The sequence below is a fragment of the Leptosomus discolor genome, chromosome 15, assembly GCF_034619465.1.
Source record: "Leptosomus discolor isolate bLepDis1 chromosome 15, bLepDis1.hap2, whole genome shotgun sequence".
Taxonomy (NCBI): Eukaryota; Metazoa; Chordata; class Aves; order Leptosomiformes; family Leptosomidae; genus Leptosomus; species Leptosomus discolor.
In genome coordinates, this window is record NC_141405.1 from 17068037 (window position 1) to 17139826 (window position 71790).

Sequence of the window (71790 nt, forward strand, 5' to 3'; positions counted from 1 at the left end):
AAGCCCGCGAGCAGCCTCGAGGGGCTGAGGAGCCGTGGGCCGGGCCACGAGCTACGCGCTGGCTCCGTGCTGCCAGGAGGGCAGCGAGGCCGACAGCGCCCGCTCCGCGGAGCCAGCGCGCCTCTGCCCTGCCACCCCGGTCACTCCTGCGTTAACTATTTTTAGCTTTAATCTTATGACACCTATTGATGGTGAAAGCAATTAGCCAGCAGAGACTAACGTCCTGCATTCTTATAAAAATAGCAAAGCGTGAAGAAAAGACTTAGTCAAGCACATGATGTGGCCGCGACAGCCTCACCCTCCAGAGGAACCGCGTGGCAAAGTACACCAGACCTCACCAGAGGACCTTGCAGGTGACTCGGTGGTTTCCAAACAAGCAGCAGGGTCCCAGGTGCGAGGGACCTTTAAGCAAGAGGTTTAACAGAAAGAACTCCACGAAAAGCTTTAGTCAACTCGCTCACTCCAGCCCCCGACACGCACGCATTTCACGAAGCAGCAGCTCTAGAAACGCGGTGACCTGTGTGATTGACAGTTCCCCTACCAGCGTGCAAGAGTTCCACTACTAGCTGTGAAAACGTGGAACAAACCGTAGCGCAGGTCACGATCCACCACAGCAACAACCCTGAGGCTCAGAAGTGCCTCACCCCACCCTCGCCAACACGGTGCAACGACCAGGACAGCACGTGCCTGACGTCGGCTTTGTGCTTCGAATCAGGAAAAACCCAATCAATCCGAAGGAAGCTGGGTAAAAACACCTCGAATGGAACCACCTTGCCTGTCTGCTAACGCTGATCTGGAATTTAGGTGACCAACCTTTTGGAAAACCACGATAACCAACCGTTTCAAAGTGTCTCTGAAGTACTCCCCCATTTTTACACCATCATTCACCACCAGAACACAGAAAAGGCTGCAAACCCCACGTTCAGACACTCAAGCCTCCTCTGAAAGGACTTCATGGCTTACCTAGAACTGGAAAAGAGTGATACAATTTCTTACCGTAATCATAAGTAATTAAGAGGGATGTGGGGAAGACAGAATTGAAAGGCAGCCTGATTTTACAACTGCTTTTGTTAACAGAAAGAAAAATAAGTACTTTGTGCACTCGTTGCTGCTGCTGAATTAAAAAAAACCAATACAAAGTGCACTCTAGAATAAATCCTTCAATGAATCCCTTCTGATAACTGAATTGTTCTTTAGATGCACTCCATATTGTGTTAGAAAAATACGACGTGAAAGTGATGACGCTGAAAGCATCCAGTGTTCGAAGTACCTGTTGTGCCCTAGACATCCTCTGGAAAGGTCCCTCTGCAAAACCAAACACGTTGTCACTGCTACACTTCGCCTCAGCTGCACTTCTGAAACCCAGAGGCACAGAAAACACAGAAGCAAGGGCTTTTAAAAACATTTGCTTCAGGAAGACAAAGAAATCCCATCTCTGCTTCTGCAGCAAGCGCTGCTGGAAAAAGCACTATTGTTACTCCGGGGAGGGATCAGTCTGGAGAGCTGCAATTAGAGACAGGGGAAAAAAAGGCTCACTGACGTACTTGTTTTCCAGACAGAAATGCATTTTCAGTTCAGCTCATCTGTATTTTTTTGCAACGAGACTCCTATAGGGACAGGAGCAAAATTATGTGGTTCAGTGTTATGTAACTGAAAACCCCCAAACCCCAGGACATGATGGGGTGAGAAAATGGATCCAGAACAGCAAGGAGGGAAGCAGCAAGTTCTCAACATCGACCAAAGTTTAGACATAAATACACTTTTTTCCATACCACAAATTGAGTAATTTGGATTGCCATCTTCCCTGCTATTTTTATTTTAAAGAGCTGACGGAGCGAGCACGAGGGTCGCTGGGTTCAGCTCCAGATCTCTCGCGCCAAGAGTGGCGATGGCTTTAGTCCCCTACTTTCCTGCAGAAGTGTGGGAGGGGGGAAAAAACAGCCACAAAGAATACAAGCGTTTCCAAATTGCACAAAATGTTTATTGTTAGTCTAGTACATTCAATATCATATTGACTAGAATACAGTAATTCAAAATATTTTTGGCGAATTGAAATTTTTTAAAAACCATTTCAAACACTCCAAAAAGCAATGCCATGAAAAATTAACTTAAAATTAAAACAAACATATTCAAGCAATAGTTTCACTTTTGACTACGGAAAACCTTTACATGGATTTTAGTGGTTTTAACAGTACTGCGTTTAAACAAAACACATGAACTCACAAAAAGTGGAAAATATTAAAATAGACACAATGTTAAAAAACTGAGGCATCCAGATGTGCAGGACTGTTGTACGAGGAATTACCTGCCCAGCTGCTCCGTTTGTCCTCCTTCGGGGCAGGTCACTAGCCTGCTGTAGCGGCGCTCCTTCTCCAACGACCTGCTACCACCACCCAGCAGTTCTTCAACGCCTTCAATTTAAAGTGTGTCCCTCTGGTCAAGTCCGTATACAAATGTGTATATTCTAAAACACGCAACCCACTGGCAAACCTAGGTGCGATATTAAACGGTACCTTGAAAAACGTCCCTATCTTGCTACTTATTATCTGCAGACAGGCAACATCCAGAACAAAATCTGAAAAAGGCAACACGTTTTGGTTTTGTTTTCAAATACTGACATGAAAAACTGACAAAATTAGAAAAAGGATCAAGTCAATCTTAATATAAGACATTCATTATATAGTGGGACAGGATACAACCACTGGACAGACAGCACTACAGCGACTCTTCTACCCCTGGCCGGTTCACGCTCGTGCTCTGCCGTCAGGACTCACGCCCACGTTCGGTTCCCCGTACAGCCAGCCAGCCAGCCACACAGCTCACGGCCAGTTCTGCTCTGCCTTAAGTCCCAGAAGGACAAGCGACACCGCATCAGGTCCTTCAAGCCCCCCTCCCTGAAGGCTGTGCTCGGGAAGAACCAGCCACCGCAGCGGCCAGCAACTGCTCTGGACCTGCTGCTCTGACCAGGAGCTCCCAACAGAACCCCCCCCACGGGAAACTGGTGGGAACAGGTTCTGCCGGTCACTTTACACCCCTCTGAAAACCCAAGCCTCGGTATTACAGCACCGGTGCGTGTACAGCGTTCTGAGGGACGGCTGGCTCGGGGGACAGCGGCTGTCCCGCCTCCTCCCCACCGCCGCGAGGCAGCGCCCATCCGAAGGGCTGCCTGCCTGGGCAGAACGGGGGATCAGGAGGAGACAACCACTTTAACGGTTTTTCTTTTAAAGCACTTCATTTCCATCACGGATAAAGCCAAATTAAGGTGCTGTGTAGGTGGTGCTATAGATGAGCAGAATACTACCGTGTCAGAACTCAGCAGAATCACATTTAGGTTTGGGTTCGTAGAAGTGGTTATTACATTACACCTGTAATACAACCTTTGGAAGAGGTACAAGGTTCGCTTGTCAGTTCAGCATGTGGAATGTAACCGTTTCCTGCAAGGTTCTGCAACATGAGTAACTGCATAGATGACAGTCGTGTGTTTTCAGTTCAATAAATGTACTTTTAAAGTTTACAAAAAACACAAAAAGTTTCTATAAAAGTCACATTATACCAAGATAACGGGTGGTAAAAGTAGATTATTTGTCCGTGACTCATGTTTAATAAATGACTAGCGGAAAGGTGATAGAAACCAATTTCAAACCAGAGAGTTACATTTTTGCTATTGCACTGACTTCACCATTTGAACCACTAATTTAGAAAAATTCATGTAGTTAAAAATTGTAAAACTAAACTAGAATACAAAATTTATTTGTAAACATCAGGTAGCCAGTTCTACTAACATGGAATGGACTCTTGGTACTGCAGTACAGTATCTTGGTTATTTACAGCACTTGCCATATGATGGGCAATTGCAGGACACCTACAACATCAGTTCACAGTCATTGTGTTCAGAGAACTAACAAAGTCAGTGCAGTTTTTCTGTGCAATTTTCCAATTTCCCCGAATTCCTTAAGTCAAATAATACTGTTACAGAGGCCAAGTGCAGATTATTTCATATATATCTATATCTATAACTATAGATATATATATCTCTCAATCATAAGTGACGAATTATGTCTGCAGGACTTCTGTAAAGGTACTTCCAAATGGCATAGTAATGAACAGCAGCTGCTGTGGCCACAAACACGTGCCAGATGGCGTGGGCAAACGGAATGACTCCATCGCTCTTGAAGAACACCACGCCCAGACAATATATCAGGCCTCCCCAGGCAACCTCCTGCAGTCCGTCGGTGTTGCTCTGCCAATTAACAAGGAACGATTAGGGATGGGGTGTACAGGAGGGAAAGGGTATTTTACGCACAAAACACAAAGCGCTTTCCCCCCAAGGAAAGAAAGCTGGCGGTCAGCTCAGAGCGTCTCACACGACAGACGGACAAGCAAGAAACCCAGCACGTTCATATTACACTTTGTGAAACATATAACCATGTATTTATATCCTATGTCTCTGTATTACAGAGGTAATAGAGGGATAGCTCAAGAATTAAGACAAGGTGGATGTTTTGCTTCGTGCTCGTTAGCAGAGCAGACAACCGTGGAGAAAGAGAACGACGCGCATCGCTGTGCGCCCGCGCGAGGTTAACGCAAGCCCCGCCAGCTGGCTGAAGCGCCCAGCAAGGTGCTGGTACAGCGCAGCATCCACGCGGAACAGTCAAGGCGTTACCTCGCAGAGGCCTCAGCTTTATATGAGCAGCAGGGAGGGTTATTCAAAGTTATTTAAAATGCCCAGCTGTAAATAAATAATAGTCAAAGCTGAGGTGGATAAGATGGAGTAGGATGCTTCACAGATATACCAAGAAACTTTAAAAAAAACCCTACCAATTGCTGAGAAATCAAGTATCCCAGATACAGCACATCAAAATCTAGAAACATTCCTCAACAGGGTAAGGTACTTCACCTCTTTATCATTTTTACTCAAATGGAAGTAATTGAATTATGTCCAATACCCTTTCAGAAGTGAGGGTCTTTAGAAGTGAAGTTTGGAATCTCAGCTCTTCTCATCTAGACCCTGCAGCCCAGGGTCAATAAAACAAGGCAGCATTTCACTGAAATGTAAACTATCAACCCAAAATATAACTGACTATATTTGATTCTTCTACAGAGAACATTTACAATGACGGTGGACTCAAATTAACATCTTTTCAGAAGAAAGAGAGCTGCACTGGAACTTAAGCTAGTTATAAAAGGAAAGTTTGTGTGTTTGTAATGTTAATAGTCACATTCCTTACCATGGATGTCACTACCAGAGCAGGAGAAAATCCCATCGCTAAATAGAAAAAGAGTTCAACAATCTTATACCTAAAAAGGAACAATTTGAGTCATTTAAGGAGGTGTACAAAAGGATGAGCATTTCCTTCAACAGTAAAGAAAATACTTTAAATTCTATGTTAGCATGAGTCCATTAAACTATTCAAAGAGTTTCCTATGCAGACAAATAACCAATGTTTTATGACAAAAATAAAGCTAGCATTTATCTCTGCATTGTACAGCTGCAGGCAGCACCTTCTTCTCTAAATACTACCTAGATACATTCACTTGCATTAAGTATTAGTGAGAATAAAACATTGAGATGACTTATATTTTATTTGACAAGAACCTCAGTAGCTCATCTCCAAAACAAAAAAAGTCGGGTCTTGCTCCCCCAGGACAAGCAATGGAAACAGGCTCAAGAATTCAGATCTCAGACTCAGAAACTCAAGGTCTCACATCTCCAAACAAAACCAAGCAAGTAGCAGGAGTCAATATGCATCAGCATATCTGAACAATATAATATCGCAGTGCAATCCATACACAATGCTGCACAAATTAGGGGTGTTCAAAAAACCATGATTTCAACTGGTTTCTCACCCTACCCACTCTCACCCCTGCTTTCTTGTAGCAAGAAAGTTAGAAGTTTTGAAAGTGGATACTTCCCTCCCTCCCACCCCTTTAAGAGAATAATATAGCCTAATGACATGTTATGACAGGGTGAACACAATTATCTTCTGACAAGATGTAAGTTTGCATCACTCTCATCACATATTTCCGCTGTTTCAGAGCTCTTATTTCAGTGTGTGAAAGGCTGGGTAGGAACACTTAGAAAGCAAGAAAGCCCCCACCTTTTAATTTCAGTTTAAAGTCGAATGTAAATAACAACTTACTTTTCATGGTAGAGAAATACATAAATGGTTCCTCCAGCAGCCATCAGCCAGATAAACCAACGCATGTGAGATGCTAGAGGTCCAAGCTCACGTAGATTTAACCTGGCACAAAGATTTTAACAGACAAAAGTGATGAATGAATGGACCACACTGACACAAGAGTACTAGGGCTTGATAAAAATTAATAAATATTCAGAGCTATAACTTATGCATGATGAGGGAGAAGACACTTGGATGTTCTACACACAGAGAGGCAGAAGGTGTGTTTGCGTTGATGGAAAATAAGGAGGCGACCGGTGACAGCCAACAGGCAAGTTGTGCCGGACAAATGTGGCTGCCTTTTACAAGGGGGTTACAGCAGTGGTGGGTAAGGGAAGAGCAGCTGATGTCACCTGCCTGGACTTGGGCAAAGCATTTGACACTGTCCTGCACAACATCCTTGTCTCTAAACTGGAGAGACAGAGATTTGATGAATGGACCACTCGGTGGATCAGGAATTGGCTGGATGGTCGCGCTCAGAGTCACATGGTCAACAGCTCCATGTCTGAGTGGAGACCAGTGACGACTGGTGTTCCTCAGGGGTCGCTATTGGGACCGGTGCTGCTTAACGTCTTTGTCAGCGATAAGGACAGGGGCATTGAGTGCAGCCTCAGCAGGTTCGCCAACACCAAGCTGAGAGGTGCAGTTGGCACGCTGGAGGGAAGGGAGGCCATCCAGAGGGACGAGGGTGGAGAGGTGGGCCTGGGCAAACTTCATGAAGTTCCACAAGGCCAAGGGCAAGGTCCTGCCCCTGGGTCGGGCCAATCCCAAGCACAGATACAGGCTGGGAGATGAGCGGATCCAGAGCAGCCCTGGGGAGGGTGACTCGGGGGTGCTGGTGGATGACAGACTGAGCGTGACCCAGCAACGTGCGCTGGCAGCTCAGAAAGCCAGTGGCATCCTGGGCTGCACCAAGAGCAGTGTGTGGGCAGCAGGTTGAGGGGGGTGATTCTCCCCCTCTGCTCTGCTCTGGTGAGACCCCCCCCTGCAGGGCTGTGTCCAGCTCTGGGGCTCCCAGCACAAGACAGACATGGACCTGCTCGAACGGGTCCAGAGGACAGTCATGAAGATGCTCAGGGAAGCATAAACTGGGGTATGGGGAATAGAAATAAATTATTTTCTGCTGTTTTCTAATATTACTTTCTGTTCAGCATATCCCAGGAGATTACATCGTGTCCCATTCTGCAATGCAGCCTGTGGTCAATTGCAGCTAAGCAGCTACCTGTAGGTTTTGGAAAGCTGCAATGATAAACTGCTCACGTTGGAAGAAGCGTTAGTTCTGAAGCTGCGCTTTAGATTTCTTACCATGGTGCGTACGACGCCGCGATAAAGACATAGATCATCATTCTGTCACACATGTGAAAGCAATGCTCCATTGTCCTAGTAAGAGAGAGAACAAGTCACTGAGACGGATTTTGGAAAGATTTTTCTGTCATTCCAGTTTCCTGACACACTTTGGAATTACTCTGGGGAAAACACCATCAGCTCCATAACCTCCTAAAACCATTTGGAAGATTGTCCAGCCAACTTCAGGAGGCCCCAGGCGAGACACGTAGGAAAAGAGCACTCCCCCGTTCCTCTCCTTCTCTACCCCATCATGCATCCTGCTCTCTGGCAAGGTGGCAGAAAGCTGTGATATCAGCTCTGCCTCATCCAGAAACTGTTACTATTCAGTGACTACTGGTTAAACCCAGTTTATGGCCCAGAACTATACAGGAGCCATAACGGGACACAAAAATAAAATAAAATTAAAAAAACCCAAACAAAATAATAATAATAATAAAAAAAAAAATCACATCTTAGTTTGCTATTGCTGCCTTGCTCCCAAGGAGGCTTTCTGCTAGCTAGCTCTGTATCGTATCACGACTGTCTTGGCAAACACTGTGTTCCTCAAAGTACTTGAGCACGCCATAGTCCCAGACAGTGGTCTCATTTCTGCAGTGGTATTACATCCACCATGCACTTAGATTATGTTTTTCCCATTCAACGTCTGGATTAAGAGCCACTAAGGCCTCGAAAAACACAGATTTCTTTGCGAGAAAGACATTAAAGTTCATTTGCACATGAGCCTAGCTCACAATTTCTTCCAACAGAATCAAGAGTGGTTTCTTCATGATTCAGTACAAGGCACCACTCCAGCCTTCTGTACAAGCATGTTTTTGACTGAGAAACACAACGGAAAAACATCACAGAACATGAAAATAAAACATCTTATAGCGATACCTTAAGTGACTCTTTTTCCAAGAAACGATATGAAACACTGTGGAGACGATGAAGAGCGCGCAGAGCCCCATGCCGTACATCCACGCTGTTATCTTCTCCCATCGATCATCAGAAAGCCGGTGGAGAAGGGCACTACCCACAATCGCAGGAACAATGAGGAACTGAGGGAACAAAAGCCCCTTGTTAGGTCGCCCCTGGCAGCCAGCGCAGTGCCCCCGCGGCAGGCGAGAGCCGGGCAGACAAAAGCGCAGGGTGCCCCAGGGGTGAGGCGCTCGCTGGCACGCCCCTACCCCAGCGAGGTGGGCGCTGAGTTGTGCGCTGACACACAAGCGTCAAGCCCTCAACAGTGTCCCAGACGCCTAGGTTATACCTGTTTCTCCTCACAGGGCATTAGGCTCAGCTACTGGCTCCTCTAGCCGTGACAAAACTAGACAAACAAAAGAAGTCGCTAAGCGTTAGCAGTGGTTTTATTTTCACATTCTGCTCGGTGCTTTAAAAAAGCTGACACCCTAACTCTAGGCTTGGCTCTAAACCACCTCTTGTGCACAGAGGCAGCGCACAGGACAGACCAAAAGAAACTTAAATCCCAAAAGAAAAAATAAAGCTTTTAGAAGTATGCAGTTAAGAGAATTAAGCAAAGGCTTTGCAGAACTTGGGTTTTAGCTATCATAAATAAATTGGCTGTAAACTTCTATGATCAGGTTCTTAATGCACAAAGATGATGTTCTTTTAATGCATCATATCCAAATCTGTTTTCCTTACCACTTCCCTCTCAAGCAGCTGCAATTCAGATCTTCCACTACAGCTGCTGTTAGAACATCACGATGGAATTAGCATGCTCACACCAAGTTACCTAAGAAGTGGGCTGCAGGCTTCACAGACATTTAAAACTCCTTTAAAACTTTAAAAATACTTAAAACACTCCTTTCCAGAATAAATTACATCACATACCCTTGTCTCATTCAGAAAAAAAACCCAGCAAACTGGGGGGGGGGAGCATGTCCAACAAGTATTTAAAGAAAAGAACTTGCTGGCCCAGACTTTTCTATCAGTCTTCTTCCACTATAAAGGTGTATCTTTGTCAGCCTTCTAAGTTAAAAAGCACAGCACATGTTCCCTTCCCCAGGTGTGTCTTAAGATGTTAATTTATTCACCTGAATTTTAAACAAACTTCATAGGTTAAATTTTTTGTAGTTTAACCCAAGTCTCACGTGCTAAACGTTAAAGCTAGAACAAGCAATATTTAAACAAATCTGGCAACTGTGCTTTGCATTACAGGTTTGATAGCTTAGAGTGCAAAGTTCTGGTCTAGCCTGCACTGTCATTGTCCTTTATCCACTTACAGACTAGAAGAGATTGAGGCTCTGGTCACAGCTACAGCATAGAAGATGCAGAGCACATCAAATGAATCTGAGAAGTAGCTGGTTAATCCAGAGAGTTAAAAAAAAAAAAACAAAAGTGGCTTTTACTTCTGGCTTTTGAAGTACACCAACCGTAGCTTCAGTACTATTGCATCTTCTTCCTTTTTGCAAAATTAGTACATTTACACCAAAAGCTCTGAGGCTGGAAATGAAAAGTATGGCATTACGGCATTCCTAAATCCCCAGCATTTGGACCAGAGGTAAAAACACTTTCCAAGTTTCGTAACGAGACTATGGAAGTTGACCTCATGCACTTTAAGGCCAAAAATAGCCTGCCAGTCTGGCTTCTCATTTATCACAAACGATAAACTTCCATATACGTACCCTGGACAGCCCCCAAATTCAAGAAAGGTTCAAGTGTTTCACTCCTCAGAAGATTAGTCGCTCCTGTTTTCCACATATGGCACACCGTTTAGAGAGTGGCTGAAGCCCTCGGGACAGCAAGGAACTGATGAGATGTGGCAGTTGTTTCAGTTAGTTTTTGCAGGAGACAGGAAGATACTAAGCCCAGAAATAGCTTTTAGCCCCGTTTCTGTAAGCTGTGCAGTCATGCTGTAGCCACATTCATCAGTTTCCTTCCCAATTTCTAGTGCAAATTTCAGTTTTAACTAAACTTGACAGAGAACTAAAAGGTTTCAGAGAGATTACATACCCACAAGTATCATGAACACAAGCAGTAGGTAAAATAGCCAATTCCTGCTAATTCCCCACTAAAATCCTGGGCATGAGCTGCTCAGAGATTCCGCCTGGAGCTCTGATCGAGAGCATTTTACAGGAAGGAAGACCTCTTTGGAAACTACATTTCGGCACCACACAGAACAACTTACCTTTCTTACACAGATATCCCAGCTTTTTACTAGTCTACTAAAATATTTCACAAGTTAAGCTACAACGTGTAATGCTCAAATGGGCCAACACAGAGTTTGATGCCAATCAGTTTTTCCAGTAATTATCTATATATAGTTAGAGGGTTACTTTTTCTTATCACCTCTTTCTTTGCACCTTCAGAATGAAGAATACAGCTACAAATGAGTAGATGGACGAAGACCTGAATTAATCTTTTCTGTCTTGTCCTGGCTCTGAAGAACTATTCCACTTCTCTCAGGGAACAGTACTATACTACCATGAGAAGGATTCACTGTTTTTTTCTGAGTATCCTACTGGGAAACACTTTCCCTCTGTGCCTGATAAGCATCATGGGAATAGTTCGACTGAACAAGAGATGTTTTATTACTCTTTCTGAACAAAAAATACCTAGATTAAAGACCAAATCCAGGAATGATATCCTGCTGTTCCAGCCAACGGGATAAAAGTTCTCTAGACACTAAGGCCGTAACAGATAATACAGTGGACTTCTAACATCCATCTTACAAAAGAAATGCAACACTTCAGTCAACAAAAGGCAGATTTTCCCATGTTCATTTGAAAAAAATCTCTAGTGCAAGAACCGCATTTCAATCTTCAGAACGAAGCAGTAATCAATCAGTCCTTTAAAAGCAGGGGCACTTCCCAAAAAAGTAGTCAAAGAACCAGAACTAACAGAACTAAATAACATTGTGCCATGTTATTTTACAGCAATGACACAGCATTTCTAATGTGCCAGCATTTCTCGTAAGACAACAAGCTACAAGTCACAAAAAGCTTTGCTTATCTCATTATGAAGCGCAACTCTTCCCAAACCCAGCAGCTTGATGTACTGTGAACAAACCCAGAACTGCAAATACTCCAATTTATTCATTTTAGCACCTTCATTAAAACTTGCTAACTCAGAAATGGGGCTGGTAGAGAGATTTACAGAACAAGACAGTAGGCAACAGTTTCACTAAGTTTTCCAGAGAAATGCCAGAACAAAACGAGAAGTTACAAACCCCTTTGCAATAAGGAGGAAGGCAAAGGTTGGAATGTATTTATTTACAGCTATAGGCAGGAATCTTCAAGAGACGTGGGCACAACCGCTGTGTGATGTATTTTTGGAAACCGACTACCACAACCCCTATACTGTCACAAACAGAAGCTGCTGCAAAAAGCCCCAAGGCACAAAGAAAGATGCTCAAACAGCAAGCTGTGAACCTGATCAGGCGTACTCCAGGGAAATCACACTCTCTGGTTACTAACTTATAGCAAAGTATCCTGTATCTTCCATCTATCTGGGGCTGCTGAGGATACTGGTACGTTGGTCAGTATTTTATCTGTATTCTTTCTGTATTTCTGGCAGACAATCTCTTAAAAACATGTTTAAAATTTCGCTTTTGCATATAGCATTCATGCCAAATTAAGTTATTTTCTTTGCACACAAGGCTATGCATGTCATGTAGTCAGCAACAGCAGCCTTCGCTGCACAAGCCACTGCAGAAAAGCATGGTGTTATTGTTCCCTGTTCATGGGCCTTTCATTGAGAGGGAAACACTAACAGCATACAGATGGATCCTACACTTCCCCTGTGGAAAGGAAGGTCATGGAAAGATCAACAAAGCAGCTAAAATCACATGTGACACTGAGGGAACCACGAAGGACTGTGTCCATCTCAAGCTGCCTGCTCCAGGAGTGTAGTAGCCTCAAACCCAAGCACATCGTCTCCCTACTCATCAGTTTTCTCTTCTCAAATAAGGAGACAAGCATCGTGGAGTGGGAAGCCTACCAGCAACTTGGGTTGTGCAAAACACAGAGAGCAGAGAAACTGCTAACATCAGTCAGCGAGAACGGAGACATTTTCATCATAACAGCCCTTCTGAAATCTTCACGACCCCTTCTTCCACGCTCAAATGGCCTGCTAAACGCTCCAAGCCTCATTTTTAAAATATTTACACTTCTTTTTTCCATGCACTGCACAAACCAAGACTGGAATAGAGAGACTGTAACTTATTTTAAGTATAGTCTCGCCTTTTAAGGCAGTTCAAAGGAACTTTTAGAGTAGTATAAAGCAAGCCGTGTCTAAATTCTGAGCGTTTAAATACAGCAGAGCATATCTTCTGTCTGATAAGCCTTATGTACACTACAAAGTTTCTCAATGCAAGAGCCATCCCATTAGATTTAGCTTACCTTACACCTCAAATTCTTACAACTCCTCCTTCTCTACTACACTGCTTCCTTCCTGTTCCTCTACACACAGACAGCAGTCTTTTGTGTCTCTCTGTTCAACTGCTTAGCTGCCCTTCCCGTCTCCTAGTATCTAAAGACAAGTCAGTGCTTCATTTAGAGCTAAAAAAAAAAATCAAGACATTTTATAGCCTTACTAGTTAGAAATTCGAAGACACCTCACTACGTTATCTTTTAAGTATTGTAACAAAAAGCTACGCATGGGACTCTGTATCCCCATTTATTGCTGGGGGGTGGTGGGGTTTTTTTTGAAGCAGCTGCCTAAACGGACTACTGTGCATTTTTAAGTCAAAAAAATAAAATAAACACAGATGGGATACCTACTGAGGAGTACAACCACACTTACAAAATACAAGCTGACTACTTCCTGAATTATGAGTAAAGCGTTGAAAAAATAATATATGGAGAACCATTGCTAAACTTGGTTGTGTAGAAACTACACCAACGGCTAATTGAAAACTCACCCTGTACTCCAGCGGCAAAGACTCAACCACCTGACTGTCTAACGCTCAGTGAAACAGTCTGTAACACAGAGGAGAAGCACACGTCCCCCCCAGCTTTTCCTGCACAATCCACTGCGCTTTCCCAGATTACATTCCTATTTCAAGGCTCTAAATTTTGATTAAAAGTCACCTATTGCGTACAACTTTATTTAAGGAGTAACAATCCCTCTTTTATACGACACTATTTTCTTCCAAAAGGGATGTTGGTATTGCGTATCCCCAAGCTGTTCACAGTGCATAGGAGGTTTCAGCACATCGCTTGACTGTTCAGAAAGTAATTAGACAGCTTCAGCAGGAACTGCAGCGTACCAGAAAACATTGGTACGACATCTTGGCTGTAACCTACTGCTAACAGGCAGGAATAAGATGTGCCTGTTTTTCAACTAGATGAAGGGTAGAATTGGAGCTAGCAGGAGTACAGCAACTTCTGCCAGATATTTTGAAATCTAACTTTTTAGCCAGAGTAAACAAGATTTGTACAAGAATTATGAGATAAACTACATATTTGTGCTAACTAACAGAATGTTGCTTCACTCTCAAGACAAATAAGCATATATTTACCTAATGCTGTACATGAGACCCTTGGCTTAAAAACATAAGTTTTCTCAGTTAGCTTTTCTGTAGGTAATCTAAGGAGATTCTGGTTTTACCAGCAACGAAGAGCTGTATGTTGGTTATTTATAAAATATACACAAAGGATCCTTAAGAACAGAGCTCTTTCTACAACTGAAGAGCCCCCTGCCCTACCTTGAGCATTTGTATCTGTAGCTCACTCAGACACACTGGAGATAAGACTGAGGACAAAGTCAAACATACTTCAGAAGTTTGGAGTTCAACAAGGGATTGAGGAGAAGCACAAGCTGCTTTTACAAAAGGGCAAATGCTATCTTAAAAAACAAACATGCACATTTTTAAGTCCTTTTCAAAGTGCCAGACAGCAAATTAAACTTCCCAATTCCTAAAAAAGAGAGAGAGAGAGAGAGAGAGAGACTGCTTTCCTTAATTTGTGTATATCGTACATACAAATCTAGTGTGGGTCCTTACATGACGAAGATAAGGACAGACTAGGATTTGTAGTGGGGCTGTCAGCATTATTAGTGCCTCTTTCGAAACAGCAGATTTCTCAAAGAATCACTTCAGAGATACTAAGTGTCCAACTAAGCCATTCCAGCTCTTCTAGCCAATACTCGCATGACGCCTTATGAAGCCTTCCACTTCTACCATGAGCACACCTTTCTTGTCCTTGCAGGACACAATTCACACAGTATTATGTCAGCACAGTACTGGGAAATCTGCCTGGCAAGACTAACCAGTATAGGCCTATATTCACTTTACCATAGTCATCTTTCAACTGGGACAGAGGAAAGGCATCCAGTTAAAGACCTGTAACTTTGATGAAAAGGAATCGTATGAAATACCCGGAGCTCCTACAGATTCCGAAGAAGGACTAGCAATTACCAGCTGTCTAATTAATGTTACATTTTCTGGACTGTTAGAGCTGAAGCTGATGTAACAAAACCAGAGAGGTTGTAAATATCAATACACTCGGGCAAAGGTAAGCGTTTAGCCATCCAAACCCATAAAAAAACCCATAAAACATCTGGTTCAAAGCAAACGAACAAAAAAGGAAATGTACTTACTGCATGTGTGTAACAGTTAGCAGCATGTTCATAGCAAGTGGGTTTGTAGCGGCTGTTTGCTGGAGCTGGGTGGTTCATGAACCTGTTGAATAATTCAGAGGTATTTTTAGGAAAGTTAATAAACCACCTTTTTGGAGTGTCATGAAGGAATACCTCCAACCTAGCAGTGTTAAAAATTGTAAGTACAGACATTTTAAAAGTAAGTGTTGTTTAAATTTTAAGTCCTCCCAGATAATTCTCTGAACAGAAACATATGTTAAATAAATTTCCGTGACCGCCTGTCACAGTGGGTGGTTATCAAGACTTTGCATACAGAAGTCAGACCTCTTTTCCAACAGCTTCACTGGATGAAGGATGAACTATTTCCTACTTAAATTACGTAACATGGACTCAAATTACTCTTGAAATACGGACTTCATCACCGCCACCAGGGGTTACTCTTCTTTTAAGAAGTTCTTGAACCTACCACAATATTCCAGTTCTATAGCACCTCAGAACAAACAAACCTGAACATTTGACTTTTCAATTCCTATAGCAAGCAATATTTGTCTTTGCAGCATTACATAGCTTGATTTTTTCTTTGAGGCTAATCCTATCTTCCATCTGTAACCAAGATCCAAGGTACACAGGGGTGAAAGGAGACTCTAATGGTTAACTCTGAAGGCGAAAAATTTCAAGAGGCTTACCACAGACTTCCCACCATCTTCTCTACAGATCTTCAAACACTACCTAACAAACAATCACACCAAACACAGCCTATGCAAGACAAAAAAATATGATGCAACCTGAGGAAATACTGGAAGAACTTCCCAATACAAACATTGTATTTAATTATTCTAAAAAAACTCAAACACTTGAGCTGTTTCTGTGAAACTACACAATTTAAATGTGTGTAAACCCCTCTAAAATACAGCACACATTTACATGCAATAAGGCAGTAAAATCAAAGCTATGAAGTACTCCAGCTCCAGTACCGTGTATGTTGTCCCAGCACAGTCTACTATCGTATGAAAGTGTCTCTCTTTCACTAATAAACTCCAGTTTACTCCAGACTATTCTAAAAGTGTGCATTGACAATTGGTCAGGTATCCAACAAGCCAGCAACAGCTTCACAACAAATACAGAGCATGTTTGTATGTTCAGAACTGAGAGCAGCTTTGTCAGCCAGGTTTATATAAAGAGCTTGTTCGACAAACTTTGGTCCTCCCGCATGTCCCTCCTGGTTTAAGTCAAAACCAGTCCTATTTTTATGACATCCATAAAATACTGGCTGATCTCAAACCAGGGAAAAACAACCAACCAACCAACAAAAAACCCCAACCAGAATGTTATAGCTTGAGTACACAGTTCCAGATTTCAGGAATATAAAATGCTTGGTTTTCTTGACTGATTTAAGTGATTTGTGAATATTTTTTTTCCTAAACTGATAAACAAAAATTCAACAGCATTGATAAAATAACACAGTGTCATGATCCCTCTCCAAATCGCGGCAGTTTCAAAACACAGTTTCAACTGTTACTAATACAAAGGGTAAGAAAAATGTGAATTTCATTCACAGACACCGAGTACAAATGGTCGTCAGCAACTGAATAATTCCACAGGAGCTAATATATTGTTAAAAAAGGGCAATTCTTTTGTAACTGACAAATGACACCTCGCTCTCACCTCCAAGAGGATAATGACATTGTACTCATATACACAGGCTCGCAGAACATTTGGAAAATTATTTTGTTGCCCAGCGTGTACAGGTCTACAACAGCTGCTGAAGACCATCTCAGCATCCTCTACAGATGGAACATTCAGTTTACTCCGTTCTGCTTCCAAGTTAGGAAAACATTTAAAAATAAAAGCATCTGTTGGCTCAGCTGAGTGACCAGGATTAGACTGCCCTTGCCCAACTCCATAAATTCAGTGTCAGGAGAAACTTTTCACTTATTACATCTAGAATATTATTACATTTCTCCAAAGGCCATGGTGGTACCTTGGAAATCTTACAAGTAGTAAAAAATTAAAAAAAAAAAACAACCCACAACCCTAAAATTAAAGAACCAAAAGGAGTAAGCTTATCCTCAGTATTAGCTTTATAATTTCTGTTGTTCCCAATTTCTACAGAAGATATTATTATCACCTAAAAATCTATAAATAGTTGAAGGCAGCCTGCTAATGGGACCTTCTATTATTCATTAGAGGACTACTTTTATTATTTTTCTTTTTCATTTATATTTATTTAGTAGAAAAGATACTGGATCTTTCTAAAGCAGTCACAACAGAGCCAAGGGTAATGTTAGATTTTAGATAGAATTATGAACAAACACTTCAGAAAAGTACATTTATTATTAGGACTGCTTATTCTTACTAATTTAAAGAGCGTTATTAGCAGTAAAACAGAACATAAAAACACTAACAATGTTATTCTTCCTCTCTTATCTACACAAAGGGTTGGGTTTTTTTTCCCCCCTTTGTTTGTGCCAGCACAGGAATGATGCAAATACTCGTTTATCTGTGTGGTAACTTAAGGCTGGCAAAACAGATAAGCATCAGGTTTCAGAAAACTTCACACTCAACGAAACATTTAAAACTTTTTTTTTAAAATATATAATTCTATTCTATTAAATTAAATTCTATTTAATTTAAAACACCAATAAAAATGGGTAGCAACACGGCTGTTGAACAGAAAGCTTTACTGGACTCCCACAGCAGCTGAAACTTGCTTTTCTTCCACCAGAGAGTTCAGGCAGAACACCACCATCACCAAAATTCTACCCATCCCCTTTACCTACATGTTTACACCACCAATACCACCAGCACTAGTGAGTTTTGGCAGGAAGGGAAGGGTTAGACTTTACCTCTACCTTAAAGACAAGGGTCTCACACCACCCCAGTACCCAGCTTTGCTGCACATTTGACAGACCTGCCCCCCTCCTTGCTGAAAGCGATCGACTGCAACAGGCTGCAAGACCCGGGCAGCAAACGCTGCAGCACGTTTGCTCAGGTCACTGCTCACAGATACCTGAAGTTTGGAAATAGCTGCTTTGTGATACTACGCTGAAGTACTCCTCAAAACCAGGAAAAATTGTTTTGACACATACGGTTAAAAAAGCCAGCCCTATAATCATATAGTTACACATATGTGTATGACACTGCAACAGAAAGGCAGAAGAATCTGGTTACTGACTTACGCACAGTCTAGAGGCAAAAACTGTTCTGTTCTTTCCCAACGAGAAATAAATAAACAAACCCCACACCACCAGCACCACCACCGGATGCTCTTTGTTTTCTGCCACATGAATACTGCATCTCGGCGACAGTGTTCTTCCTCCTATCTACAGGTCAAGTTTGCCTCTTCTGAAGATAATCGTGAGGAATATAATCTCATCTTCCTAAAAGCAGAAACTCGATATACAGCATTCAGATACTGTTTACTCCTAAATAAAGGCTCTCTAACACAACCATTAAGGTTATTACCAAATGCAGGGCAGTCTGACAAGGTCCCACTGAACTGGACTACAGTTTACAGGAAGCATCTTTAAGCGAAGCCTTTTGATTCTCTAACAAATCTCTCGTGTATTCTTTAATAGGACCTCTAGTGAAATCGAAGTCATTTAATCGGGGGATATGCAGCATTATCTCACAAGAACACGTAACTACTTCTCCATTTAAAACACTGACAATCCAAAACCTCCAATATAAAATATTAACTGCTTCAATACCAGAATGTGAAATTTCTGAAATGAACAGCCTAATGACTACTTGCAGCCTGCCATGACAGCAGAATGCTCCTGCACTGAACCAAGTTCATTTTCACAACGTAAATGCATTCTTAACCCTCAAGAACTACTTGAGGCCAAGAAGTCCAAGCTTCTAATTTCAGAGCATATAAACAGCCTTCTTTGACGAGCACATTCCCAAGATAAGTGGAAAAGGGGTATTGAGAAAGATATATGACAATTTAAAACAAGAAAGAAAAAACTCATACCCCCTCCCTTTACACTCCTTCGACTTTGATCTTGAAAACACTTCAAATATTAAAAATGTTAAACATCTGGATGAATCCATTCTTTGGGAGAGACCCCGATCTCAAGTCCCTATTCATTTCCAAGGAGTAAATGCTGTATGTTTCATAGTGATTCGAGAATTAAGAGATCATAGCATTTGGGAGAGAAAGCACGAGGAAAATCTGAGGGTTCTTAATGCTTTGTCTTTGCATGCAAACCCGGCTTAGAAAAAATAAATGATAAAATCCCAAATCAATACATATCTCTGTGGCATTTGTCTGGTATCACAGCAAGCTTACACCCAAAACTGCAGAAGAGAAAAACCACTTTTCAAATCTTGCCTTATTCTTGATTCCCATCTGCTGAATTAATTACTCTTTGAAGCATGAAGTAAAATGTCAGTAAAAACAGCAAGCACTGATAATAACCTCAAAGATTTGGAATTTTTAGACTTTTCAGGAAGTACATTTCCTGTACTCGGCTCAAAAGGCCTCATACTTCCTTTTACCAGCTTAAAAGCACATTACCCCCTTTTTGTATCTTTTTTCTTGTGCTTTCCAGCAGCAGGAGAGTCCATTTAGACCTAATAAGCCACAAATAACAGCGTATAAGAAACTGCAACAAGGTGGGGATAACTCCACAAAACCAGCAGTAGCACAGCTAAACTGGGGTTACATATTTAGATACTGAAGCAATTTTTATGTTATCTAGGCTCTTTGTTTTGGAGAGGAAAAACAAACAAAAAAAAATTACAAGCAGGTCAAAATAGCTCAGCACTGCATCTTCATGATGACCATTAGGTAAGATTTTGAAGCAAAATAAATAGGTTTGCAAAAAGCTTGATTTCTTTGACTAAATTGGCAGATATTTCCTCTTCATGAATTCAGACCATTCAGATAAAAATAGAGCCATATTCCTCTAGGCTAGGCACCATCCTTCCTGGATTAGAAAACATCTAGTTGTGGTTTGTAACCGTTCACATAATCTTTACTGTCGCTGAACCACCAAGTCACAGAAATAATTCCAATCAGTGCAGAAGCAGACCGCTTACTTGGAAATATCAGTGAAATGACATACTGTGTAAAGGTTCATGTACTTGTAGCATACTACTGAAGATAAAAGGAAATCTGCAATACTCTGAGAATCCATTAACAACAATCCATGTATGGTATCATACATAGATTAGGTCATGGAAAAAAGTGTCTGTGCATCACTGACCTCCCAAGAGACTCCTCAACCTTCTGGCACGTACGAAAGGCAAAATTTCAAGGGAAGAGTGGGGAGCAAAGAGAAGTCACACCAGGTGCTGCAGCACATCTGAGCTCAGAGGGGAGGTATCATCCAGCGTAACAGCCTAGGTGCGGGCTAGTACGGAAACCAGGTCTGGCCACATTCACATTTTTCTTTCAATTTTATTTCCCTCTTAATACTTAGGCTTTGGTTTCTTGAGCAAGTTGGTAAAGGAGAGCAGGGCAGCCCTACAGCAGTGTACCTGCTGAGGGAAACCATCGCAGAAACTGGTCTTATCTGGGAGACAGACTGTCACTCACCAGTTACCGGCCTTGCGCCTGGACTTGCAGCAATTAAGCACCTCAAGCGCCCCCATACACGTTTAGCCAAGAACCTCGATCACGCTGTTACCCAACCGACCCGCCGTGAATACGAGCGGCATCTTCATTCAATCCGCCCTGGGAGACACCCGAACAAAGAGCACCAGCGCTCTGCGGAGGACTCCGGAGCCAGCGGAGCCGGGGCAGCCGGCGGGTGCCGTACCCAGCCCAGCCCCGCGGCGGGCAGCGAGCGGCGGGGCTCCGGAGCCACAGGTCGGGCTCCGCGGGAGGCACGGCCGGGGCCGGGGGAGGCAGCGCGGCCGGGGCTGCGACACACGGCCGGATGCGTGAACCTTCACCCAGATAAAGGAGGGGAAGCAAGAAAAAAATAAGACATGCAGGGGCTTCCCCCCCCCCCCCCCACCCCACCCCGGCGGGACGGCTCTGCTCTTCCCGCCCGGTACCGGCGATGCCGCGGGCCCTGGGCCCCGGGGGCGGCAACCGGCGCCTCAGCAGCGGGGCCGCGCGGGGACAGGCGATATCGGGCGGGGGTACGAAAAAATCTCAGATGCCCCCACCCCAGCCCTCGCACGACCCCGAGCTCTCCGCCGCGACCGCCCGCGGTCCCCAGCCCCAGTGTGCTCGCCCGGCCGTGAGGGGAGGGCGGGGGCGGCCGGGGGGTCCCATCCCTTAGGGCGGCCGGGGGGGGGAGCGGAGCGGCGCGGCCCCGCCGCGAAGGGGGGTGTGTGTGGGGGGGTGTGGATGTCCCCGGCCAGGGGAGAGGGGCGACCTCACCTCCTAAACCTCTCCTGGAGCCGCCGCATGGGTCCGGGCCGCCCGCCCCGGCCGGGCGGCGGGCGGGGGGTCGGGACGGGAGGCTGCAGGCGGCTCCTGAGGCGGCGAGGGCCGGAGTCCGGGCCCTCATTGGCGTGCGAGCCGCCGCGGCGCGCAGCGACGGCCGGCGCCGTCCGTCGGTGAGGCGCGGGAGCCGGGCGGGAGGCTGCGGGCGGCCGCTTTAACCGGCCTCTCCGCTCCTCTCAGCCCGCCCGGACCGCGCTTCCCTCCGCCCCTGCCCGCCCACAGCGGCCCGGCCCGCCCCCGCCGCGCCGCGGCGCGGCAATGGCGGGAGGGCGCGGTGCGGATGGCGGCGGGGAGGTGGCCTGGCGCGGGGGACACCCCCCCCCCCCCGCCGCCCTCCTTGGCGAGAGGAGGCCACGGCTGCTGGCGGAGGCTGGCCGGCCGCCGTGGCCACCTCTCCCCCGAGAGATGGGGGCTCGGGGTGGCAGCGCCGGGCGGGGGCCGGGAGCCGCGGCCTGGCCGCGGAGTCGCGCCGAGGGTGGTCCAGGCTAAGCCGGGTGTGCGGGGTGGGCCTGGGAAACAACAGCAGGAGCAGCAGCAGCAGCAGCAGCCTGCGGGGGGCTGAGGGCTCGCCGAGGGCCGGGGCTGCAGCCCATCTCCCGCGGCCCTGGGAGGGGCGGCCGTGATTTAGCGGCACCGACTGACAGGAGATGGTGGTTGAATTGCCATTGTCTCAGCGCATTCGCCCAAATAAGCAGGTAGATGACGACTTGGCGGTTTGAGCATGCCTAGTTTTTAAGCTCCAGAAGCTGAGAGAGCCCTTCCACAAGGCTATGGCGTAGGCTGACCGAGGCGCTGGGCTCCGAGCTGCGGCACAGGCCATGGCGTGCCCTCGCCTGCCTGCCCCGCACATGGGGCCTGCCCAGCGTGGGCCAGGAGAGCTCGGCAAAACACTCCTCCGGCAAAGCCGTGGCTCTGCTGTCGCATAAAGCTGCGCGTGGAATAATTTACTCTGCTCTAAATCAACGCTACAGCGGCTAGACTGCTTGTGGTAACCTGTCTGGCCATCTTCCTAGTTCCGCCAGCTGTAAGACAATCTTACCTACTCAAACCAAACTTCCAAGCAAGGGTTATTTTAGGAAGGGAGGGGAGCCTATCAAGCATGTTTCTGTAAGATGGATGTGGTGTTGCCTTGTATAGTATAAATCAGGGCATGAATTACGAGACTATTAAGTTCTGTTCAAGCTTCTGTCTTCTAATCTAAGATCTTGTTTACAATGAGATTTTGAATGGTTCCAGCCCTCAATAAAAGTGATTAGTATAGGCACACCAAAGCAAACCGCTGGTTTAGACAAATAGACTATATCCGACATCAACATTTTTCATGGTAGGACTGAGACAGGTGGGATCTGCTGACTGCTGCTGCCATGGTGGGTAAGTCCCTCCCCAGCCAAACGTGTCACCTCTGCCAGGTAACCCCCTCCACCACAGGCAGCAGAAGGAAGCGTGAGCATCATGACTTGGCTGGCTGGCAGGCTAAATCTGACTTTGCATGGCCCTCAGTCCCTTCTACTAGCTCTTCCTCCATGCCCGGAGTTAGCAAGTTATTACATGGTAACAGCTTTGTACACTGCCATGGCAAGATTCGCCCCTCGGTTTCTCTCATTTCGGGATGAAATAAGCTCTTCTGGTACAAATTGCAGGTTTTGGTCTCCAACGGGGCCTTGCTGCAATGATGTCTGGGGCAGGGCCAGAAGACCACTGCAGACTACTTTGTTCCAAGGGGAAGATAGAGCTTGTGGCTGGAAAGGCGAGCTCCTGAAATGCAGAGGCAAGCTAGTTCCCTGAGAAATAACTTCCATTAGTCTCGCTGAGGTATCACTGTTAATAAGTTGGTACAATCTGTCATCCGATTTAAGAGTGTCGCTGCCTATAAAGTTTCATATTGCTTATGTTATCTGTTAATCCAAAAGGAGCAAAGTTTGAGGACACCACTGAAGAACTCAGCCACACACACTGAGCTGCATTTGAACATCTGCAGCTTTAGCATGGCTTTATTTCGAGATAGAACTTGTGGTGGCGCAGCTCTCTTCCTGCTCAATACACACACCCATACTTGCATTCCTCGACAACTGCCCCAATAATTTGGTGTTTCAGGCTGTAAATGTTCAGGAACATGTGACATTAAGGACACTGTGACTGGAAGGCTGCTGAGACCTTCAAAGGTGCACTCAGAGGTGTGGTATTTTGTCTCCATCTTCTCTCATTCCCTCTCCTTTTCTTTGACTCTTTCTTCTGTCTCTTCCCAAGGCACCCATGTTTTCATTTCCTTCCCTGCTGCCTTTGGCATTTGATCTAGACTCTACTGGCGAATGTGTCGCACAGCTTTTCACCCCACAGTTTTCAAAGCTTGTTTTTCCACCTTTGTTCTGTGGTCACAGATCTCACAAGTTGAGATCTTTAAAACAACACTCGGTGTAGCTTCCTGTCGCTGGAGCATCAAAGATTTACAGATTCAAGATACAGTTAAAAAAAAAAAAAAAAAAAAAAAAATCACTGTTTCAAAACTTGTTTATTTTGAATGAAACCAAGAACATTCAAATCATGAAGCTTGACCAAGTGGAAACAGGTTAGGAAGCCCACCAGCCATCATGACAACAGTGATGAGACTGGAAGGTTTTGAAGGAGACCACTAAATTACTCAGCACAGATATGGTTAAAGCAGTCCTGACCAATAATATTAGTACCAGTGACTCCTGTTGAGCTCATCTTTGTAATTGCTTGCTGTGCTGTAATGAATCAGAATGCCTTAAAAAAACCAAACAACACAAGAAAAGAAACCCCTTGTTTAGTAGCCATGTAACCATTAAATCTAAATCCTAAAAATCGGCATTAAGCATAGAAAATCAAGGAAGCAAAAACCTTATTAGTTTGCTTACTCTTATTTACAAAGTGCGAAAGAAGGAACCCTTCAAATGCCCAATGTCCGTTTGGTTAAAAAATGTTCTTAAAACTAGAAACGTGTCATAGTGAGCTCAGCCAGAAATGTATTTTAGTCGGCGAGCCAGAGTTACGAGAAGATGGAAGAACTTCCCTTACTGGATACATCCCTGCTGTGGGGCGTTATCACGTAGTGCACCTGGAAGAAGGAGCAATACGTTGAAAATGAAGAGCCAAGGGCTTGTTAATAAGAAATTCAACTTCTTATTTCCGTTCGACAAAGAGAATTTAGTTCTGATCAGGGCTGTGAGGTATATGTAAAATGGATTATTGAAAGTGAAGTAGGCAATCCCAGTTTGATACCTAGTAGACCCCCATTTGACACCTAACAGAAGGCGTTTGCACAGCAAATCTGTTACTAATTGCAAGTCGTGACAGTCTAGGCGGTGAAGTCGATGACAACATGAGCTATGTGGTTTGCCCTTATTATTTCTAGGTCAAATTTGACCCACGCAGGATCTCCTGCCGGTCCTTCACAGGCACTATCTACTTGTCTAGGGATGGAGAAGTTTGTACTCCTGGACTGCTTGCGAGCATTAAATTGTCACACACGTATGTGATTTCTGAAGCAGACATCAAATGCTTTTATAGGATTATGCAAACAGGGACACAAAAGTGGGGTCCGTAGTTTTCACCGCGTTGCAAAATTGTCTTGGGTTGCACAAATCTATCAAACGAGTAGGCAGGGCTTGCTGAAAGCTTCCTTTTCCCCACCCAGGATGAAAATTCAAGTGCTACATGAGATGCCGATGGTGAATGAAATTCTATCAGGAGGTTATATTAATAAAACTAAACATCTCACACGAAAGCAGAGTTTCTTCTAGCCACGTGGCACAGCCAGGTTCTTATAAGCCTGCGCAACTATTAGTCTCCTGTTAAACAGGTAACAGAGAAGCAAACACTCATAAGCGGCTCCACAGTTGCCAAAACAGATGTATCGGTGACAAGACGTTGCTAGTGTTCCCAGGCACTTACTTTTTGGAGTTGTCAGTGGTGACAGGCTGACTTTGGAGGCAGCAAGGCAGCACGCTATGGCTCAGGGAGCTCTTAGCCAATTTACTGCTGCAGGGAGACAAGCTGAGCAGCACAGGGCCCCTAATGAGGCGTGGGAAACAAGTCTGACAGGTGAAACCTCTCCACTCCCAGTCTACACAGGAGAGTAAATCAAGCATTTCTGGTAAATAAGGGTGGAGAAAAATACCCTTTTGACTCCATAACAAACAGAATATGAGGATTGAGCTTTCCTCTCTTAGGGTTGTACATGGTAATGAAGGAAGGTGATGGTTTCGCTAAGGTTTCATTCAGAAGCTGTAGAGGTAAAGCTCTTTCCCTTCCTTAGATTTGAAGAACAAATTTTGAAGTAAGCATGGTTGTAACTGAGTGCCTGCTTCAGGCATGTGTGTGGCTTTCATAGAAATACACTCTAAAAATGATCTTGGCTGGTAAAACGTAACTTACTGATGCAATTTTTGAAGGAAATACTATTTCTTCTTCAAATTTCTAATATGAAAATCAGTTTTACAATACCATGGACTGTAAGACCAGGACAGCAATAGGTATCAGGGGAGCCCAAGATAAAGCACCATGTGCTCTGCTTCAGCACAAGCTCACGCTTCAGTGCGAGGTGTGGGGTGCTCTGGAGCGCTGGGGGGAAAGCTTGAGGTTGCGCTCCCCCTTAGCATGTCCTCCAACAGGTCTCTGCAGTGCGGATCAAGTGGGCAGATCAACCCAGAGCCCTTCAGAGAAGGACTTGGGCTTTCTTAGCGCATTCGAGGACACACAGCAGCAGAGCTGCGCTGGCTCTGAACCGGGATGAGGGTCCTGCAGGCAGCATGGGTATTGCTCTTTTTTTTTCTCTCGCTGCAAACCGACCCAGATTTCTGCTTTATCCAACAGTCTTTTTTGAGCATAGCGTGAAGGAGAAGTGTCTCTTACTGAAATGCGTGTCAATGGTCTTGTGAAGTGAGCGTCTGTCCCTCCCTCAGCCTTCCCCCAATCTAATTAATAAGGTCATCGCACTGAAGGCAGGCTTATAAATAGCTTTCCGAACACTAATGGAATTAGTTCTGGCCTGGACAACTTTTCCAGGGTGACACAGGTATCTAAGCAGGGCTGGCTCCTTGGCAGATACAGCCACTTGCAGTGGAAATGTTGCAACATAAACGTTTACCTGATGTCGCAGCGCTCGTGCTGCCAGCGTGAAACCTGAAATGGGATTGCAGCATTACCTGGTAATGTAATAGAGGCGGCTTACTGCAAGTAAAACAAGTGATTTTAGAGGGATGTGCCTTGTGTTAGATTACATTAGGCTAGATAATGAAATTTCAAATTCTGCTGAAGGTTTCTCTTTTGTCAGTATTTCTGAGAAAAGTTTAATTTTCGTGGCTAGAAACCCAGAAGATTTCGTGGGGACAATAAACAGTTACCTTGGGGAATAATACGAAAGTACTTCAAATCTATAGGAATCTTTAACATGGGAGCAATTAATGAGAAATGAGTCGAGTAGCTATAAACTCTCAGAAGAGAGTGATGTTTTAAAATGATTTGACTATTTAAGTCGTCTGTGAACTGAGCCATTGAACCCCTTTGAAAGCAACGGCCAAATTATTATAGTTTTAAAATTTGGTGTGAGTTTGGAATTTTATAATAAAAATAAAACCTAAATATGTCACAGAAAATGTAACTCCAATTGTTTAGAAAACTTAAACTGAAGTGCAGAGGGAATATATGTTGGCTGTTCACTGATTTAGGGACTTCAAATCAATGAGAGTTAGGCTCCTAAAGAAGAGACAGACATGAAATTATAATTTGATTTTCTGTGTGACTAATGAAGTTTAATTGCATCTTCAGGAAAATAATGGAGAAACATTATTTTGCAGCCATTTGGCCTGTGTATCAGTAATAGTCGTGCTCTGCATTGCATTTCTGGTAGTAAACAAAATTACATAGATTTCAAAATGCATACTGAGAAAACCAAAGAAGATAAAATTTGATATTAATATCTTTTCAAACAAAGGAAAATATGAAAAGGTCTTTTTTTGAAAGTTGCTAAGATCCCCTGGCATACTTGATCCTAAAAGCACATCTTCTAATACACCGGTGGTTGAGACTGTTTCAAAAACACTGATAGTTTTTCCTTTTTTTGATTAGCAAACTGGGGTTCATCTGGATGCGTGATGTACCTCAAATGTATTTCAACCAGTAACACTTTCTAGCAGGGTCACACTGATTTGTTTCTTACAAAGAGAACTTTCTGTTGGAGTGAAAAATCAAATTCCTTCTTGTTGCACGTTACGCCTTCAACCTTCTCCTTAGATGAAGAAGTTGACGCGAGGGCAGGAGGTGCTTTGTGTAACTGAGACAAGAGCACATCTTCAGAGGAGGAGAGAAAAGCAGCACTTCTCAGTCTCTGTACTGGCCTTGGACCAGCTGCACAAATTCTGAGTCGTCAGATGAGTCAAGTCTGTTGACAACTGCAAAGAACTTTTACTTCCAAAAAAATACAGAAACATACTCTGCTTCCAGCTATTGATTCTGTAGTATATCCTTTGGGAAGATTTAGTCATAAAGGTACCAGAATTCAAGGCTTGTTTAGAAACAACAAATGGCAGGGGTTTTGGCTTTTAGCATAAAAAAGATGATGAGGGATTTTAACCTGCTGGCTATGGTTGAGTGGCCCATAGCCCTTGGAATGGCTGTCAGTTCCTCCAGCAGAAATCAGTAGGTCATTTAAGCTAAGGGGCAAATAGGAGCTTATTAAAAGGCAATTTAAAGGTAAAATTCACTCATAAAGAGAATTTTACACAATAGGCCAAATCAGGACAACCTGAGTCGGGAGCTGAGCGGCTGCTGTTGTCTTCAGGTTCGGTTTGGACTGTGCTGTCAAGAACCCCTGAAAAACCACAGCTCAGTTTCTTAAACCAAAGGGATAATAGAGTCATGAGATCCTGTGTTGTAACCTGCCCTTAGGAAGCCTGCAGGGGAGAATAAAGAATTACTCGAACTGGATTGTAACAACATGTACTTTCAGTGTCAGTAGATCCTAGGAGACCGAGTCTCCCACCCGATCCTCCAGTTGCTCTATGGGGTCTCACGGTTGTGGCCTGCAAAGAACAGCATCACCACCAGCTGCACCCCGCTCTTGGAAAGAAAAAAAAAAAAAAAGAGCATTAATTGCCCTCTCACAGAGGTTGGATTTTGGCATCCACGCTAAGCCTCCAAAAGTGAAGGCTTTTGAAGATATTTTAGCAACATGTCACCCATGCAGAACAAATTTCTGTTTGGCCCCAATATTTTATATATCCACAAATTTTTGCCTTTTCAAGAGTAAATGAAAGACGTTCACACTTATACCAAAGCCAGAATAAACCAGTTCGATGTTTAAGTCCCTTTGCACAGGCAAAGCGGACACCTTTAATCGATGTCTATGACATTGACATGCAAAACCTTTTACCTTCCTTTTTTCTTCCCACAATTGGGTTTTTGCTCTGTGAACATGTCTGCCATCCATAATCACTCTTAATACCTCATTTTTGACATCACAATCAATGAAGTGAAATAAGTTGTTACTTAATGGGCCTGACATAAAATCCATTTAAGTTAACAGAAAGACTCTCATTGTTTCCTATCAGCTCTAGGCCAAGCCTAAAGCGAACAGAGGGGTGGAATTTAGCCTGTCATTTGTCATCTGAGGGGAAATGATTTCCACATCCCATCTGGACTGCTTAGAGATTTTAAACATATTTAGCAAAAGAAAACAAATTGATTTCTTGTCAGTGGTTAAATGGGTGAAATTTTACTCTGGTTGGATAGTCTCTCATTTTGAGATTTTTAAGAGAAGTTTGCCTGAATTATATTTTTGTGATGGTATTTTGGTTTCAAATAGTACCTGGTTTTCTCAATAGTTTAGAAAAAAACCCCAAATACAGGAGATAAAGATCAAGATGAATGGAAGTCAGTTAAATGATAGAGGTGCCTGACTGCCCTGCGTGGGTCGTGAACCAGGGGCTTGCAGGGGTCTCAGCCTCCCTGGCAGGGGCTGCTCACCGCCCAGGAGCCGGGCAGCCTGCGAACTCACTTTGCCCTTCCTGCCGGCAACGCACGGGGCTTTCTCACAAAGCCTCTTGCTGACAGCTTGTTAGTTTTATTTCTTTTTTAGGTTCCTGAAATACATTTGGAAAGGGAGAAAACATCTATACTCCAGTGCACAGCATTATCTCAGGTCTTCTAGGTAACAGACTTAATAAAATATTAATCCGTTTTTCTCTATTACTTGAAAATGTTTACAAATATAACTCGGAAGCAAAATGAGTATTTTCGATATATAGAAATATTCTGTTTTTCTAGAGAAAAATGTAGAGCCCAACGAACATCAGATGCACTGTTCCTACCATATCTCCCGATCTAAATAACGCTTGTTAGCCTTGGGAGGAGGGAGCAGAGGGGCTGGCAGGGGCAAGAAGAGCCGGATGATCATCAAACTTGCAACTCCCCTGGTACGTTGAGGGACTTTTTTCTTCTTTTTTTCCCAGTGTTTCTGCAGAAATAGCTTACAATATTCACAGACAAAAATCCAAATGCTCTTTCTATTGGTTGTGGTATGTTACAAAGAGTAAAGGGACTGTTTCACAACGTCCCTTCTGGACGGCAGGAAGCTCGTGGTATGCACCATTTAGTTACTGGTGGACAGGCCAAGCTGCTGAGAGGTTAGAGGACTTGCAAGCGACAGAGGCATCAAGAGGTTTGATTCCAGGCAAATTTGTCTGCTTGGTTGGCAAACAGAGAGATTCCAAACCAAATGGGACTGCTATTGGCAACCTTTGTGAGGTCTGGCCTCCACCAGCCAGTTAATTTTCACCTCGCCCTTGAGATAGAGTTATAAACTATGTTATCTTTGGTGGAAGGGATAAGTTTTCAGGCAGACTCTGACCTGACTTCTCTTTCTGTTTTGAATGAAAGTCTGCAGTGTTCCAGTGATGTAACCGAGTGCTTGGACTTGCCCCCATGAGACTCTGACCCGTCGCGTAACAGCTGGAAGGCATAAAGGGAAAAACCCCCTAATAACTGGGAGGTTTTTGGGAGGCAGTTGGACAGCGAGTGGGTAAACAACAATCCAAAGGGGCACAGGAGTCCCTCAAGGTGTTTTTCAAGACTGGACCCTCAGACAGAAAATTCCTGTCTCCACATTCCTGGGTCTTGAGGCTCAATAACAATATTTACAAGGAGAAGGTAAGTTGGTTTAACAAAATCAGGAAATAAACAGACGGTGTCCCTGATGAAGAGCTGAAACAGAGATTCTGAAAGCATGGCTTTTCAGAAACTGCTCCTTCCCCAAGGCTGTCACTTCTGAGCTGCTTCTGGTTATCCAGAGAGGAGAGTGGGAATCCTCGTTGGGGCTTACCTTGTTCTGCTGCACTGGATGTTACAACCTTGTCCGTAGCTTGTGGATGCAAAATTGCAAGGCCACGTTATTGAGAACTGAACCCAGAGCCTTGGAGGAAGGCCATGCTTTCAAAATCTGTTTCCTCAGTAATTTCCCCCCCGTGGCCAGGGTGCTGGCAGCAGATCAAAGCCTGGGAATTCCTGTGCTGTGCTTGGACCATTCCTCCTGGCTGAGGTCACACCGCTCTCCTCCTTTCTGTTTGGTTTTAGCAGGATCAATTTTATAAATTACGGGGTGAGATGCAGCCCCAGTGTGAGAGGGAGGATGGGGAAGGCCTGCTGCTGCTTGGCGGCACATGGCACAAGGATCACCACCACGGTGGCATCTGCCCATGCCCTCGGCTGGCCCCTCGCTGGCAACTGTGCCCCGCACGGCTGTCATCAACTGTATGTGACTCATATTTCAAACAGCCTCACGTCTAACTTAAATAGGAATGTTCGTTTCTGAATTCCTACTAATTCTTTGTAATTTTTCTGGAGTCTTGTAATAGTATTTTACTTAAATACTGGTGCTTTTAATTGTAGAAAAGAATGCCGAAGCTATGAGCTCCCTTGGCACCGGGAAAACCTCTGTGGAAGTTCTGGTGAAAGTGACAAAAGTTTTTGTCAGAATTTTCTAAAGGCACATTTCGGTTTTTCAGTGGAAATCCAAATTCCCGTATTTTGGCAGTAGAGCTATATTTGAACTAATGTTAGGCGTTTACAAGGTCTTTAGTGCCCTTCAAGACTAAAAAGGGGGAATCTCCTTTGAGGAAAGATGCCCCGCAGCAGAGGATAGGTGATACTCTGGAGGATCTCATCTCTTGTTCTAGAGTTTTGGGGAGCAGGGGCCTGACCTTTGGACAGTTACATTAATCCCATCCAAGCTGAGGGGTACGGTATCCCTCCGCTTGCGTGCCTGTAGTAGAAGGTTAAAATAAATGGTTGGTAAACTACAGGCTGTATAGTGCAATAGACATTAGTGCTGCTTTTAGTCATCAATATATTGCTATTTAAAAATGACTGATACTGTTAAATCTCCAGATTGTTCATATTAAAAGCGTTTTTTCCTTGAGATTTTATGCTGCCGTGCAGACATCTCCATAATTAAATGTGTGCTTGACTCTTTCTGTCTCTGGTTAAGTAGATGTTAATGGGGAACTTACTAAAAACAACTGCCAGAAATGTTCCTGTACTTAAACTTAAAAAATACTAATATTGAATGACAGTGATGATATAAGTCCAATATGAAATCCCTAAAGGAAATTAAGTCTAAATGTTTTGGTTTTGGAATCATCCAAGATAGTTTGCTCAAACTGTTATTTTTATTACAGTTTTCCTGCAGGCGCAGCAGAGACCTGTGCTCCACCACACAAGGGGTAGTTTAAAAATAAACATATTGAAGCACAAAATCTCTCCACCTACAGCACAAAAAAATAGCACTAAAGTTGCAAAATCAAAGGCTTTAACATAAGGGAGCACTGGAATTCAAGTCAGCTCTGGCTTAGTCTTTCTGTACGTGTCTAATGTGGCACAGTATTTAATGCTGTAATCAAACAGTGGTTTTCCTGTAGGAAAAATCACACACTGGGTAGACTACGTTCACTTTGGGAGCAGTTATTTAATATTTCGTGTTCTCTTTACTTTTCAATATGTGGCCTAAGGTTTAATCCACGCTGGGAGGGAGGGGTCTTACAAATTGCAGCCTGATAGCCTGATCTGATCCTGGGTCATTTGCGGAGCAGTCCTAATCTAACTTGTGCACTGAACCTGCATGCCAGAATTTTGCCTGTGAAATTTTTGTCTTTAGAATTTTTTTTTTCCCTGTAGCAAGAACAGTATCTTCTGCTGCAGTGACTGCAGGAGAGAACACTGCCTGGAGCCGCCAGGTCTCATCGGGTCAATAACCACCCGCACTGGGTATGCCATCGGTTGGATGCTCGTGGCTAGATCCTGCATTCACGGGGTGCAGATGGATGCTTGCGGTCACTAGGTAGGGATGGAATTGTACTAGTGACTGAGGATCCCAAGGTGCCCTTTTCACGGCCACTACCCAGACCAAAGCTCTTCCCTGTGCGGGAGGATTTCCGTCATTGCAGCATTGCTCCGTCAAGACTCTTCCCTCTGTTCAGTGCTATGGAGTTGGGGCTGAGCTGGAGGTCTATAACAAACCCAAAATTGGATCAAGTGTTTTGTAACAAGTGAGTGGGACCTTAAATGGAGATGTTTGTACTCATCCCTTTGCTGCTAAGGAGCAGAGAACAAATATTTGTACAACCGCCTTCACAAATCCAGTTCACAGAAACCCTCTCCCCTCCCTGCAATAAAAAGCTGCCAAAAAGGTTGGCTCTCCATGACCCTTTGCTCTGGGTGATGAACGTGCCTGCCTCCAACAGCAGACCTGCACTCGACACCAAACATGGCACGACAGGAGCGAACCTGCTGTTCTGTTCAGCTTGAAGGGCAGATCCTCAGTTGGTCTCGAGAGCTGTGACCCCAGTGTGAGCCAGGGCTGCTGTCTGGACCTTCATTCTGGTCAGCTACTCAGCTTTACATCCCAAATCCTGCTTTTTATACTGAAATGTAAAAACACAAACCAAGCGGGTCAGAGTCTCTGTTTCGGTCACAACTTGCCCACTGCGACTAGGGTTTGATGGGGGCGGGATGGAGAACAGCATCATGAAGACACCAGCTCTGCTCATCACCACTCCAGTCTTAGCACCCGTGAAGGACGATCAGCCCACGTGGGACTGCATCCCAGTCATCTGCTACTGGTTTGAAGCTTCGTGAGGATGGGCCCCCAGCAGGGGTTCCCACGCTGACCCGCCCCAACACTGTGCACCCAGCTGCCGAAAAAGGGCTGGTTGCAGCGTGGGCTACGGTGTGTCTACACCAACTGGAAATCTTTGCACGCTGGAGAGAATTCCCAGCATGGAGGGGAATGGGACAATGCCCATCCTTCCTCCAATGGTCACACAGAGGAGGTGGTGAAGCTGTTCTTTCTTGCTGTCCAAAATGGGCATGATAGCAGGGGGCGTAGCCTGAGCTTGAGCTAAGCACCTCCTGCCCCGAGGACCTCTGCCAGCTCACCTCCAGCCCTGACCTCATGTAGCCCCTGTTATTCCAGCTTCTGAGGCCAGCTCCGAGCAGCGGCTTTGTCCTCAGCGCAGGAGAATGGTTTGTTTTGACGGCAGGATAATTAATGTGCCTCAGCTCCAGAGCTGTAAAATCCCCGGGGAGACGAGGCGTGTATAATTTATACTGCGCCACAGCTAGGTGAGCATAACACAATATTCCTACTCAGGGATGACCATGCGTAGCTACCTGACTGTAAAAACCGCAGCTGTTTTCCTCATTTTATAGCAGCAAAGCTGGTATCCATTAACCATCCCACTTGGAAAAATAACACCCAGCTCCCCAGAGAGACCACAGCCAGAAACTGTCAGCGGTGGCAACCTTTTTTTCGCGTGATCAAGGAAATTGCAATCACTTTTCTTATGCTGGGACTTCAGGCAGCATTGAAGGAGTAAGCCCCGTCTTCTGCTGCCCTGCAGGTGGGGTATTGAAACTCCTTTCTTGTTGTTAAAAATGGGCTAAACCCAGCGTAGGCTAAAGCTATCCTTAATCAAAGAACCCCTTGGCTAACGGCAGGTCCTGCTCTGTGCAGAGCAATCCTGTCCTGGCGCAGCATCACTGCAAGACTCTGGTTGTGATTTAAGGCCTAAGGGAGTTTTATATATGCCCATTCATCCCCGCATATAGCAACATCCACATTTACGTACAGCTGCTCCATCCAGATTTTACCTGGATTTCATAAACAATAATCACTACCTTTTCCTCCCTGGTTCTCCTTGTAGCTGAACTGTTCAGTCCTGGTTTGGGAGTGCTCAGCACTAACGTTGGATAAATGCTGAAGCAGCAGCAAGGAAAGCTTTACTGACACTTCCTCATATTTCAGTACGGCTTATTGTATGATGTTTACTATGGTTTATTTTTTGTTCACTTCACCATTATTTATGCAAATATAAATATACAGCCATACTGTTTTGTATGTATTTTTGATGTTGATGGAATAAATTACCTTTCCTACAGATTTTCCGTTATATATCAGCTTCCGTTATGTGCTGCCCGGCCACAGGAGAAGGAAACGTTTGCCATTACAGCCCTTTGCAAACTTGGTTCTCTTCCAAGCTTTCCATCTTGCTACTAAATAAATATGTATGCAAGATAGTGTGTGTGTACAAAAGACTGTTATTTACTCAACATCCAAAGCCATACAAATTCTAATGTATAGGTCACACAGCAAACATTTTCTAAGACACGGAGCTGCAGTGGATCTTCTGTATGGCTGCGCTCACACCACCTCCAGGACCAGAAACCCAAATTGTACAGTAGAGACCAAACCTGTGTTCTTCCCATGGAACCTTAACCATCCAAATGAAGTGCCTCATCACCTTTGGCTTTCTCTCGAAAGAAACAAAGTCCAACTAAGATCTGAATTCCCTTTGGAGGTACCAATCCCTCTCCCTTGGCTGGGAAAGCAGACTAGATTTCTAATCAGGTACGGGTTGGTAAAAAGAGAGGAGGAGCGTTTCCATAGCCATGAACTTGAAATCTGATTGACCCCATAACACTAGTTCTGGAAGAAATCTCCTCACTGAACAAAAAAATGTAAAATAAGGAAAATTTTCAATACCCTGAAAGGCAAGAAGATGCCTGGCCAGTTTTGAAACTTCTTGCTATAAAGCAAACATTCACCTGAGTTTTTTCAACTGCTGACAAATGCTTTGTTTTCCTTCACAAACTCCTGCAGCCAGGAGGCCTTAGTCACAAACCATCACTCCTAGAAAGGCAGCAGCCGCCTGGCCCCGGAGCCGAAGCCACGTCCCAGACAGTGTGAGCACAGGACTGTGGACTGGCAGCACTGCCAGCTGCTGGGCTCTGTCTCCGTGTCACCCACGGCTCTTCCCTGCACGTGGGCACAGTTCGGAGCCCCGTGGCCAAAGAACGGGCCTGCGGGGAGAGAATGGAGCAGCCCCAGGGATCCCTCTGTCCACCCTTGGGAAAGAGGCAAGCCCTGGAATCAGCATCTCCTGACCTCATTCTGTTCTTACTATCATTTAGTGCCTTTTCTTCCATTGTGCTTGTATGATTGTGTTGTCAGGTTAGGCACAGCTCCTGGAAGGCTTGCAAAGATGTATAGACATTGCAAACGTGGATGTGTGTGTTTACATGTATGTATACATACACACGCGGACGGGTGACCCGTTGCCACCTCGATTTGACTGCAGAAGTGACAGAGATGGGGACCAAAGACCGGGGTGACTTATACCAACTGAAGATCTGGCCTGTATGTTGCAACATACCTCACGCAAAGTAAACGTGGCCTTGCATCATAAATCACAGGCTGGAGCCAGGAAATAGCTCCGCTGGAGAAGTCACAGAATAAGGAGAGCACAAGCCTATTCAGGTAAGAGAGCTCTGTATCTAAAAACATGTCCTGACATATTCGCAAGAGGAGGCTAGGTATTTTTGAAGCTGATTTTTTTTTTCTTGCAACTCCCCAATTCTCTGAGCTCATTAAAATGAAGACACTCTAATTTCCAGGAGTGGTCAAGAGGGAAAGGTCAAGGAAGGACTTCTTTGTAATGTCAGTTCTCAAATTCCAGTGAGAACAACCGCAGGGTTCTCATTAAGACATTGTCAAATGATAAATTACCATGTTGTCAAAGGAGAGTAGGACTGCTCTTACCTTCTATGCAAAAGGTAGTGAAAGAAAAGACCTGATGATTTATAGCTTGTGTACAAGTCTGCCTTCTGTGACGCACAGGTCATTGTAGAGGTCTGCCAGAAATGAGATCTCTGGTCGACAACAACAAGGGTCTTGTTACCAGCAGCTGGCCCTGGCTGGGGAAGGAGCAGCCAGCGCCGCTGTATCAGTAGCGTTACACCCCCCCTCTGCACGGGAGGTTTTGGGGGGGGTTATATCCATAGGCCCCCAGCTCTGAAGGTGCAAAGCTACTCAGGGAACGAGGTGCCTTGCCGGATACTAAAGTCTTCAAAAGAAGCCAAGAAACTATTGTTGTTGTTGCGCCAAACCTTAAATACTACAAGAAAGCCCTGGGAACCCGGCGATATCTCCGCTGAACAGCACATTCAGTCTGTTGGGCAGGGACTCAAGTTTTAAGTCTAGAGCTGTTGCCTGCCACTTTGTGTTTCATGGACAGACGTCAGAGGAAGACAGTCTGATTAGGCAAATTATTTTAGTTCAAATTGAGACAAATATTTGATTTCATTCATCCCATCTCCACTTGAAAAATGCTCTGTCCACTATGAAGCATCCTGGTGACTAAGAAAAAACATTGCCCGAGGCCCTCGAAAGGAAAACAAAGTGAAGCGCTGTGTCTCCCAGGTGCGTGCTCTAGTAACACGGGTTTAGGGCGTTCATAACTGTGACTGCCTTCGCTTCTCAGGAGAGCTTCCGTCAAATCCGCTGGTTGGGTCTGAGGACCAAGACACTGTCTTTTAACAGTTAATTAGCGGGAGCAATTAGTGGTCATGTTGTCATACAAAGAGCAACAAAAGGAGTGTGAAAACTGACAGCCAGAGAGCTGCTCGACCTGAAACCAGAGCCGGACAGCAGAAACACTCAGGCAGCACGTCCAGCAGCCAAATGGTGTCTTGACCCAGGCTCTGAAGCATGGCAGCCAAATATCAATCGTGGCTGTACCTCCTCTCCTGCATTGCACTTGCACTCACATCACCCCTGGGTATTTCCACTGAAATCCCATCGAATTACCTCGACTAACCTCCCACCCGCAGTGGGAAAAGGGAGAGCAGAGTGCAGCCTGCCAGCTTTGGAGCCGGTCCAGGTTCACGCCCGAGCCTCAGGCAGCAAAATCTGGCCCCTGCTAGTCCAAAAACTGGAGCGTGGAAAGACCAATGATTTGTGGGGAGACACAAAGTGCACACGGTGGGCTGTACCTGTATCCCAGAACATGCCTTTTGGAAAGAGGACACTTAGGACAGTAATTGCTTTATGCAGTTGACTGTCAAATCATCTGCCCTGTCCCATGAGCTTCTGGAGAAGAGAAAGGTGAAGTGAAGAACGAGAATCGAGCTGGGGTGGCTTCTGTGTTGAATTCAAGATACTGTAATACAGGGTTAAAATAGAAGCACCTGAAATCTTTATACAACAACCTGTAATTATGTGCACAAAGACGTATGTCTCTGTGTGTAGGTGTATGCATTCACAATATGGGCGTAACAACCAAAGGAGCCGATATAGTTGCTTTTCTTTCTATATTATCTTTTCTGAGGAGACACGCATTACGATTATTTCTAACTTTTTAGAACCGTGGCAAAACACTAAAGCAGCCATGCCAGCAGCCAGGGATGTACCTACAAACCTACTTCTCTCTCTGAAGTGTGGCAGCCTTGCTCTGCTCCGGTCATCTTGGGCACTTGCCGTCCCCACCCCAGGTTAAAGTCACGATCAGGCACACAGCAAGTTTTAAGCCCAAAGTGTCCCTTTGAACTCAGAACTTGTCTGAGCCCTCATTGCCTTCTGGGAGGTTATTCTGCAAGTTTGAGACGGACGTGATCTGGCTGACAGAGGTTTATCAGTTAAGACAGAAAAGCTGGTGCCCTTTAGGAGCAGAGCCAATCTGATGGAGCAGCACTTAAATCAAACAAGAGTGGCAAAACACTTCTGACCAAGAGGATGCTTTCAGGCCCTGCGCGGAAGAGGATGTGGGGGCAGGAAGGTGCCCCACGCTTGCAGCACCGTTACGCGCTGCGCCGACTCAGAGCCTGGCCCTGCTCAGGACGTGCATTGCTGCAACCCTGGCGAGGTCGGGGCGCTCATCCTGCAGCGTCTGGCCCCCCCCCGAGCGTGTGCAGGTGCCTGCTGGGCACCCAGGTTTTCCTCCACCCATCTGTGCAGGGTGGGAAGTACCTGGAGATCAAAGGGTGCCCTCTGCATTGCAGGCGGGTGAGAGGGCTGCCGTACACCTGGCTGGAAAGGAAGTGATAGCAAAACGCTGGACCTGGTCCAGTCCAGGTAAGAGCAAGACTTTGCTCAGTGTAGAAGCAAAGAGAGGTGCTTCGCCCTTGTGTGATGAGGGCGCAGCCTGGCCTTAAGCCATTTTCCTTCATCCTTTTCATCCAATAAGTATGCCTTGGCTTCCGCTCGAAAAAAAATGGAAACGATCTGGCTTCTCTAACACCATTTCTCCAGGTTACGCTTCCCAGCGGAGAGGGCACATAAAAACCGCGGTCACGACCCACCTCCCCCCAAGCAGCTGTTAAACAAAACAAGAAACGTTGGCCCCACGGCGTGACCGCGCTTTGAAGCTCTGCCTGGCTTCGGTAACCTCTGGGGGGCAGGTTTAACCGGCACCGTTCAGCCCCCCCCGGTGCTGGAACCTTCCTTTGCCCTCTTGCCGCAGACATTGCTGCCCGCTCCGCTCGGATGCCATACGCCAGGCTCGGGGCAGCGAGATGACCATCCATTCATTCCCCTTGAGCAGATGAAGTCGGCAAAGCATTCTCTGTTTGCAAAAGGGGAAGAGTGGTGACTCCCTCTGCAAAACCGTTTCCCGTTAACCAGCGATAGCATTTAGATCCTCCTAATGGCAGTTTAACCGTCACCCCAAGAAGCAGACAGACTTTTGTAATCCTGAGAACACAAAATCACAAGAGGAGGGATCCCCCGGGGTCTGCCACACTGCAAAGCTGGCAAGACAAAGTTAGCCGGAGGGAAAGAAAAAGGGTCCTTTGTCCCTTCAGCTCTACAGAGGTAGTAACAGGAGAGCAGCATGTGTCTTCCCAGGCCAAATAACCCTGCCAAGACAGTTGCAAAACCGCACAGACTTGACAATGATGAGCCATATCTTCTCCTCCAGTTATGGCTTAAAGCTCCCACTTGTCCAAGCAGTTCTCTAAGCTCTACCACAACGAGTTGGAAAAAACCTCCATCCTCCCAAGGAACTCTTAAACACCAACATGTTTCATAAATACGAGTCCCGAGGATATGGTGTTAACACTTCACAATGATTTTTTCCATGCCAGAATGAGTTAAGGTAGGAGTCTCTGTCCTCGCTTCAAATTTCCTGGCTTTCCCCTGTCTGCGTCACAACATAATTCTTTCCAGCCAGCCTTTTCCTCAGATGTTCAGAGTTAGCGTTGGGATCCCTGCCAGCTCTCCTTCCCAAAACAAACACGGAGCCTCCTGATGCCAGATTTGCCTTCTATTCAGTACCCCAGGGACAAAACACTTGGCTCTACAAGCGCTGCCCCGATTTTCAATTCTGCAGATGTATGTAAATAAAAATGCAGCTTTATAGAGCCTTGTCTGCACTAGAAAAGACTTGATGGCATGTCCCTACAAGCTGTCTTTCTCCATCAACTGTAAACAGAGCTTCAATTAATTGAGGAGGTTATTTGCCAAGGTAGTACACATAGTTGCAGCACGCAAGATAAGGCTTATTGTCAAATTACTTTTTCCTGGTGTAATTGTGTTTTCATTGGAGTTTTTGCTAGTAATAAAAACACCCACCCATTATTAAACCACCCTGGTTCCAGTGTAAACCTGGTCTAAAACTAGTGCCCTGTAAAGTGATAAAACATTATTCCCATCTCAGTAAAAGCTTTTCTTTCCTTTCAGTGTCCCTGGATTCGCACCTTATCTGCCCTTGTAACCTGTGTGCTTTCCCTGGCAGACTAGACATTGCAGAGCTGTTGGTGGCTGATGACAAGTGATTCAATGGAAGTGCTGCTGCAAGCCCTGTCGGTAGCAAACCTCATCGCTGCGCTGCTCCGATCCGGGAACCAACCGAAATTCAGACAGATCCTTTCTCTCTGTGAAGGGATGTGTCCTTCAGGCTCAGGACAGGTGAAGTGTGTGTCCTCTAGCAGGCCAGGGCTGCTGCTCGTCTTGTCTTCTTTTGTAAAGAAAATAAGTAGGTTTCCTCTTTTTGAGGAGACAACTATGTGACTTATATCAAGTCTGTGCTTAACATGCTCTTGAGAGGGGAAGAACATGCAGAAAATAGGAAAAAAAATTACCTATAATAAGCGCTGTTCATATGCTTCATCAAATACTGCCTTATTTTTTGGTGGGAGGGTAAGTGGTACAGGGGCTGGGGCTATACCTGCTGAACATGGCACACGCAGACATTAACTCAGATGCTGCTACTCACAGATCTTTTCTCAACCCACCTTTATGCTTTTTAGCTTTGATTTATGAATGCCCAGTTTCCAGCAATACACTTGAGGCAACTCTAATCCCTCAGAACTTCGGGGGCTCTGTTGTGTCATTTGAAGAAGGCATAGGTGGAAGGATGTGCCCGAGTCCTGCCTCCCCTCCCCTTTCTTGAAAGGTTTAGACCGAGAATTGGCCTGAATTTGTACATTTATTTAAAAGAAAAATTTGGGCTAAACAAAGAACATGAAAAATATTACCTAATGAAGTTATACAAAGATATTGATGGTTTAGGCAATATCATTAATACAAGTAGAGGTGGAGGCTAAGTCTATATTCTTTGCTCATGCTGAAGTCAACAGCAGTTAAGTTCATTATATTTTTAGGGTTATGAAGAGCTATACCTGTTGGCCCAATAAGCTTCAATACCGAAGGAGTATGAAATCTGGGTGCTTAAACAATATGTCCAGGTCTTCTATGCACTCAGGAAGAGACACAAATATATAATAATAATTCATAATTAACAATATCTCTACAGCACTGCCTGTGAAAGGATGTCATGTTCCTTCATAAATATTAATTAAATCAACCCAACACCCGAGTTGCGTAACAATTATTACTGCCATTAACAGATGGAGAAACTAGGGCACAGCTTCATTGCCCACACAGAGCATCTGCTGCAGAACCGGGAAGAGACTGACCCATCCACAGCCTGGGTTGAGCGATCAGATGCTGGATTCAGATGCCTCGTGACAAGTATCTGCCTCTAAAAACTGCACGCAGATTGTCACATCAGGGTGGAAATGCCTCTTTGAAAGGTTAGTGTCAAACAGTGTCGTTATTAGAGAGGGAAACTAAGCAGCAGCATCTCCAAGGAAACCAGCACATGCGAGAATGAGGGAGCAAGGAGACAAAACCAGAGATGGCAGCTGTTCCGATTTTCCCATTTTTTAATGTTTCTGGTATGATTTTCTCTTGTTGAGTAAGATAGCTTTCTGCTGCCAATGTCAGAGCAATTTGTTTGTGAACAATTAATTTAGCTTTCTATCACTAAAGCACGAAGGACCAGATCTCTACCTCTGAGTCCTGACAGCTGCCCCAAGAGTCCACCTCCTTTCCTCCTGGGCAGCAGCAGCCACCAGCAGCGAGCACCCCCCGTCCTTCACACCTTCCTCACGTGTGTATCCTCGCCGCAGCTCTGGCTGTCATCTCATCCACCACTGAAGTGCAGCTATTTCAGGTCCAGGCTGCAGGAGTCCCTTCAGGACATCAGCAGTACACGTGCATTTGCTTTCAACACCCAGACCCTACGTGACGGGACAGATTCAGCACAGGGAGTCAAGGGAGAGTCACAAAGTCATTTGGACTGGAGCAGGACCAGGAGACACAGGTCAATGCTTTGCCTTAGGAAAGTGCAAAGGCAGCTTGAGAGACGCGGGCTTGCAGTTTTTATTCCGTCTAAAAGACGGCCTGCTGGGCTGCAGGGCTCCCCTAAGCACGAAGGCTGTTGGCTTATGGCTGGAAGAGCAGTATTTCCAATCAAACACCCAATATCAATTCCTACCTCCAGGCATTCCCACCGAAGCGCCAATATTACGCAAGTGGAATAGCTGATATCACAAGGTGATGCAGTTCTAGGCAGTAAAAATTATTCTTAAGCTCTTCTTACAGCCAAGGGGTTTGACTTGGACATGTTACAGGGCTTCTAAACTCTGCCAGAGGGTGAGCATTTGCACCATTAGAACAGTGTGCTAACAGAAAAAATGAGAGATATATCCTTTTTTAAATTTAAAAAAAAAAAAATCACTGCATGGGAAGGAATTGTCCCTTGTGAATATGGGTTAGTCTGTCTGGACTAATCCTCTGCTCCTGTGTAGTGGCTTATTAGGGATTTAAAAAAAAATCTGAAGGCTTAGACAGTATATTTACAGTGGAACAGGCTCACATGAAAGATGTCTTTTCAGTGAATTTAATGACACGTTTGACTTGAGTTAATGTCGGAGAAATCTAGAAAGCTTTTTTTTTTTTTCCCCTGTTGCTGCTGTGAAACCCTTTAATAAAGGCTTTACAGAAGCAGTAATACGTAACTTTAAAAGGGCACTAAAGCCAATTGAAAGCAAGCCAATGCAGACTGAATGCCTGCTTCCTGCAGAACAGCGATAAATCCTCCCACCACCACTCGGTTCCTTTCAAACCACAGAGCTACAGATCGTCAAACCGCCACGATGGCCATAGCTCACCCAAAGCAAGCATCCTAAGGCTCGGGGTCCATGGTTTCCCCAGACTGACTGTGGCTTGTTCATCGACTTCTCTGCTCCACCCACTCTGGCCATTTTTTGGAGACTATTTTATTTTGTTTTCTTTGAACCTACTGGGGTTAGTTCATAGAGAGAAATTCAAGTGCAGCCCCTCCATGGCAGTTCTGTAGCAGCCCCTTTACGAACCGCACAAACATCTAAGAAGAGAGAGAAATCTCAGTGCAGAGGGCAGAAGAGCAGAGAAAATGAACACAGAGCAGAGACACATGGAGCAAAGTGCAGCGGGAACACGAGCTGTCTAAGGATGCCCCATAAGCCAAAGGCAGAATTGGGCACAGAGCATACTTCCTAAATCCCTGTCCGTCCACCCAACACTCTCCAACTCATGTTGCTTCTGAATAAATGTTAAGACAAATTTTACCGACAACTTAATTCGTTTGCAAATGGCACCTACTTCAAAACAGTGTTTCTGTGCTAGATACCCAGGCCTTAAAGCACTGCCTAATCCTCTAGGCAAAGCCCGTGTCTACACAGGCACAGTTCAGATTAAGCAAGGCACAAAGCCACGATCAGCGGAACAGTGGTGGAAGAGCCAGATGCAGAGTATGAGCAAAGAGCTGCGTGACGAGCGCTCTTTTGCTGCGGCTGTAGGTCTTGACAGCGTGACGTCCCGGCGCTTCCCCCGTGCTGCCAGCTGTGGACCAGAGCGTGCAAGGGATGTCTCTATCTCTGCAGAGCTCCCGTGGCTCGGTTTGGTGTAGCTGTTGGCAAAGTCTGGTCTCAGGCTGCTTTTTATACCGTGTGAATTCCAGCAAGGAATAGATGTTTTACACGGCACCATTTAGGGAAAACAGCCGCACAGTCATGAGAATATTCGTGCCCGTTTTCTCTCGGCAGTGCGAGGGACGTGGCAGAGGACTGCAAGCACTTGAGCGAGCGCAGAGTCAAGGGTGATTTCCTACAAGCTCGGCCTGATAAAAGCCCACTTGCAGGCATTAATCCTGCCACAGTCATTAAGTGTGGTAGCAGAGACCTCCACAGAGCAGTAATTTCACCGCCTGTGACTTGCAATTCTCTGTGCATACCCAAGGGCTCTCCCACTGCTTTAATACACCGATATCGTTCTAGTACAGGCAAAACTAAGAGAGCCCTTTCATTCTCATTGGGAAGGCAAAGTCCTGAAACACTTCAGCCTCTCGTTTTCTGGAAGGGGATTTTACCCAGCGCTTCGAAATACTGCCAGTAGGAAAGTGTCATTTACTGCTTTTACCCCCACGTTTCAGGGCAGAATCCACCAACTTTATCACAGCTGATAAGTTTCCTTACAAGTGTCCTAGAAACTGCTCCCCTGCCTGCGGCCTCCCCGGGCACCGTCTGCGGCGCTACAGCCTGACATCCTAAAGCTTAGGCAAGAAAACTTGACCACGCCAAAATCAACCGCTTTGCCATTGAGTTTCAAGGAGCCCAGAGTCTGTCTACGCAAAAGGTTTGCTGTTAGAGAAAACTACGTATTTGGAGAATTTCAGCTATCTGAAAGTATTTATTAACACAGCCTTGCAAGTCTCTATCTCTGCATGTATTACTTACACAAACAAACAGGGTTGCAAAGTTGCAGCAGACGAGTCACGGTATCATTACATTATTTGCATCACCTTTGTCAAAGAACCACAGAGCTGTTTTGCATTAACAAGGAAAACAGCTCTGCCACACTCTTGGTGATATTTTTGAGCTCTTTTTAGTCCCCCCCAAGGTCTTCTTAACAAAGATTATTATTTCTGCTCCCAAACACCATGGATCCCTTATCACCTCAAGCATGTTAGATGATATATGAACACACAAAAAGCTTTAAAGAGCTTACAAGCTAAAGATAAGGCAGATAGGAGAGCTCAAGGAAAGATAACACTGGCCTGCATGGGTGACTGCGGCCGTAACATACCGGCAGCTTAGTCACTGCCAGGTTTTGCCAAAGCAGCTACAACTTGCAATTAACTAATTGCACTTTTTCAGTGCTAAACTGAAACAAGACATTCGACATAATTATTTCGGTATGGCCTGTGGCAGAGGATCACGCCACCAACTTCTGATTTATTGCCAGTTTCATCACATCCAGGGTTTTACTGATGCCCCCAGCTCTCAGGAGCTTTCCTTCCAATTCTGGCTTCCTTCCAAAACCAGGCGTATCTGTAACTCACAGGGATGCAAAGGACAGCTTGAAAACAAAACCTGGCTTCACTCTCAAGGATTTAGAAACCAAAAGAAAACCCACTAACCATTCTGGCTGCTTTTTTAAAAAAATACACATCTATAAAAAGATACTCTGTATCTCAAAATTTCTTTGCCAGTCCCAGGACTCTCTGCTGGCTGAGGCATAAATCAGCATCTCTTGGGGACGTAGCACAGGCGGCCGCTTACTACCCAGCTGCAGAACAAACCATGCAACCCAGCCGACAGCTTTGTTCAATTTGTGGCTTGAATTCACTGCAGTTTATTTCTGGAAGTATTTAAAACGCCTGTCCTGAAGGCATTAGGACCACGGCATCCAGTGAGTCATCCACGACACCTGGTGCAGACAGGTAATAAATCTCGCTGTGTTTACGAAAGCTTTCTAGAGGACTCTGTGGGTACTTGGCATTGAGATGATGTAAAATAGCACACGGGACCGACACCCCGACGGTGTGGGTCCAGTGCTATTCTGCCCTTAATAACCAGTTAAAATCCACCAGTTAAAGAGTACCGCACACAGTAACTCAAGCACTATCTAGAGGGACACAGTGACCTGGCATTAAGCATCCCATTCTAGGATTTCAGAAAATAGATTTCAGTTTTTTGCTTGATCATGGACACGTTTGGGTAGAACAAACTAACTTAAGCCACAAACTCCCTGCAGGCAATTTAGTTTTGAAAGGTAGTTTGGCCACCGGTGACGCTGTGTCTCTGCCAGCATGGAACACAGGAGGGACCAACCCACACAGTGTCTCCCCAGCTTCTCTGGTGGGCTTTGCAGTCCAGGCTGACGGGGGCAAAGCAGGACCTGAGCTGGCTGTGCTCAGGAACAGCTACACAACACTGCAGCCCCTTTTGTGGCTACAAGATCAACATCCCTCTTGTCTCTGTCCCTTTTGCTTCACCTGGAGGACAAAGAAAACAGTTCCCTTCCTTTCAAGAGGCATGAACTTAAGTCTGTCGAGCACCGGGAGGGAGAAAACCAGCAAGACGTGGAAGAAACTTGTTAGCCAAAAAAGCCTTTAGCTTACAGCTCCCAAATTATGGGAAGAATAACAGGGCCTGATGCAGGTAATGTTAGATTTAGTGGAGATACAATAACAGCCTTCATGTGGCCCAGCTGGAACATGATACAGCCAAAGGAAGGTTTGGAGGCCAGAGGCAGGATCAGACACATGGAGACGCACATTGAAAGCCAGGACATAGGTCGCACTTGCTCCAGAGGGTCAGAAATTCCTGTTTCAGTGGGGCAGATGGCAATGGTGACTCACACATATCACATTACTGGTAAATTCACCCCAGTTCATGCTTTCCCTTGGGCAGGAAGCATTGTACCCAGCTTTTCCAGAAAGCATGTTGTATTCTGTCAGGGAGTTTGTGCCCGGCAAGAGCAGACCTCGTGTTCTACCTGTGGAAAATAAGTGCCAAGACAGGCTTGGCACTGCTCTCTGGGGAGCTTGCAGACAACATGGAAAGTATTAAATTCTGATGGGCACAGCAGCTGGCTTCTGTCAGAAAGGCACTAACTCGATCCTTTTAAAATCCTTAGCATTTCTTTTCTCACTGGAGAGATAAACAGCCTACCAAGGTCATTTGCACTCAGCCGGCTGAGGAAGATGTGCCGAGGCTGCAGGGCAGCGCAGCTCAGCCCGTCGGGGGTGGGATGCTTTGAACAACACCATGTTCCTGCAAAAACAACAGCACCAAGCACGACTCGAGATTTAACCAAGGCCCTTCTTCAGTGCCCGAATGGGTAACAGCGTCACTGCTTCCAACCGGCAGTGGGCTGCAAGGCAGCAGCGGCAGCATAAATGGAAATTAGTCTCTTTACGGATGGCAGGCAGGACTGCAAGCCTGTATATCACTGCAGAACACAGCTGAACATAAAACGACCCCCTTGGCAACGGCACTGTGTCAAATAAATGAGCATCTCAGCTTACCTAGTGAATACGTTATCCTTCTGCAAATGGAGAGTAAACATAGCAGACGAGGCAGGCGGATCGGCAGAAACCGGAGTTCCGAGGCAGGATCCCCTTACACAACGGTAGTCCTTTTCCCTGGCAGGCTGGAGGAGTTCTCATAGGCAGAGACAAGCCCCTTTGCCCAGCGGGTGCTGGGGGAGCCCTGCTGCATCACCACCAGCCGGATGGGAGGCTGGGTGTCTGCAGGGACCTCGGGAGCATACTCCTTGCTGGGATCCTTCCCCCTGCAGTCATAGAGCACGCAGGAAATCAGGAAAACCAGAAGCAAAATAACATAACTAGATACCAGAATGATGAGATTCAAGGTAACAGGGTCAATCTCCAAATAAAACTCCATTTGGTCCCATACTATTGAGTGCAAACCCAGAGAATGAAGTTTCATATGCACGAGTGAGCGACCACTAACTGATCAGAATAGATGTATTGGCTTTGCGGTAAAAATACATTAATCCTCAGGTCTCCTGTAGCAATGGATTTCCCTGAACTGGATGATTAAAGCAGCTCAGTTTAATAACTTAAGCTCCTTCTTTTAATGCCACGTTGCCTACAGTGGCAGAAGCTAAATTTGAATGCTATATTGGCAGGAAAACGCCCCCCTTGCTCTGGGACTCTCTCTTTCCTTGACGGGCACATACCAAACTGGGTTTCCTCTGAAGGCATTTTGCAGAACCTGCCTTTTACAAGTGTATTTGGGCTTGCGGGCCGAAGAAGACCGAGCTGTGTAATTAGCAAATGAATACAGAAATAAATTAGGGAGAAAGTAATTTGCACAGTAATTTTTCCTCAAAATATAAGGAGACTGATTCTGATTTCAGGGAAGACCTTTTTGCCCTGTGCTAGTGCTATAGAAGGGCTTGTAAAGCGAATTACAGACTTTTATTACCCAATTCCATATCAAGATTACTGGGAGACGTCACACCACTGTGCGACACGCTGCCCAGCCAGTTCTTGCACAAACTCAGCGGCAGGATCCTGCTTCCCGCGGTCTGCCCTGTCCCCTTCGAGCCTCCCACGTGTGAGAAGGTGCAACATGACTGGAGCATTTCTGTAGCCTGGGCACCACTAACTTCTTTTTCCTATGTGGACCCTCCACTTGCTAAAAAAAAAAAAAAAAAAAAAACAACCACCAAACAAAACAACACGAAGTTGGCGACGAGGCTGTCCCCTGCCTGGCAGCAGTGCCGGGCTGCCCAGCTGCAAGACGCGCAAGTACTTTTTGCATCTTCCAGATTTACGTCTCTGAAGCCAATGAGCAAGCGGGGGCACATGCAGCCGCCACCCATTGCCTACACAGCACCTGCTTGTTTCCCGAGAAAACCCCTCCTCCTCCTCCGAAAGCACCGGTGTACAAGGCACCGGGAAGGCAGACCGTGACGCTGATCAGCACCGCAGATGCTACGTCAGCGCGCTCGCCACTTCCACGCAAAACTCCAAGGTTTTGGTCAGCATTACAGTGCAGGAGGGTTTTAGGAAGAGATTAGGCTGTCCCAGCTCTTAGCACTGCCCGAGCTGTGGAAAAGGGCTTTATGTGTCAGCGGGAATCTGATCCGGTGTGTCTAAGCTGCAAGAAATATGTCATGGGGCCATCCTGCTGCCGTCGACCTCGACACATGCCACTCGTTTTAAGGCCAACATCAGCTGCGTCCCCCACGGCTCTTCAGCTGAGAAGAGGTTTGCGTTGAGAAGTAATCCCGAGCCTGGCATTGCAAAAGGCGCGCTTAGCAGGGGGAAGGGAACCCCACAGCACCCAGGATGCACATTTGGGTGACTCGCGTGTTGCGAGTTGGCTGCGCATCATGCGCCACATCTGAAGCAGACCAGGCGTTTGGCTGTTCGACGTAGTTGAGATGAGGCTGAGATTTTTCAAGGCAGACCAAGGCTTTTGATTATGCACTTCTCCTCCAAAGCAATGACAATCAGAGCTAAGATTTGGTTTCAGTGCTCGCTGGGAAGCTGAAAGTCTTTTGAAAATCCCTTCAAAATGCCTCATAAGCACAAGTGCCTTTGCAAGGTAATAGGGTTTATGGCCTTAAATTTCAGTCACGTGCTACAAAAAAAAAGTAGTTTTACCTACCAAAGGAGTAAATACTATGTAGTTCACATGTTGAGAGATCTGGGATTTTATGTTAGTTTAAGTCTTTTAAGCTAGTCCTCAAATGGCAGCCTGGATTCTGAAAACTTAGCACTGCGCTCACAAAAGGAAGTTTATGAGATTTTTCTCCCTTGCATTTATTTAGTACCAGCAAGTTCGCCAAACCTAAATCGTCTCCTCTAAAGTCCTCCACACTAATAGCTTGGTTTCGTATTTCTGTCTGATGTTGCAGCTGGGAGATACCCGACATTGAGTGTTTAATTTAGATAGGCATCATGTCAGCTTTTAGGGGAACTTTTCAATGTGTAAGATCTGGTACTAGATTACTGCACCACCTTCCATGCTGCTGCAGACATGATCTCCTGGAAACAGAAAAGCCTCCATGTTCTACACCTCCGCAGCTTCTCAAAACATTCTCTTAGGGTGAAAATACTTTCAGAACACCTCCCGAAGGCTGTACCCAGGGCCTGGTTTGCAGCATTTACACTTTTGCTGCAGTCCCAGGATCCCTGTCCTTGAGCCAGCAGCCTGTGTCTGAAGCCAACACACTCAGAACCGAAGTCTACAAGGGGATTTGACTTCAATACCGCTACTTACTCCCTTCTGGCAGCCCGTGCCCAGGACAGACCTTAGGTGTTCACACCTCCTGTGCACAGGGTCTAATACTGCCTGCCAGCAGCCCTGTCCCAGGAGGAGTGTCACACCACCTCAGGAACCTCATCCACACACACACACTGGGGCTTTTTATAGTGGAGCCTCACTCCAGCAAGCTGGCACTACTCCCAGGGTCAGTGTCCCGGTGTCCTCCCCTGCCCGACACCGCTCCCTCCTGCCCGTCTTGCAGCCACAGCTCCATAGCTGACCATCCTTCAGCAGCCGTCACCATCTCACCCTCCTCACCTGTTTACGCCTGCACCCTTTTCTTGAGAAAAGTCACTTAAATCAAGGGTTGGCCTCTGGCTGACAGTCAGGGCAAAGCACTGCCTTGTGCTTCCGCAGGTTGGCTCTAGCAGTGACAAGTGAAGCCATGTCTGTGGGACCCACTTTCCTCAGATGTCCCAAATTTCTCTCTGCTGTAACCGCTTCAAAGGCCAGGCCAGCTCTACCACCATCTGTACCAGCTTGCAGAGATGGTGGGTTGCACAAAACCTCTGATCTATTATCTTCTAAAAGTGGATTAGCTAGAGTTTGCTATTTATTTATTCCACTTTTCCATTATTTAATGCTTGACAAAAAGCCTACCCTGAGGGCCAGAGCTCCTGGCTGGAGACCCAAGGCCACCAGCGGCCACCAATGCAACTCCATGCTCAGTTCTTCCCTCATTTTTTTTCCCCCCTGTCATGTTGTCCACCTCAATCTATAGACACTTCTGGACAGAAATCATCTCTTCTTTTACAAGCACCCAGTTCAACTGGGATGAGAGATGAGGGAATAAGATGTACATAACAGAAAATTACATTTTTTAATAAATTTTTCTTGAAGCCATTGTACAGTGAATTCCACAGTACTAAAAATTCAGAGGTTATTAAAAACAGCAAAGAACTTTACGATCAGAGAAAAAACAGATTTTAGAAAGGAGTCTTGGGAAGAGGTTCTAGTGGGAGAGCTGCAAGTGCTCGGTTTTGAGAGCAACTACAGCACAAGTAGGAAGAGGATTGCAGGCAATGGCTGAGCAAAATAAATCAGTCTGTGAGAAACTGCAGCATCTTCTCATCTAAAGCAGGAGATAAATAACAGATCCCTGCTGTGCCGGCTCTTCCTGACTATAGCAGGTCTGGGCTGATTGCACGAGCACTTTGGCCGGCAGATCCAAGACACAGCAGCTCACAAGGGTGAGCCATCACACAAAGCGTTGAGATGGATGTACACAGCAGAACATCCAGAAGGGACCAGGCTCTGCTGGAAGCAAAAAGCAGTTTCCAGTCCTGGTGCTTCCCAGATGAAGCCCGAGCAGCCGGCGTGCCGGCAGAGCCTCGTGCCCTGCAGAAAACGCTGCTCCACACGCCTGGCGTGGCTGACCCAATTCCAGCCGGCTGCACCTCAGAGCTGCAGCCCAGTGAGATAGCTGTCACTGCCAGGCTCGATTGGCTTAACTGCGGCGTCATTGCTAAAAATAGCCCCTAGGAAGGAAATCTCTTCAATCCTGGTGCAGTGTGAAAGAGGGGAATACAGATGACAGCAACCCCAGCATATTTCAAATGGAATAATGAACGGACTGAGACGGGGTATCAGAAAGGACCGACCTACCTCCTGGGTAACACCTTGTCCTGCCTCGTCTCTGCAGCTCGGGACAGGTGGACACTTTCAGGCTGCGGGTGAGTCCATCGCCTTCCTCACACCAGAAGTTGTAACTTAAGAGAGAAACTGCAGAGACTTAGGGGCAGTGGGGAGAAGCCTGGCGTGATCAGGAACCAAAGCACAGTTACTCCAGTACCTACAGTCCCAATCTCAAGTGCCCAGAGCAAGTCCAACGAAAGCAGCTTTATGCACATTGTGCGCAGACACCAAAGGCAGAAGCACGGCCACCGAGGCCCTCCCTGAGAACACCTCTGGGGCGCTGCAAATGCTCGCTGGTGTTTGTAAAGGGCCGCACGAGTGTGTATCTGGCCTGTGGCTGCTGGGGTCTTGCCTTCCTCTAGCACAAGCTCTGTCAGGGTGTAAAAGGGCTTTGGCCCCCTCTGTTACTCTCCCCTGGGTGTAACAGCAGCCTGCGGTGCAAGGAGCCACTCGCCCGGGTCTCCTCTATCTCCTGCTTATTTCCGCAGTGCAAGAAGCGACTTCAGGCATTTGGGAAAAGGGGCTGGAATTGACCTGCGCCCCGAAACACAGGGAGAAGAAAGGGGCAGCCAGGAGCCCAGCAGCACACGGGGGGACAGCGCCGCACACCTCCGCGCCCAGCCACCAAAGCCCGGGGAGCCGCACAAGGTGACGCCGGGACTTGACGCCGCCGTTTTCCCGCAGGCTCGGGGTTTTGGGGGGGGTCGGTCTCGGCGCCGCCCAAGCCCCGCTCCGCCTGTCCACACGGGGGCGCTGTTGCTCCCCGCTCGCCGCAGGCGGCCCCGGGAGCCCCAGCAAGCGCCCCTGGGCGAGGGGCGGCACCGCTGCTTCGGGGGGAGCCCTCTCACTTTTTAGGCTCTTTCGGCCAATGGCGTCACTCCTTTGCCAGCATCTGAAGGGAGAAAGGAGTTCTCACCGTTACCGTTCAGGATTTATCACTGTGCTCTTTCTGAGGAGGCATTCGGGTGCAGTGGTTGGATTTCCTGCTTTAGAGGTGCATTTGTTACCTATTTCATCCCTACAGCATTCCAAACCAGCTATTAAAACACTGCTTTTGGGAAAGGACTAGAAATTCAAGAAGGAAGATGAAAAGAAAGCATACAAAATAATCATTACGACACAGAATTGGTCTACTTCGTTATTTGTCTTGCAGGTCCCTCCTGGGACCCTAAACCCACGGTTACACTCGTCAGGGCAACGTCTGACTTTGAGGCTGTGACCAGTCCTGCAGAGGTGAAAGAGACAACTGGCACCTGAGGTTAAGCATATCCTGAATCTTAGAGGAAAAAAAAAAGTCAGAAGCTCAAAACAAAGACTGAAGTCTTACCGTATTAAACACGGTTTGTGAATATTGCCTGCAGCTCCTCTTCCCACAAGCTTAGACACCATCACTACCCCATTCATGAAAACACTTCTCACCTACAGCCCTTTGTACCAGCCTAAGCAACACACTGACTTAATTCCAATTTCCTTTATCTGCAAATCAACCCTCTGGAAAAGCCTCAGCTGGAGAGGATCTGGTCCTCAGTGAAATAAAACCGGTTGCCATGAGGTGGCAGATGCTGATCAGCTATTTTTCTGATTGCTTTATCTTTGTCTCAGGGCTCCAGGTGAGGTGTATCCCTCAAACCCATGGCCCAGCTGAGATGTATCGAACAGAAATGGGGTGCTGGTGTTTACTCCTACCTGAGCTCCCTGCTGAAGGACTCTGCTAGCATCAGGGCTGGCTCGGTTCGGTGCTGCAAGAAGAAAAACCCAAAAGGATCTGATTCCATACTGTGGCGTTTGCTTTGGATATGTTTTTTGCAAGCAAAACATTAATTTTGCTGTAGAGGAGTGTGCACAAGGCGAGGGTGATGCGTGGCAAAGGGACTGAGGGGTTGGACACCTCAATCCTAACCAGTGGGTTCATGGGACATGACAGTCAGACAGCACTCCTTCCCATGACCTCCGGTAGGATGTAAGTCAAATGATGCTGAATGGTCATATAAAATAATTTAAAATTTAATTCACTTTTTTTGCTAACCAGCAAGACAGATTTGATGTGAAAGATAGAACCCATGACTTGATTTTAAAACAGTGGTTCAAATCTTCACGTGAGACAAATCTCTGTGACTTTAATAACATAACTGGGCTGATATCAACAGAGTGTGGGTGCATATTAGTCAGTGCCGCTCTGTAGGGTGAGAACCTATGGAGGATTACTACCTGACCAAAGGGAACAGGCTTATTTTTCATCTCTAGGTAACTTTCCAGTGAGAGCCAAGGCAGCATGTGAGGGTTTTGACATGTAACTAGCCAAGACACCCTGTCTGTAATGCTGCACCCATGAGAGGAGCAAGCATGCAAAACTGCCTCAAACTGTGGCAGATCTAGTTTGATGTGCTGTGAAATGTTTAGTCAGTCCACTTGTCCTCAGCTGCTTGAGAAGCATATGCAAATGTAAATGCCTTCTCATTATTAATGCTGAAATGACTTAAGAACAGGCGGAAGAAAATGAAAATGCCTGATATTGAATGCAGGTCTCCTGGAATGCGTCACACACGGGTAAAGCAAACTCCAACGGGGTTTTGATTCTGCTGGAGCTGGGCTGCTCACTTGGTTTGTCTTCTGTCTCATAACATATCTTCTGCAAGAGCTAATCAAGATAATGCAGATATAAAATCAGAGTGACATAGAGATGTTTGCATCAAATTCAGTGAACGTTCTTTTGCTGACCCCATCTGAGTTTACTATCAAACTCAAAACTACACCGTATAAACCAGCCCATCCTTTCCACTGTTCTGACTTGGTGTGGCACAAATAGCTTCAGTTAAGTCTTTAAGGGTACGCTTCCCTTGTTCCCCTGGCATTGAAGTACAGGCTCACGTGCTTTGCCGAATCGGGATGGATTTAGGCGCACACAGCGTTCGGCTTTTGGCAGGGCTGTACGCCAATTTTTGCCGTTGCAAACGGGGCTGTTGAACAGTTCCCCAGTTCTGTTTGGCACAAAATCTGTACATCTTTGCTCAGGGTGACGTATGTGTGTTTGCCTCTCTTTCTATCTGCCTTGAATGAACCTCCGTGGGGCGGGATGTAAGGAACACATCACTATTCCTGGGGCACGTTGTGATCACGTTACAAATCTGTGGGCAATAAATCAGTTTTGCCTATGAATTCAATCTGCGTTTTCTTGATTTGCTTTCAAGACTCAGATACCTTGGGACAACTGGCAACACAGAGCTACTTATCAAGGAAGAGAAGACTTTTATGAGCTGGGAACAGGTCGAGGCTCTTTGCCCAAGTGTGCAGGTTTGCAGGCAGAATAAAACTGAGGAGTCACCACGGCCACGAGCAGCCACTGCTGAAGTGTCTGCAAAACCAGTGTCCTTCAGGTCTGACTCCTGACCGCTGCTTTGTTGAATATGATGTTGGGTGAAGAAGACAGAGAGGAGTTGGATGATGAGAAGAGAGAGGGTTCTGTAAAAATATCTTGGCAAAATCTGCCTAAGAAGGTCGCGCAGAGCTCTCTGCTTGATTCAGCTGGGGTGCAACCGGAGAGAAAAGACCCTGAGGTTTCCTGAAGAAGCTTTTCTTGTTTATTTTTTAAGGCACTTTGCTAGGACCTCTGCAAATCTGTGTCACATCATGTGTGAAGGCACCAAATGAACTGAATTCTGAATTTCAGTGGGTTTTTTTAGGTTTTTTTTCAGGGACTACAGGCCTCTCTCAAAAGAGGATACTGGAATACCAGTCAGACACCTGGTGAACAAACCAGCTGTTCACAGCTGTTCTTTCCATCTCTCTTCTTCATTGTTTGCAGAAACAATGAAGTGATCGAGAACTAAGAGGATTGAACTGACCAAAAAAAAAAGAGACTCAAGTGCCAAGCTCTTTAGTGCTCTTTGTAAAACCCAAATAAATGGAAAAATAAATCAAGCTCAGACATCAACAGGAAATTGAAAAGTTACATCAATGGAGGGACAGAAATGTATACGTCAATCATTTGGCTGGAGATGTTGTGCTATAAACAGATTTTTATCACATATAGCTCTCTATTCAAATAATTATGTCCTAGATTTCTTTTGTAAAAGTACACAGAGTACGATTTTGCCAACAAGCCTTTGGGAACAAATATGAAAAATAGAGCAAGACTGGCTTTGCTGTCCCTGATTTCAAGTTCGCGAAGTTTTTAAAGCGTCAGTTTAATTCAGAAAAACAGAGAAGGCTTATACCTAATCCTCAGTCCAGGCTGCAGGACTTGTTCGATGCCTACAGCTAGGCACATGCCTATGTCTGTTGCTGAATAGAGATGGACTCCTTGAACTGCGCCATTCCCACTGTGTTCAAACCTAATCAGTGTTGTCACCTCTCTTCTCCCTCCTTCTCAGGAACCGGCATTTCTTTCCGTTAGTTCATCTGCCCACAGGGAAAGGTTAAATGTGACAGCCGCCCGTCACCGTCGCGGGGCCCTGAGCTCGCGTTCCCGTCACCGCACCTCGCAGCCGATGCACAAGGTCAGCCTGGCGCCACCGCCATCGCAGGGACGTGGTCCCTCGTCATGGGAACCACGCTGCTGCCAGCAGCCCTCGGGCGCAGATAACCGGCCCTGGAGGACAAAGATTTTGCCTTCCTTTTGAGATGTAAGATATCGGGATACAAACAGTAATAAATAACTGATGTGTCGGCCTGAACTGAATCCTGTTCCCCTGCCTCACCCACTTCCACTTTCTTTACCACCAGGCTTTTGGTTTTTTTTCTCTCTCTGCTTCTTCCACACCCACTTGTTAATTTTGTATTCACTCGAACAAAAGCGGGACTCCAGTCTGCAGCAAGGGACTCTTCCTGGGAGTTTTTTATCTCTGACAAGGAGGGAACCACAACCCCATGCTGTCAGGAGGTTTGGGTCTCTGATCTCCTCCTTCGAGCCTTGCTCCTGACACCTGGGCTCTCCCTCTTGTCTAGACCCGTCAGTTATTCTGCAGTCAGCCCTGCCATGTTCCTTGGGTTTCTTTCTTGGCACCAGGCATGGTTTTCTCCTGCAAATGTAGCTCTAATCATTTTTGCATTGTTCTCTCCCAGTCGCTATCTTATCACTGCTGCGTTGTTCCTTTTTTGGCTTCCTCTGCAGTTCCTATCTGTCTTCTGGCTCTTTGTGTATCACTGTAGGCTTAGCTTCAGTCAAGGTTTGATGTCATTTGTCAGACATCTTCTTACTGCTAATTGATAACATTAGGGTTTTGCTTCGTTCCTGTCAAGGTATTTCAACGTCTCTGAGCAAAAGCTCAGCCGAACTCTAGTCAAATGTGTCCTTTGACCGACCAAAAAGCCTTGAGCTGCAGTGGAAGTCAAAGTGATGGGAAGGTGATAATGAAAATGTTCACAAGCACAACATGAAATGAGGACTTGTCTGCCCTGAGCTTTCCACAGAGCCATGAAGCTGAGCCCAGCTGACCGAAACCCCTGTGATACTCTACAGACCCATTTGTGCGAACTCCTACCAAAATACCGTTCTGTTTTGAAATCTGGCACTGCTTAGAGTTTTACATGACTTGTTGAAAAACCAGTTCAATAGCCATAGTTCTGGTTGTGCTCTGCACTGATACTTCAGGTTGCTTTACCCTAAAAATGGCCATATTACCACTTCCATGTATTGGTAGGACACAAGTGCCACAACTGAGATCCACTCCAATCTGGAACTGAATTTGAAATATAGACGTGGAAATAAATTACAACTCTACCAAACCATAGCGAGATGTCGACATCAGCCCCCAAGTGAATAAACTAGTTCCAAAGGGGAAGCACGTGCGGATAGAGCCACACAAGTGCGTACATCCTCGCCTCTAAGGTCCCTCAGCTGCTCTGGTTGCAGCCAGAGGCTCAGGCCTGTTTTCACCGGCTTTTGTTTCTACTTTACTGCTGTAGAAAATCTTGTATGGAAACACAATCACATTGCTTGTCTCCAAGTGACGGCGGAGGTCCTGCTTTGCCAGATCTTCAAGCAGATGGCCAACTTGATGCACATGTGAATAAAATTCTTTCTCCTTGTGCTTTCAAGTAAGTGATTAACTACCCGGTAGCATTTAACTGTGTATTGGGTCACTCAGTGGAGACAAATCAGAAGCAAAACTGACACAAATACACGCTATTCTGAGAACAGTTTCGACATTTTTAGTCAATTGCTCAGCAACTTCTTTTGATTAGCAGCACACTAAATCTTCATGTAGCAAAGGTGGCCAAAGAGGAAATTTTGAGAGTTTAAGCTTTAAATTCTCCAGGCATTAAATCCACCATTTGTGTCAGAGGTAGGACATCATGCAAAAAAGGGAGGATGATACAGCAATTTATGCTCTTGGGCTGAGTGCCACGCTGTAGAGGGACATCTATTTCCAATTTAATATAACAAACCTGTCTTTTGTCTAATGTTTAGCGGCTCTTGGTCACAATTATCCTCAGATAATCAATAATCCCTTGGAACAAAGACTCTCTAGCCAAATTGTTAGCTACGTGCCATCTTGGACTGTGAGTCAATGATGCATTCCAGCAGTCCGGCAGCTGCAGCGCGTGTGAACCCAATCAGGCATAACCAAACCAAAGGAAAACTGTGCAATGTGAGACTGGTACATGCTGACCTCCTCTCTGGTGTCACTTCAGTGATCACAATTCAGCTAATGTGAGGGCTACATCTGGGCAGCGGTGGCTCGACCTCCTGATAGCGAAAAGTCTGAACTCCACCATCAGTATTGTCCTGGATGGGGCAGTACCTCAATAAACTAAGGGCAGCCAAATGTTGGTTTTATTCTTATTCTGACAAATCAGCTAATTAGAGTGCAAAGTAATATTCTCATGCTTGGCAAATCCTTTTGACTTTGAAATTTTTTTTTTTTTTTTCTCAGACAACACGGAGACTCAGTGCTAAACTACACAAAACAAATTAAATATCCAATTTCAAACAGTTGGGTCTTGTCTGGAAGCACTTCAATTGATCGCTGTGATTCAAAGGAGAAAAATTATTTCGGTTTGAATACTGTAATGCTTTTTAAACAGCACATTGGCTGACCCATCCTGGACCGTGACCTCAAGAGCTTCACATACATGTTTTTGAAAATAAGGTTTATGCCTTGCCTCATCAAACGGATGCTCAAGCTTCACAGCTGCAGTAAGGGAGGAGGAGTTGCCCGTCCAGCCCTTGACACAGTTTCAAGGGAGACACACAGAGGTCTAGAACAACCCACGCTGGCATGTTATCCCCACCCCAACGCCAACTGCACCGGCCTGAACCACAAAGCAGTGTACAAGAAGCCCCACAGTAGACATGGACAGTTCTTCAGTGATGAAAGGAATGGCTCACTTATATGAGTGCGTGGGTCTGTAAGTGTAGAGGATTTAAAGGTCAGATTCATGTGGAAAAAGCGTGGAAGATGTATCTTTTTCACAGATAGAGCAATTTTGCTTTAGGGCTTTCCATACATCCCAGCCCTTTCTAGAGATCCTCTCCCTTTTCTGTTGAGTACGTGTTTGAGACGGTTGTTTCCAATAGGAGGGGTCAGTCTCCCCCCGACAAGCCTGCCTTACCCCTGCTGTTGGAGGAGCAGGGAAGGGAAAGGGACCGATCTGCACCAGGAGCACTTGGAGACAAGGTGCCCACAGGACAGTAAGGAAGGGGGATGCTGCTCCATGGGTTGTGGGTTTACCTGGGTGACCTGAGCCAGGCCACAAGGGCATAGAGCCGGATCAGCTGTGGTGAAGGCCATCTCAAGCTCAGAGCACAAGAACAAGCTGTGCTCAGTGACACCTTGGCTGTGTTACATCCCTGGGTCTTCTGTGGCAATGTCTGCAGTTGCTGCCAGTGGGGGCTGACTGAACAAAGCCATCCTTTTGGGCTGGATTCACACCAAAGTGTGTTTTTCAGATCCAAGGCTGAAACCTCCTAAGAAGCCACAAACCCTCACGACTCAGGTGGAAATCAGTAGCCATCCCCCAGTACTTGTCCTTCAGCTTCACAAGGGGCAGAGTTTTAAAGCAGCAGCACGTGGCTTTAGGAAAAGTCTTGGAATGTAACAGGAGGTAAATGAGATGCCTGATCCTGCAGAGAAGGTATTTGTGCTCAGAGGTGTGTTAAGTTTCACAAGACTCAGCGCAACACTCAGGCTCCATGTGGACCACCCAGCTGCATGGCAAGAAACCCACTTTCCTCATGGTTTCCGCCATGCCTTTGCTGGGCTGCTGCTTTTACAGCTCTCTTGTTTTCCCAGCTGGTTTGTGTGCCTGAGATCAGGTCACTGAAAGCAAAGGGCTTGGTCAGAAGTTAAACAAAAGCTCTTTCAAGTTTAAAAAGAAAAAAGAAAAAACCTCTCCTGCAGGGAGCCCCCTTCTCCAAGGCAGAAGAGTTTACTTTGGAGGCCTTTCTGCAAGAAATCCAAGGGTGAACTGGCCCGTGACTAACATTACCAAGGTGTGTGTGGCGGGTGAGATTTGTCTATCTCTTTAAGGTAAGAGAATTTCAGGAAAAGACTTCAGCAACAGAAATACATAGCCAGGATTTAAGACAAGGGATCAAACCCCCTTCTTGATAAACAGACGTCAGAAAAACTAAGGATGAAGTAAGGGACTGGCTAAAAGGAGATTGAAACCCAAATGGATGGATCCAGGACATAGAAGCTCAGTTCCTACCACAGCCACAAACTTCATGTGCAAGCGTAACGCTTAGTCGCTGCCAGGATGAAATCCAAGCCTGGCTGCAGGATACCAGGAGCTGTTAAGTCACCTGAATAACCGAGGGAGAAGGGAGGAAGGAGAAGGGAGAAGTCCACCTGCTCCCAGTCCCAGCCCCGACTCTCCTCCCTGATCCTTGTCTTTCTTCACTGAATAACAGAGGCAGCAGAAGGGAAGGAGATGCTTCTCTCCTAATTTTGTTTTTCTTGGAATATGGGTCAGGCCCCTGCTCTGTGAGAAAACAGAGACAGGGCCCGTCTTGTGCTGTCCTAAATGGGTGGTCCCACCCCAGCCAGCTGCAGGGCTCTCACAGATCGTTTGGGACACACCAAAAGTAACTGCTCTGATTTTACTCTCCGGGACCAAGGTGCATAACCTGTAGCCGTGAGCAAAACGCAGCCAACTAACAAAACACACCCAGCTGGCGATATAACCCCTTCTGCCCTCCTCGAGGCAGACATTTGCCTCAGAATTTTCTAGCCCTGCTATGCTGAGCCTGCTCGGGTCACTGGTCCTGCGAGAGGACCTGCAGGATATGGTCCAAGAGAGGAAGATCTATAGCACACCGCCCCCAAAGGCAGATGCCTGGCTCTGGGGAGGTGCCAGTACGAACTCGCATCTGTCCTTCAGGAGGTACCACCTACCCTGGTGCTGTCACAGTAACTTAAGAAGCTCAATCATGAGCAACCACAAGTGAAATACAGCCGCACGTCCTGGTGGGACAGCCATCTCCATGGCACGGCTGGGCTGCAGTGCACTGAGGAGGAGCTGGTGAGCGGGGAGGTTTCCTTGGGCACATAACAAATGCTTCCAGTTCTGTCGCTGGTCAGATTTCCAGGAACCAGACACTGTAATCAAGTCATTCAATGGCAGCTTTTTTTTTTTTTTTTTCCCTGAAGCACAGAAGTCAAGACCCCTACTTGCCCGGCAGGAGCCAAACAGGCTTTGAATGAATCAGAATTACTGGAGAAAAACGTAAAGCCTTTAATGTTTTGCGCAGAAAACCAACAATTGTAAGTGCTCTGTGAGCACACCAGGGTGTCATACATCAGTCCTCTGATATTTTATGTCTGGGCAGACATACTGTCTTGATTTTTAAACAACTGCAAGAGCAGAAATTTTGTTCCCATGGAAGCTATTTTTTATTACACTCCTAAACCTAATCTTAATTCTTCCAAGTCTACTTTGGACTATGGCCCATCTGTGCACGTGTGGTAGGAAGCCGTCTCGCACAACTCCCTGCAAAATGGGACAACTGTAAGTGGCTCCACAGGTTCCCGTGGCATCCAAGTCCATGGGAAGCAGAAGGCAGCAACGGTGGCTTAGCTGGTGAGGAGATGGCAAGTGGCCCTTATGGCAATGGGGTGGAAAAGCAACACATAGAGATTAAAAAAAAAAAGGGGGGGGTGGAGAGCAAGCTCCTTTGACAGCCTTAATATCACAATCAGGAGAAACTTCCTGGCCTCATATTTTCCATACAAACACTCTCCAGTGGATAAAGTTAATGGTTCCCTCACTGCAACGCAGAAGGGCTTGATCAGTTCAATTGACGTCACAGATTGAGTATTTTAATGAAATGTGCTGTGCTCCCCCCATTTATATGTTTGACCCTAACCTCTACCAGATGTTCAATTCATGCTCACTCACAGACGCTGCAGCACTGTGTTTTGGAGGCTCTTGGAAATCTGAAATGCTGAAGTGGAAATAAAATCCTCTGACACAAACTCTTTTGTCTGAGCTGCTCCCTGCCACAAGCGATGGGCTGTGTGGAGGGCTCTGATCCACTTTTACACAGGAGCATATCCAGGAGACATGGGGAAAAAGGTGCCAAGAGAGTTATATTGTGTACTGCCTGCCTGTGCAGGAGCGTAAAGGATCCCCCTGCCACTGAATAGGGCTGAAATCGCAGCTCTCCCCTGTACCCCCCTCCAAGCTGTGGCCCTGAGGCCAGCAAGGAAAGATGAGCCTGGGTCAGAGAGAGCAGAAAAAGAGCTAGAAACCCTGAATTCAGTGTTTGGCTCTGCCATATCTCCTTGGGCAAACTTGTTTGCTTGTTTCCCAGCCATAAACCGGGACAATGTCCCTTTGCCCAGTTACATCCTGGGTTTATCAGGGGCAAGGCTGAGCTGGGGAGAGGCTGCATGGCTGGGACTGTGAGGGCTCTCTCATGTCCCCAGGACAGTCAGGCTTTTCCTTGGGTGTGAGCAAACTAGTATTGGCACAACAGCCCCTCCACCCCTATGTTGCTCCAGATGCAAATCTGCTCCCTGCTGAGATCCCCCCCAGCAGCTACACCTCCAAAGCGGCGTGTCGCTGAGCTTTGCAAAACAGTTAAACCAGCTGGAAGTAAGTCGCAGTCAGGAAAAAGTCATGTCATCAAAAAAGATGCCATCAAAAGATTTCTGGTATTTGATGCTCATTTAGAAAGTCTCCTTCCCATTCTTTCTGCAAAGAGAAGATACGATGATGGAACAAGAGAGGGTTAAAAGGAGATCCATGTTCCCAAACTTCAGGTCTGGTTTTTGATCACTTCATTTTAGATAAATTGGAAGCTGGACCCAAGCCACCCTTCAGTTCTGGGTTTGGATTAGCAAATTGAAAGTCACTGATGAGGTTTTGCAAAACCAAACCCATATCCTCCTTGGCCTGCTCCTAGCTGAAACTGAGCTAGCCCTGGGCAAAAATAAGTGACTCATTCCTTAAAACAACACACACCAAAAACGCTGAACTCAACAACCACAAACTGAGAGAAGGAGCATATGAGAGCCTGTGTGCACGGCATTCATTCCTTTTAACCCAGGAAAGATCGAACTTGCAGCACCAGCACTTTGCAACAGATTAGACAGTAAAAACATTTGGAAATGTTAAAAAATAAAAATTGATGGGTTTGTATTTAATAGTTCTATGTGCACACATAAAAACTTCGCATTCTGTGGCCAAAGAGTTTGCATTTGTCCCCGAGCAGACGACTGTTAGGGAGCAACCTCAGACCTGCTCGCGTTTCACTTTGACATCGATCCTGCAAACACACTCCAGTGGATTGAATCAAAGCGGGGCCGAGGCCTTCCTGAGCCCAGGATAAAAGCAGCTGTGTATGGAGCTGGACCGGCACAGCTGCCCTGCCTCAGACCCACGCTTTGCCATAACCCAAAATGGTTTAGGCGGGTCTGAAGCGTTGATTATGTTCTTGAAAGCCACAGCTGCCTCTCAGCCCCCTCTAACTGCAAAGGAAACCTCCTTCCTGCCCGGTGCGGCCGGAGCACGAGGAGACGCTCCCAAAGGACAAGCCGCCCCCTGCCCGCGTGCCGTGGGGCAAAGCGTGGGGCTGGGCCGGCTCAGCTGGGCCCAGGCGGTGGGCATCGCTGCAGAAACCCCGGCTCTGGCCACGGGCCAGTGTCCACGTTCCAGAGGAGATGCAGCAGCCCCCCGGGAGCCACGGGTGAGGGTCCGGGCGAGGGCTGCGCGCCACCCCAGCGATGCCACGGCAGCACTGCCCGTGCCAGCAGAGACTGCCCCAGGGCACCACCAGCCTTCCCAGAAGCTGCACAGAGAAGCAGGAATTCTACAGCAATGCATGAAGCAGACGCCCTGCCTGCAGCTTCGCAGGCGAGGCGCTCAGGGCTTGCTGGGGGGTGCGCGCAGTGTGCCAGACCTGCGTAGCTGCTGCGGCAATGCCCCCCCCCCCCCAAATCCTGTCTCTTGCTCACCGGCCCGTTAACACCACGACACTTTTATTAGCAGGAAATCCTAAATCCCACCATCAAGATGCTTACATGATTGCAATCTAATAAAAACAACAAGTAGGTCCCCTCTTGGCCCCCGAGGTGGGCAGAGAGGCTCCTCTGAGTCCCTAAGTTCACGGTAAACACAACCTAAGCATCAACAGTTAAGAGTATTTTACCAGTCGCAATGAGAGGGATTCAAGCAGAGTAGGAAATAATAACATCTTCATTTGGATCAGGGCTGCGAACTCGACTGGGCTGTCTTCCCTGCCATAATTTACACATCCCCACAGACAGACATATTGGAAGTGACTTTTACAGCCAGACAGGAGACAGCCACACAACCCACACCAGCTCTGGTAGGAATCACATGCCTCAGTCCCCTACAATGTGTCTGCCTCTCTGGTAAGAAAAATGCGGAGGGTTGTTTTTCTGGTATCCCTTAAGCCCATTTGGTTTTATTTTCCCTTACTTACTGGCAATAAATTGTTCCATTTCTCTTGCTCACCAAACACTTTTCTTTATATTGTGGGGGTTTTTTTTGTTTGCTTATTTGTTGCGACAGGAGTGATGAAAGACTCTGTCTGGGTTTGCCAGATCACGCACCAAAGCTAGCATTGGGTGCGCGGCTTCTTTAGAGTCACTTTTTAAAACTCCACTTTCAGCTCCTGATGCCGACTCGAGGGACAGAGCTGTGCTGGAAGATGTCCAGACCCTGGACTGGCCAGGCTCTCCCACCTCCTGCCTTCCTACACGCAGCTGTTCCACCCAGTGAGTGTTAAAGGACTGATGCATCTCATGGGTGCTCACTGTGTATGGGTTTGTAGCCCAAGGACGAGAAGCTAAAAGGGAATTCTGGTTTCCCTTTCTGAGCAAAATCACTTAGTGAAGGAAAGGCTCTGTCCCTGAGAAGCTCCCCTTTAAAAGTCAGCTGTGGCATGATCTGACACTGTAGGTCGGAGAAAATTGCGTATCACCTGCTGTGCACTGTTTGGAGACAAGTTAGCTTTTCCTAGTTAAAGTACTTTTTTCCATTGATTAAAAAAGCACTAAAAGCAATAACGTGTAATACCAAAAGTGTCAAGATCAGAGGTGTGCTGATCTCAGTTAATGCACAGCTCCTCTTGCAGCAACCATCTCCCTGGATGCCTTAAGTCAACTGCAAAAGGAATTGCCTCAAGTGAAAGAAAGTGGAGCCAACGAAGCAGACAGCATAATCTTTTTTTTCTGTTTTCACAACTGGGCACAGAGGACTGACAGTCTGGATTTACGGCTGGGTTTACAGCCTTTGCTGCTGGGTTTACAGCCTTTGCTGCCTTCCTAGCAGCTGTTGTGCAAAATAAACCACCACCCAAACCAAAAATTAACGAGTCAAGAATACTTTGCCAGAAAGCAAAAAGTGCAGGCACTTATTAGTAAAGTTAATAATCAATAATAAAATATCCAAGAGGAGAAAGTGTTTCTGATCTTCTCTTTGCGATGAGCTGTGTAATTCCCTCTGGTTTTGTATCCATGAATACGTGCACACAGGTTGAAACACTTGGCAGCCCCAGTGCTTGTCCGGGGCACAGGCTTTTGCTAAAGGCTTTACCCAGCTCTCCCACTCCAGCTGGGGCTGAACCACACGAATAAACCAAGAAAAATGGGAAGGAAAAAAATGAACAGGGTGTTTATCAAAAGGAGCCACAAAGAATAATCTGGCCTTTCTTGCCAGGTTGCAGTATTGGATGAATCACGCAGCACCAATGTCTAACTGGTCCAACCCAAGCAGTGTGGCTGCCTGTGGCATTTCAAGCCCTGTGCCTCTCAAAAACCTGCCCAAAACCTGCAGCCTCAAGCAATCAGAAAGACTTGGGGGAAAAAAGGAAGAGTAGCTCAATAGCATGGATAAAAGTAGGGTTGCTATTAGAGTTACAGCTTGTTTTTTGGGGACAATGAATAGTGACACAGCCGCTTTGGGGCTAGGCCGGCAGGAAGGTGCCACCGGCTCCAGCGTGGAGGCGACAACGGCAGCAAATTCGGCAGCTCTGAACTGAGCTCCCTGGCTCGCGTGGGAGGGGAAGAAAGAAACGGGATTTGAAGATGGCTGTTGTCTTGGATGTGCCGAAGTCACTGTTGATTTTAGGCCAGGGAAGAATGTTCTGCTGTGTTTCCTGGTTGTGTTGGCTTCCACTCATAAAGGCACTTAAAAAGCCGTCTAGCTTCAAGTATGTGCTTAAGTGCTTTGCTGAATTATCCAATTAGCGTATTGCCTGCAATCTTTGCAAAAGTCAATTGAAATCACTGGGATTTTTACGAATGCTTTTGATGGCCTCTGGAGCAGACCACAGGTACCAAGTCACCTTCCTTGATCACACCTCCCTAGCCTGTGGCAGCCCTGCCTTGTCGAGCTGCTGTGTGAGGAAAAGCTGAGCTTGGCTGCTTGTCTCTGATCATCTCTAAGCTATATTGAGGCAATATTTGTGATCAGCTTCATCGTGTCATTTGCAACACTCAGTGCCATTTGGAAACTCCTGGCTGCATGAAGCAGAGCTCAGTGTGTCCTGACAGAAATGGGCTTAAATGCTCATGTTTGGAGTTTGCTTTTCCTGCTAATTGAGGCTCTGAACTCCAGTGATGCTTTTCCTTTGATTTAATTAAGGGAAGCAGTTTCCAAGGAATCATACATTCAGCTCACATCAAAGACTTCAAGAGCAATGATGCGCCCTGAGATGCAATGGATGTGATTCACGGTGACTCACGGGCTGCGACCAGCTGCCAAATGAGTCAGCATTTACAGCAACCTCATCGTAATCCACCCGCCAAAATTAAGGACCTGTGGTACCGTGTCCATGCTGGGTGGAAGGAGATGAGCCTCAGATGTCCCAGCAATGGGTCACAGCAGTGGCCCATCCCCATCCCCAGGACAGAATCCTGTGGGACCTGCAGCTCTGCACCCTCATGGACAAACTCCCTAGCAGGGAATTGAAAATCTTGCCTTGCTCATCGCTCTAGTTTGCTGATAGAAGTATATTGCAAGAAAGAGCTGAATTTCCAGTGAGTATCAAGCCTGGGTGCAGAAGACCTAAGGCCTTCTCAGCTCATTACAAGCCAGATTCAAGCCAATTCCAAAGGAACTTGTAGCCAAAAGAACTGCTGAAACAAGTTATTTCTTTCAAGACTTCTGCGGAAGCAATATCCTTGCTGGTGCAGCCCAAAGGGATCACAGCGCTGGCCCACATGCCCCTTCCCCTCTCCCATTTGCCAAACAGCAGTAAATAACAGACTTTTTTCCCTTTCTGTGGAAAGTGTAATCTGAATTCTTGCTGATTCTTGTAAAACCTGGAAGCTGAGCAAGCCTGACTTTTACACACACATCCCCCGACACACGCCCTGTGTAATTTCTGATGCGTTTCTGCAGATACAGGGGAGGATGGTGACCATCTGTTTTTCTGGATGGGAGAGCAAAAGAGCCGCAAGGAAAGTTCTGGTGGGTTGGTCCAGCTTGAGGCTGTGATTTATAACTGTTAATACAACAAATCCTCTCCAGTTGCCGTGGCGTCGCTCAGGAACCAGCATTCAACTAACAGAGCAAGCTAAGGTCAGGCGACTTTAATGATGACCGACTGGACTGGGAAAGCCAGCGAAAGGCCACATAAATTGCCGCCCTCGGGGCCAAGCTAAATCACTGTGAGCTGCAGCTCCGCAGCCACTGACCAGGATGGCGTGAGAGTGATGGGCGCTGCCGCGTCCCGGTGGCCTCACTCACAAAATGGGGCTTAAGCTGTGAGTGAAAGGGCTCATCCCTCACCTCTGCTGTCCTGGAGGCATCGCTGGAGACCAACGGCAGCGGTCAGCTCATCTTTGCACGTGTCAGAGCAGACTGCAGCATCTGCACTTGCAAGGAGGCAGCAAGAATGAAATTTTGGTTTGGATTGACTGAAAAAATAGCTCAACAAATCCAAACTTTATATCTCAAATTTTTGGTGTTTAATTTTTATTTTTTTTTAATTACTGAACTGGAGGAAACGCTGAAGCTATTTCCACCACCCTGTCCTGAAACGGGGCACCACCTTAGTTTTGAGAATGATAGAAGATGACGTTGAAGTTATTTTTAGAGAAAAACCTAAAAATCTAAACAAAAGCTTCAGCAAACACACACAGGCTCAGAAAACATCCTGATGTCCCCAAATCTGTGCTTTTCACTGGAAAGAGATGCATGAGAACTGTTTGCCTGTGTTTACAGAGAGCCAATGGGAACAGACTGGGTGCCGCTACCCCCCTGGGGCCCGTACCCATCCCCTCCCAACCATCCCCTCCAAACTGGGAACACCCCACATTGCCACATGCACAGTTCCACTGGTGCAACTGGCATCACTGGCATCAAAGGGGTGAGTTACAGGATGGGGAAAGGAGCCCAAACTGCCCAGAGCCGCACCAGCCGCTCTCTCTGAAGGCAGCTGTTCATGGATCTGTCCCTCCGAGGACCACGCTGGCCCAGAGCAGAGCACATCCTTTAAACCACTGCTGGACGAAGTCAGCAGGAGCAGAACTGTCCTGTCTTTGGTGAATTCCATGTACAAAATAACTTGGTGGTTTAGATTACTTAGTTTAAATTTTTGGGTTTTTTTTTTTTCATATCCAGCAGGGTAGATTAGATAAATCAGAGCTGGGATATTACACGTGTCCTCGAGCAGGGCAGTTTCATTGGAATAAATGGCTTTTCCCAGAGCATTTGCCAAATGGCACCACAACACACAGAGACCCCTGGCTGGGGCTCATTCGTGCTGCTGCAGTTAGGTGCTTCCCTTCACGGCCGTGTTCCCACAGGACCCAGTGCAAATAAACACTGATGTTGAAATACCCTGGCACACCTAGGCAGGCACCGTGAGTGCCCAGCAGCCTGTAGGGATGCCCTGAGGAGCACGATTGCAGGCACACCGCTAAAAACCCAACAAGAGGGGCAAAATCTCAGGCTTTACTCGCCTGCTTCACCCCTGCAGATAAATCGCTGCTTTTACAAGGGATTATTTAAATCTTCTCATGCTGACCCTCCAGCTCCTCCACAGCCATGGAGCAGACTGGCACAGGGTGGTCTCAGACAGGATATCCTCCAGGGAACAGCCTCTGCACAACATACGAACAATAGAGCCCTGCCTTTCGAACGACAGGCATTTTAAAAGATATACAACGTGCCCAAACTCTCCTCCCCACGAACCTTGGATGTCTGCTATCTGCACAGCACTCAGCACCGCAATATCAGATCTACAGCATAATTTATCTCCTGCTGTTTGTGAGCGATTCCCACCCACGTTAAAGGGAGCAGAGTGGGCTCTGGTCCTGCACCTCTGCACACCCTTTCTGATGCTGCAGATTTTGAGAGCTCAGGTATTTGTACATTGGCATGCTGGGCTGAGACAGGTCGCTCAGCTCCCAGTGCTCAATGGCACAACAAGCCCACCAGTCAGCCTTACTCATGGCAACGGCTACAGAGGCCTTGACACAACTCCACTTCCATAGGTACCCATCAGTATTTTGGGATCAAGCCATTTGCAGATGTACATAATGTCATCCTGAAGACTTTCCTGAGGGCTTTAAAGAAACTGAGGGACTGAAGCATCTTCTGCTCACCTTATGCACCAGGTGGAGAAGCAACATTTACAGTGGTCCAGGTTGGTCATGAAACAACAAAAAGCCAGTTGTTCACCGTCTCTCTGGTTCAGTCACGTTAAGTTGCACCGACTCAACTGCTGTCAGCCGAGCTGCTGGCCCTATTCTGCTCTCCATTATGTCAATGTAAATTTGGAACAACTCCACCGACTTTCACAGCATAACCTAATTTAATGGAGAGCAGGATCTGGTGTGCTTTCTAGATTCACGCTGTGTAATAGGGAACAGACTTGAACCTCTGACTCATTAGCAAGGGAACATATATTGAAATTAAGTTCCCAGTAGGTAAACATCTCCTGAGCCCATTTCATTTTTTGCCCTGGTTGTGGAAACAGCGTGACTTGCCGCTGAACTGTAGCCTGATACCCGCTGCCTGCAATGGGACACTTCTGTAGCGCTGAAAAGGTTTTAATCTGCTTGACAGAGTGAACAGAGAAGGTCTCTTTAGAAGCCACTTCAGACTTAAAGCCCTGAAATCCTGCCCATGGGAGTATGTGCACCCTGAGCGGCTCTGAGCGAGCAGACAAGTCCGAGACGACGGCGCGGCACTAGCAGCTCGCAGCAATGGATCTCAGGAGTCCCAGGGATATTTCTTGTGTGCATATCGTACCTTGTTCCTCCCTAGTAAGTCCACTGAAGCTAGGTTTGATTTATTAATGGATTCATCGGAGTGGAGACTGTTTATCCTGGGATTTAGGAAGAAAACCCTTAATGGAGGAGCACGCTACTGTGTGTCGGCTGTGTGCAGGGCCAGGTGGCTCCTTTCTGGCCAGCAGTGTCGTCCAGTATGCACTTCCCAGCGGCACTCACACCTTTCACACGCACCTCAAGACAAACGGCACGGAAAATAGCTCTTTTTCTCCCAGGCAAAGCAGTCCCACGCTGCCAGCACGGGCAGGAGGTGCTGCTGGGCCTTGGTGGTGTGGGCAGAGCCCTGGGGACAGGAATGTGGAATACCACTTATACCCAAAGGCCTGGCCATTGCTGGGGATTTTCATCCTTAGGGATCTTTGTCATCTTTGGAGAGGGCTCAACGATGAGCTGTGCCTCAGTTTACCAGCTTGTGCGGGCAGACAACGTACCGCATCGCGTCGGTGTGGGAGCACAGAGAGGGAGCAAAAGCCCTGTGGCCTCGTACCGTCTCTCTCGAAAGACTTAAGAAATTTGAGCCATTTTTTTTAGCAGTCGTTCTCATTTGAGCCCCAGCAGTTACTGCGTCTCAGGTGTCTGCGGGGTCGAGCTCCCTGCCTGCTCCTTTGCTTCCTTGGAGCCCCAACGTGGAGCAGCCAGACCCGCTCTCCCTGCAGCCCTTGCTGTCCAAAACCCAGTTTCTGCTAATCTTTATGTGCAGCCTTTTAGAAAATGGCCAGTTTTTGTAACCGGTTCTCCTTCAAACAGATTTCTTTGTGCTTGCTAAGGACCTGGGACACCATCTACACTATGAATTACAAATAAGGAACAGGTCACAAAGAAAAACCTAAAAAACCCTTAAAAAAATCCCTTGAGACAAACTCCATCACAAGTGGGCTCCCAGCCTGCAACACTGGGCGTATTTCACAGTGAGAGGAGGATTTTGCTTCATCCCAAGCGGGAAACGGCCGTTCCAACATGCGGTTTCTCTGCTGGGTACGTGTCTTTCATTTTGCATCCCCGAGCCAGTGCAGGATTTGCAAACATTTAATAATTCCAAGAACAAGCGCATTAAAGCCTCAGAGCAAGGGGAAAGCCCTTTTCCTGCCAACAAGGCATATTATTGTCAATACCCCATTGTTGTACTCACACTCACCACCCCTTAAAGCAATTAATGGATAAATCAGGGGTTTTTCTGTGGCATTTCTGTGGGTGGAGTTTATTCCCATCCTTA

General features: G+C 46.3%; 2 protein-coding genes across 2 annotated transcripts; both read right to left on the bottom strand.

The window, feature by feature from the left end:
- Positions 1 to 4039: 4039 nt before the first annotated feature.
- MMD (monocyte to macrophage differentiation associated) lies at positions 4040 to 21431 on the bottom strand. The gene is made up of 7 exons (XM_086473701.1): positions 21403 to 21431; positions 15063 to 15144; positions 8403 to 8563; positions 7485 to 7559; positions 6141 to 6242; positions 5229 to 5298; positions 4040 to 4240 (listed from the first exon to the last, which is right to left on the bottom strand). Exons 1-7 carry the CDS (start codon positions 21429 to 21431, stop codon positions 4040 to 4042), a joined length of 720 nt encoding a protein of 239 aa, XP_086329827.1.
- A 26113-nt stretch (positions 21432 to 47544) lies between these two features.
- Positions 47545 to 47874, bottom strand: SMIM36 (small integral membrane protein 36). Its single transcript, XM_086473844.1, has one exon. It carries the CDS (start codon positions 47872 to 47874, stop codon positions 47545 to 47547), a length of 330 nt encoding a protein of 109 aa, XP_086329970.1.
- Between the last annotated feature and the right edge of the window lie 23916 nt (positions 47875 to 71790).

Coding starts and splice junctions, on each gene's coding strand:
- MMD (XM_086473701.1), bottom strand. CDS start 21,431: ATGCGGCGGCTCCAGGAGAGGTTTAGGAG. Junction 8,564..15,062: donor CTAACTGTTACACACATGCA/GTAAGTACATTT, acceptor TTGTTCCCTCAG/TTCCTCATTGTTCCTGCGAT. Junction 5,299..6,140: donor GTATTTCTCTACCATGAAAA/GTAAGTTGTTAT, acceptor GTTCCTTTTTAG/GTATAAGATTGTTGAACTCT.
- SMIM36 (XM_086473844.1), bottom strand. CDS start 47,874: ATGAAACTTCATTCTCTGGGTTTGCACTCAATAGTATGGGACCAAATG.